This window comes from Apium graveolens, chromosome 1 (assembly GCF_009905375.1).
Source record: "Apium graveolens cultivar Ventura chromosome 1, ASM990537v1, whole genome shotgun sequence".
Taxonomy (NCBI): Eukaryota; Viridiplantae; Streptophyta; class Magnoliopsida; order Apiales; family Apiaceae; genus Apium; species Apium graveolens.
The window spans coordinates 132,143,414-132,215,502 of NC_133647.1; the positions used below are offsets into that span (position 1 = coordinate 132,143,414).

Sequence of the window (72,089 nt, forward strand, 5' to 3'; positions counted from 1 at the left end):
TGTAGAACCAAAGATAATATCATCCACATAGATCTGAACTAGGATCATATCATCACCATGCTTTTTGTAAAAGAGAGTCTTGTCAATAGTACCTCTAGTGAATCCATGCTTAATCAAAAATTCTAACAGTTTGTCATACCAAGCTCTAGGTGCTTGTTTTAGCCTTAGTAATTTGTATAAAAAATTTGGAAATTCTGGATCTTCAAAGCCAGGTGGTTGTTGCACATAAACCTCTTCTTCCAACTCACCATTAAGGAATGCACTCTTCACATCCATTTGATAGACCTTGAAATTTGAATGTGCAGCAAATGCAAGAAAAATCCTTATTGCTTCAAGTCTTGCAACTGGAATAAAAGTTTCATCATAATAAATTCCTTCTTCCTGTGAGTAGCCTTTTGCAACCAACCTTGCTTTGTTTCTGGTGACAATTCCATTTTCATCCATTTTGTTCCTGAACACCCACTTTGTTCCAATTATACTTCTGTTCTTTGGTGCAGGAACCAGTTTCCAAACTTTGTTTCTTTCAAACTAATTTAGCTCTTCTTGCATAGAAGATATCCAATCAGGATCATGAAGGGCTTCCTCAGTTTTCTTTTGCTCAATTTGTGACAGAAAATATGCATGAAGGCATTCATTTGCAGTTACAGTTCTAGTCCTCACTCCAGCAGTTAGATCACCAATAATTACTTCTCTAGTGACTTCTATCCCACTTTCTGGTGTGAGTTTGTTGACTTGAGTTTTTTGTGTTTTCTTCACCATTTTTGTGACTTGCAGAATTTTCTCCTCTTTCTCCCCTTGAGTTTGTGCTATCAAATTCAGGTGTTTGAGATGACCTTCCATTCCCATGATTCACTTGTTCAGTAGACTCTTCATCAACTCTGTGATTTGTGTTGACTTCAGCTTCATCATCAGAATCACTATCAATGTTGAGATTTTCAAAATTTAGGGCTTCTGCTTCATTTTCATCAAGGCATTCCAAGCCCGGGCACTTGTCATCATCAAAAGTAACATCTTTGCTTTCCATAATTTTCTTTTGTTTAAGCACATAGACCTTGTATGCAGTTCTTTCCAATGAATATCCCAGAAAAATTGCCTCAAAAACTTTAAAGTCAAATTTTCCCACATATTCAGAGTTGTCCTTCAACACATAACACTTGCTTCCAAACACATGAAGATGCTTTACAGTAGGCTTTCTTTTAGACAAGATTGAGTAGGGAGACTTTCCAAGATTCTTGTTAATGAGATATCTGTTTTGAGTATAGCATGCAGTGTTCACAGCTTCTTCCCAAAAACTAGTTGGCAACTTTGCATCTTGCAGCATTGTTCTAGTAGCCTCTACTAGTGTTCTGCTCTTTATCTCAACTACCCCATTTTGTTGAGGTGTTCTAGCAGCTAAGAGTTCTTGAAAAATGCCCTTGTCTTTGCAGAATTCAATTAGGGTTGCATTCCTGAATTCTGTTCCATTATCACTCCTCAATCTTTTCACACAATTCTGATCTTCAGCTTGCTTCTCAATCTTCTTAATGTGTTCAATTATGATGTGTGGAGTTTCATCTTTAGAGTGCATAAATTCTACACATGTATATCTTGAGTAGTCATCCACCATCACAAGTGCATATCTTTTTCTTGATATTGACTGTATATTAACTGATCCAAATAAATTCATGTGAATAAGTTGCAAAGGTACACTTATAGAATTCACAGTTTTACTTTTGTGACTTGATCTTTTTGTTTTTCCGTTTTGACAAGCATCACAGACTTCATCTTGAGCAAACTCCAGATTAGGCATGTCTCTTACTAACTCCTTTTTGACTAGAGTATTGATTGCTTTGAAATTCAAGTGAGATAGCTTCTTATGCCATAGCTTGCTTTGCTCTACAGATTCCTTGGTGTAAAAGCAACAAATTCCATCATCATTTACTGAGTCCAAGTCTGCAACAAATAAGCTTCTTTTCCTTGCTCCTTTCAGAGCAAATTTACCAGTTTTCTTATTGATAAAAGTGTATTCTTCTTTGTTAAATAATACCTTGAAACCTTTGTCTGCAAATTGGCTGACACTGAGAAGATTCACTTCAAGACCAGCTACCAGTGCTACATCTTCAATGACAACATTTCCACAAATCAATTTGCCATATCCCATTGTGAAACCTTTGCTGTTGTCTCCAAAAGTCGCTAATGGGTCAGCCTTCTCCTCAAACTGTGATAGCAGGGCCATATTACCTGTCATATATCTTGAGCATCCACTATCTATAATTTAATATGAATTTCTTCTTTTTGCCCTGCACACAATGAGTTTAAGTGTGTTTAGCAACCCAAGCAGTGTTGGGTACTTTCTTCTTGTTAACAGATTTGATAGAGGTAGAGTTTGATGATTTAGAAAGAATAGAGTTCATTGAGTGATGTGCATTGTCCTTTTTAACTGAGGATCCAATATTGATTTCCTTAAGATCAACTCTCAGCTTGTGGCAACTTGTCATTACTTTCATGTTGCAAGGTATGCAATCAAACTTATCACAGAATGAGTAGGGATCTTCAGTTTTTGCTTCATTGTACTTGACTGGTAATGACAACTAGTTAGATGATTAACAGAGCCACATTTTTGACATTGTTTTCTTGAAGCATCTGCAACATAAGAAAAATTGTTGCTCTTGTTTATCCCAATCTTTCCATTTCTATTCTTCTTTTTCTTTCTTGCATCTTCAGTTTTTATTTCCTTGACTGGTGTCTTAGAGTCTTGGTTCACCATGGGCTTCTTTTTAGCTTTAGAAGTTGGAGTTGTTCCTGCATTTTTCTTCTTATTATCTTCATCAACAATTTCTTGATTTATGATCAACTCTTCTTCACTAAAATCTACTTCACATACTTTGAACATAGGTGAACCAACCTTTCTCAGCATAGCTGGGTCATCTTCATTTTCTGTTGTTTTTCCTTTATCACATACAGCTTTCTTGTTGTTGTTCAAAGCATCATAATCAAGACCAATAGCTATGTTATCACATGGCTTGTTCTTCTCATGGTACCGACCAACCAACTCAGATGCATTCCTGAATAATTTTAGTTTCACCTCATTCTTCTCAATCTTTTCTCTTAACACAGCTTCAATCTCACTTGTACACTTCAGCTTGTTTTTCAAATATTCATTTTCTTGCTTGACTGATTCAAGCTCCACAAGCAGTAGATCCATCTTTTGCTTCTCACTCTCAAGCTTCTTATTAGCGTTTGTTAGCCTACTAACTACCTCAGTAGCTGCTACTAAGCTAGTGTGTATATGAAATATCTCCACACTCATGTTTTCCAAAATCTCCTTATATTGACTAGCATTTAAATCAATATCGTTAGAGTTGGTACCTTTGATTTTGAAGTGGATGCTTCTCCATGCTCAAAAGCCATAAGTGCATAGTTTTCAAACTCTTCATCCTCATCATCAACATCAGTATCATCCCAACTCTTTCCTTTCGCAATATAAGCTTTTCCAGACTGCTTCTTCAAGAGAGCTTCATACTTTGCTTCTAGTTCAAGATAGGCCTTGTCTTTCTTCACCTTTTTAGGCTTTTTGCATTCAGTAGTAAAGTGACCCAACTCATCACAATTGAAGCACCTTATCTTTGATCTGTCCACAGATCCTGTTTTATAGCCATCTTTGCTGACTGAATTATACTGAACTTTTGGTTTCTAATTATTGCTATTGGAAGATTGTCCCTTGCTTTTGAAGAACCTTGGCTTCTTGACTCTTATGTTGGATAATTTCTTAGCCAAGTAAGCCATGGATAGGTCCATTTCATCTAGCTCATCCAAGGTGTAATACTTATCTTCCTCCAGCTCCAATACAACTTGCTTCTGAGGTCTTTTGTTCTTTTGTTCCATAGCTCGAACAACTGGAACTTGCTCATCTTCACTTTCTTCTCTGTCATTCACGATCAAAGCACTTGAACCATCAACAACATGACCATGGTGTGCTTTCAATGAATTTCTTTGCAGTATTTCAAGTTCATAAGTTTTCAAGATTTCATAAAGAACTTCCAAGGTCATTCTTCTTAAATCTCTTCATTCTTTAATAGCTGATATTTTCTGTTCAAGATGGTCAAGAAGAGCTAGCAAGAACTTTAGATTAACCTCCTAAGCTTCATAGTATTTATCATATAGCTGCAAGTCATTTGTCAATTTATTAAAAATTTCAAAAACTTCAGTGATACCTTCTTTTGGTTTGGCCATAAACCCCTCATACTGAGAAACCAGAATCCTCCTTTAGTTTGACCTAATGTAATAACCCCAATTTTTGGAATTTTTGAAACCCTTATGAATAGTGTTTTGCTGATTATGCTGAATAAGAAAACTTTTCATGCCACACTATGTAGGGGCTCTTTTATTGATCTTCTGGGATATTATTAGTACTCTATATGATAAATAAGTGTATGTAAAGATCGTCAGAATCCAAATTCGAACACTTTGATTTTTTTCCCGAAATCTACCAGATACAGAAAGAATTGAGTATAAGGTAACAGAATAAAAAGGATTTAAATTCAAGGAATAAAAGAGAGGATCATGAAAGGAATATAATGTATTGAGAAAGGTTAAAGAAACCTAAGTAATAAGATCCCGGGTATGATCCCTCAAACGATAAACGAAAACGAAAGTTAAGTGAACCGTATAACAGATCAGCGGTCATTAGGCAAGCAATTAAGAGTTAATCAAGGAGGTTAGGGATGCCGATGTCATCAAACCAACAAGAAGAGGACAAGTGTGGAGGGTGACATCACATGATGACCAAAGCATGACATAAGGGAAAGAAGTGTGGTTGATTTATAACCACATAATTTTTCATGGTTAAAAATGATTAAAACAAAACAAAAGTCAACCAACCAAGGCAAATCAAAACAAATCACAAAAACACAAAAGCTCTTCCCTTTTCTTCATCAAGCTCTCGGCCAAAATAAATACAGCAACTTCAAACTGCCATATCTCCTTCAATACTCACTCAAATGTTGTGTTCTATAGCTCGTTGGAAAGGTATTGAGATGGCCTACAATTCTTGTTCACAAGTCTCGTCCAAATAAGTATGGTAAGACCCTCATTTGTACAGTTCTTTCAATCGGACTTTTAGAAACTTTAAAGCCTAACTTTGTGTTCTTGATTTCTTTGGAAAGGTCAAGCCTGTAGGAGGCTCCATAAGGCTTCCTAGTAACTTTCCACCCTCCAAGAAAGGTATAAATCTTCACACCCTTTAGTAATAAGTTTGAATGTTGAAGTTTGGAGATGGTTTGGATGGATGAGTAGTAATTTGAATGACAAGCATGATTCGAGCTTAATTGTTAAGTAGTTTAGTTGAATTTGGAGATGTTATAATATATGATTGGATTGAGATCCTTGAGCTTATTATGACTGAAATCAGTATCATTCATGTGTATCTTGAGTTGTTGTTGATTGGTAGTTGGATTGATATGATTTGGAATGGTAAAAATTTGGGAAATCGCGTAAACATAGCCGTTGTAATGTCCGATTTACTTTAGACTGTTTTTGCTCTTAACACCAGGACCCGAGAACTCCCTGTTAGGTTTTTACCATTGCCATTATTAGATAGTTCATGTTATAAGCTTCGTTTTGATATGTGGTTCGTTTGAATCCGATGTACGGTTTAGGAGAAACGGCCGTTTCAAGTAACGGCATTTCGCGATCGAACCATTTCCCCTCGCCTTACTTTGAAACCTTGGTTAAGGACCTTAAATGACTAATTGGGGTATGAAACATTTATGTAAAGTGAATTAGGCAGTTGGTAAGGTACTCGCGAAAGAATCTCCTTAAAAACCTTAATGGTTAATTTATTAAAAATAGTGGAGCCGGGGGTGCTCGAGCGACTTAAGAGAATCAGTAAGCGCAAAGCGAGCGTTAGAGTCTAATTTGGTTAAAGTATAGATTTACAAGTGACTTTGGTTTAATTCCAACTTATATGTTATTTATAGGTTACCAGACTCGCCCCAAGCCATTTATAACCCCCAGTCGCTCAGGCAAGTTTTCTACCCGTATAACTGTTGTTGTGATGTATATGTGTATATGCATGATCTTGTGATAAATGCATATTTGTTATTAGCAAATTCTTGCGATATATTGTAGCATGTGATATGGTATATATGCATGTCTGTTTCGTATTCTTGATTTATATATATGTTGGTTCAAATGCTTATTAGTTGTATAATACCTATGTTAGAGATAAGCAGTAGTGGCGTTTACCCTTAGTATAGGGGACCCAAAGGTGAACATTTTTCTAAACCGGGAGTCGATATTCTCGAGTATAATATATATATATATTTATATATATAGATATAGTTTTCAAAACTATTAATCGAATAAGTTTTATTCGATAACTTTATTAATGAATATTATCTGGAATATTCATTCGAGGACTTATGACTCCGCTCATTTTATTTAATGAATATTATTTGGAATATTCATTCGAGGACTTATGATTCCGCTCATTTTATTTAATGAATATTATTTGGAATATTCATTCGAGGACTTATGACTCCGCTTATTTTATTTAATGAATATTATTTGGATTATTCATTCGAGGACTTATGACTCCGCTTATTTTATTTAATGAATATTATTTTGAATATTCATTCCAGGACTTATGACTCCGCTTATTTACTAAATAATATTCTTTATTTTATTAAAGAATAATGTTTCGATAATCAAACTTATTTTCGATTATTCAAATAAAGATCATACTTTCGTATAAGTATATCTTTGGTTATTAATATTCATTTCAAGTATGAGTTTTAAAACTTCTACTTCAATTATTTTTATAAAGATTATTCTTTATGGGAATATTATTTAAATAATAATATTCAGATATTTTCTAATATATTGGGACTGATTTATTTTATTAAATCAGCATTACTCCAAACATTCTTAAAAATATTTTCGAGTCTTCAAAATGATTTTTAAAAGTTAGGGCGGATCCCAAAACTCATTTACAAATTTAAGATCTTCCTTTCGAAGGGGATTTAAATACTCGCTCAAAACCTGGGGGATCCGGCTCTGTGGTGTATTTTACATTCGCAACGTGGTTGCTGTTTTGAGAAACCAATTTGATTACTTGCCCAACGTTCGGGAAGTAAGTCCATCTAATTGAGTCGGCATAAGCGACAGGCCGGGGTACGGTCTATCAAAGTGTAAGGGGCTGGGTGGCAGTCCATCAACGCGTAAGAGGCCGGGTGGCGGTCCAGCACAAGGTCCTTATGTGGCCAGGGTGATGACCGGTGGGGGATTCATCCATCTGCTAGTAGAAAAGGTTACTTATTGGTATCTTTGCCTGATCAGCAAGATATCAAGTTTATGCCAAGGTTTTCTCCTTTCCAAATTCATTGGATATTGCAACTCTGTTTATAATTTTCATAACAGAGGTTTTCAAGGAGTTTATAAAATGTATATATATATAGGTGTGTATATATATATCAGGACTTAATGAAGTATCTCATAACTTCATTATTTATAATGATATTTCAAAGATTGAATCTATTCAAGTCTTATCATGTAGTCTCATCAGTGTGATGAACTTTTGAAACTAATTATAACTTGAACGGTGGTAGTTCAAGTAGTATTCGGAAAAGATATAAGTATATTGGAGTATCTTGTAACTTCATCTTTCAAACTTATATCTAGTTAATGATTATCTTATGCATGACAAAGATTTTCAGAAAAACGTTGAGACAAGGTTGGATATATGAGATCACCTTGCAACGATATTTTTATACACTTATAAACTGGAACTCTGTGTATATTATACATGTCAGAGGATTTCAAAGATTGTGAAAAGTATATATGTACATATACTGAATATTTTGCGACTTGGTCGCGTTAAGATATCAGCTTGGTTCATTTCTTCTTGACCAAGACTTTCATGAGTACTATGAGAATGCTAATATATTGTTAATCATTATACATATTATTTTGGCGGGCTTGTTGCTCACCCTTGCTTTCTTCTTTCATCACACAACAACAGATAGAAAAGATGAACAGGACCAAGCTCCCAATTCGCGAGCGGATAGGAAACGTTCCGCAGTTTCCTATAGGCGTTGATGTCGCTGTAGCTGAGGTAGGAACTACCAATAGGCTAGGATTTCAACTTTTGATGTACCAGACTTATGTATCTTTATTAAATGTAATAATGGCAAAGAAATGTAAATCTATTCAGAAACCCTTTTAAGGTGTAATCGCATAGAATTTTGGAAAAAAATGACTCGTGTTATTTTTGGATATTCATCTCTGAGACTATAACTTGTGGTGTGTGTGTTTATTGTGGGGTCACAGTATAGAGTAGTTGATTGTTTATTAAGATTGAGTGTTATTAAGGGAAATGGAACTCGTGATGACCCGGATCCCCGACCCCGGATTTGGAGGTGTTACAGAAATGGTATCAGAGCTAAGCGTTATAAACCTCAGAGATGATGTGACGTTAAGATAATAAGTTCATTAAGATAATAAGAACTCTTGCCAAGTTCATAGTCGGGCTACCTAACATAGTACTGACAGTTAAAACCCTTATGGGAACCCTTATAAATATCGTGATAGAAGCGTAGTTCGTTATCGTAGATGGTAGCGGGACTCCGAACCCTGAGGTTGAGGAGCAACAGCGCGATGATGTTTTATTACTAATTGGAGATCGGATTGTGGATCCGATAGAGCGTCCTAACGCAGGACCGGATTATGTTCATATTGAGGATGTAGTGGTTGAGGATGTTGTCCTATATGGGATTGTTGCTGAGGAGGATCTCGTGGAGGATCCTAACAAGAATGAATAAAGGACCATTGAGGAATTAATGACCATGGTTAGGGAAACTACCAGAGGTAGGATTGGCCGGTCACTACCGGAGGTTCGTTTAAGTTTGTAAAGATAGTAGCCCCTTTAACGCGGCTTACTCATAAGACTGAGAAGTTCGAATGGACAGACAAATGCGAGAACAGCCTTTAAGAACTGAAGCAAAGATTGGTGATGGCCCCTATGATGGCATTGCCGGATGGAAAAGAAGATTTTATGATCTATAGTGACGCTTCGCATAAGGAATTAAGGTGCTTCTTATACAGCACAGCAAGGTAATCGTGTACGCGTCAAGACATCTAAGGGAATATAAAATTCGATATCCCCACCCATGAGCTTGGGCTCGTGGCAATAGTTTTGCCCTACAGATTGGAGGCACTACTTGTATGGAGAGAAGTGGGAGATTTACACAAGCCATAAGTGCTCTAGTGCATTTTCACGCAGTAAAAGCTCAATATGCGCCAGAGGAGGTGATTAGAGCTAATCAAGGATTACGATTATGAGATTCTTTATCATCCAGGGAAAGCCAAAATAGTGACTAATGCCCTTAGTGTAAAGGAGAGACTCAAGATGATAATGTCTTTGGGAAAGTTGATAAGAGATTTTGAGAAAATGGAAATAGATATGAAGGTAATCGGAGCTGGTACCGAAAAGCTGTTTGAGCTTGCAATACATCCCGAATTATTGGAAAAGAACATATTATGCCAGAAAAAGTGATAAATGAAGGCAGAGAGCCAACAAATAGATAAGAGATTAATACCGAGAAAGATGATAAGGGAATAATGAGGTATTCCTATAGAATTTGGGTTCCAAATGTTCAAGAGCTTAAAGATGAAATCTTAGATGAAAGCTAGTTTGAGGAATAAGATTTAGAGCAAACCCTGAACGTGATAGTCAGGGAGGTCGCCATCAAGATAGAAGGAACCCATAACATAATGGAGTGGAAAATGAGGATTTAAAACATGTAGGATGACCCCGATTATGGGGAGAATGAGGGAACGTTCAGACTATGGAAACGGGAGTCGAGTAAGGAAAGGGGACCCGAGACGTTACTCCTATACGACAATTCATGGACCTGTCTAAACAGAACTTATACTTTTATTCCCAACCACCACCTTGAGGAAACAATGCGGTGAGAAATTCTTTCAGGTTCTTTAAGTCGCTAAGTTCTTAGAGTTCCAAGGAACAAGCTGACCCAGTCGAGGCAAGAGCTTGGCTAAAGGAAATATAGGAATCATTTTAGATTCTAAATGATGGACGAATCATAAAAGACTATTTTTGTCACTTACCCTCCTAAGAGAAGGGCCACCACTAGTGAAAGACCAAGAAAGGCACGGAGCCAGAGGTTAGAATAAACTGATTAAAGTTCAGTCAATTGTTTTCGAGAAAGTAATTCCCAAGGTTATGGAGATAGTGTAAAAGCTTTAGAGTCAGAACAAAGGCGGACGAGTATGATGAAATATGAAGCTAAGTTGTAAAAGTTGTCAAGATTCGTTCTGATGACAAGAATCCCAGAATGATGTGATGCTTGCAGTCAATGATTAGTGGGTTCATGAAATAATGATAAGAGAAAGAAAAATAAAAAGAAACTGAAGTGGAAAGGAATATAAAGGCACTAGAGTTTGAGGAATGATAAGGGAGTTGGGTATGAGGAAACCCTAAAGACTCGTAGCAATAGAAATAGAAAAGTACGTAATCGTCAGGATGAGGGTGATTCACCATGAGTTAAAGTTGATGATTGAAGGAATAAGAGATACATATATTTTATCCCCTGTAAGTTGGGAGGATTTGAGGAAACCTTGAGATAGTTCGAAGGATAAATATTGAGACGCGGATAGACTGAGGAGACAAGGAAGTAAGAAATTAGGAAAATTGGATGAAGGAAGTGACCTTCAAGAATGTGAAGTGTAAGACCGGTGGCTTGATACCCAGGAAGGGAGACGCCAGGTATGAGAGATATCCCAACATTGAGATGACTGTTGAGATAAACAACAAAAGTAAATACGGAATTATTAAGAAGAAGTTCACGTTGAACATGACCAATATCTTCCAGAACATCCTTGTTATCGTTACCAAATCAAGCAAGAAAAGTAGATAACCGTAGTTATCTTTTGGAGGCCATATTGATTGACCTCATTTTGAATACAAATGTTATTGTGAAATTAGGCATATACTATCGAGGTGGGAATGGTTGAATAAGACACCCTTATCAGGGATATATGACTTGATTTATCCATGGAAGGATGCATGTACCTTTTTAAAGGTGGCATTAAAGATAGAACATCTGTAATTTAAAATGAATCCTAGGGGAATGCATAAAGGTTGGCATTCCACCCTTAATAGGGACAACATGAGTTTTGACAGTATGAATTGGAAAGGATCAAGGTAGCAACAACCTTTAAAGATCAGTAAAGAAATTTTTCAGAAGTACATAGACAATGGTTCTAGTATTAGTAAAGGGTATTTCGATATGCCCTGTATCTAGGGAATACAGGAGGAACGATTCAAGGATAACCTTAGAGGTTTTACAAGGAGAAAGGTAATATTCAAAATTCTCAAGAATAGAAATTTTGATAAAGGAAATGTGACGTAATTATTATGATGCCAAGTGGGGCACGTGTTAAACCACGAGAAAGTATGGATCGAACCAGTAAAGGTCAAAATTGTTCAGGTAAATTAGGACCTAAGATAAAAGATGTTCTAAGTATGATTGAGAGTCAGTCGTGACAGTGATTAACCTCTAAAGACTAAGGCAATAACTTATGGAAAAATGGTAATTTTTTTTCTCTCACTAGGATTTAAGAAAAACATTTTCACAAAAATAGTGATTGAAATGAGGTAGAAAATTTAGTTGGAGGTGGTTAAAATGACATTGATTGTAAGGAAATTTTACTATCAGGAAAGGCCAAAGAGGTGGCCGACACTTTAAATGTAAGAGGATAATTATAGGCGCTCGTGCGAGAGGAATACAGTGATGATGGTTGAAGCCGGGAAGGTTGTATTACGGTTCGGAAGATTGACATTCCTTCTGATGACTGTGCAATACTCAACCGTAATAGTAGTTGGGTAAAGGTTTAATTCATGTAATCGCCATGAGCGGGCTATCTATCTTAGAAGGTACTATCTTGAGATAAGCCAGGACCATGTTTCAAGAAGGACTAAACGAACCTTTGAGTTAAGTCTTCTATTTAAGGCATATGATTAAGAAGGGTATTAACCTGCTATCGTTGCTTTGATTGAAACTCTTCTGCAATTTTATCTACTTCATGTCATGAAAGTACGTCAGAGTTTGGAGTGTTCTTCATGAATTATGATTGGTGATTATGTTAACTCCTTAGAAGTATTCTATACGACATGTATGGACTCCGTATGGTTAGATATTAAGATTTCATGGAAAGTGAATGACGACAGTAGGTCAGTGGTGGACCATAGTAATGCAGCAATGATTCTGTGAGTAATGAGCTGATTACAACCGTGAGAGTTGTATTGGAATGGATGTTGAGATTGAGTACCAGTAATCGGGTCGTGGTAGTGCATAAGTTATCATTGATAGACTAATTAAGTAGAGTATCTACCTATTGAATATTTATTCCCTCTTATGAAAAGAGAGTCGTGTTACTATATGAGGAAGGTTGCGGTGCAAGCATAGAATTCTAGTAACGATGGTGTCTAGAATGAGATCCCAGATTCGATTTTCGATATCGAGGAAGTTTCAAAGGTGATTGTGTATAAGCTCGAGGAAGAGCATGGGTCCATAGAATGATGGACGGAATAGCAAAAATATTTAGGCATGTGAAATACGATGCTATAATACTTAATGTTGATATAAATACATATATGTTTTGTTCTCCTATGACAAACCTCTATAGTTCAGAGGTAGATTCCAAGCCAGATATTTTATGGCAATAAAATTTTTTTTTTTACGAATATACAATTCTCTTCAGTTCGTTCTTTTCTCTTCTTTTCATTTCATGTAAGCTGAGAAGAACAACCCTTCCAGAAGGGGAGGTATTTCCGAATGACTATCTATCTGTGTGATAGAAGCCTAGTAGGATACCATCTATTGTTTAATTGCTTGTCAAATACTAAAGGCTGGCCACCTTCTGTACTAACTATGCGATATAACAAGTGTTCATGATCATAGTGATCTCTCAATAAATTCTTTTACTTCTATATGAAGGACCAAGCTTTCGAAGATGGAAGCAGCTATAGGAAGTAGTATCAGTACGGTGGTATTCCGATTCTAACGCGTTCGTGATACTAAGGTTGACGTGGTTATTAAAAGGTTATAGAACGCTAAAGAGCAAAAGTGTAACCAGTATAGTATTATGTACAGAAGATAGTAATGACTACAAACTGGAAAAGAATGGGTATTGAGAAGCAAAAGCCATAGTGCTAGAAGCTATGATGAGAGTCTGTGCAATAGACTTGAATGAATTTAGAATGATCACTTAACGCGGATTGAGTTTTCTTATGAAAATAGATCATATGTCATTGTCGAGATGTCGCCTTGTAAGATCCTTAAGGGAAGACAATGTCGATCTCCCTTATAATATGATGATGTTGCAGAGCGCAAGATGCTTAGACCAGCAGTGGTCCAAAGGACCAAGGATATAATAGATTTAATTAGAGGACGGATGGTAGTAGCCCAAGATGGGCACACGAAGTATGTTGATTTGATATGAAAGGACAAGGAATAGGAAGTAGGGGACCTAGTGTTGTTATAGGTATTCCCTTGGAAAGGATGGATGAGGTTCGGAAAGAAAAGAAAGCTAAGCCCACGAATTGTTGGACCCTTTGAGGTATTAAGACGTACTGGGAAGTTAGCATATGAGCTAGCCCTACCCCCGAACATGTAGCAAGTTCATAACGTGTTCCACGTATCAATATTAAGGAAGTATAATTCGGATGCCAGACAAATAAGGGCATATGAGCGCATAGACATGCAACACGACATAACCTATATGGAGCAACCAAGAAGGGTTATAGATTGAAAAAGGAACAAGTGCTTAGGAAAAGGGTTATCAAACTATTCAGAGTTTGATGGAAGAACCACAATATGGAAAAATTTACTTGAGAATTAGAAAGTGCAATGCTAAGAAAGTATCCCTATTCATTTTCTATCTGATTCCGGGACGGAATCCTTTTAAGGAGGGGAGACTGTAATAACCCCAATTTTTGGAATTTTTGAAACCCTTATGAATAGTGTTTTGCTAATTATGTTGAATAAGAAAACTTTTCATGCCACACTATGTAGGGGCTCTTTTATTGATCTTCTGGGATATTATTAGTACTCTATATGATAAATAAGTGTATGTAAAGATCGTCAGAATCCAAATTCGAACACTTTGATTTTTTTCCCGAAAATCTATCAGATACAGAAAGAATTGAGTATAAGGTAACAGAATAAAAAGAATTTAAATTCAAGGATTAAAAGAGAGGATCATGAAAGAAATATAATGTATTGAGAAAGGTTAAAGAAACCTAAGTAATAAGATCCCTGGTATGATCCCTCAAACGATAAACGAAAACGAAAGTTAAGCGAACCGTATAACATATCAGCGGTCATTAGGCAAGCAATTAAGAGTTAATCAAGGAGGTTAGGGATGCTGATGTCATCAAACCAACAAGAAGAGGACAAGTGTGGAGGGTGACATCACATGATGACCAAAGCATGATATAAGGGAAAGAAGTGTGGTTGATTTATAACCACACAATTTTTCATGGTTAAAAATGATTAAAACAAAAAAAAAGTCAACCAACCAAGGCAAATCAAAACATATCACAAAAAACACAAAAGCTCTTCCCTTTTCTTCATCAAGCTCTCGGCCAAAATAAACACAGCAACTTCAAACTGCCATATCTCCTTAAATACTCACTCAAATGTTGTGTTCTATAGCTCGTTGGAAAGGTATTAAGATGGCCTACAACTCTTCTTCACAAGTCTCGTACAAATAAGTATGGTAAGACCCTCATTTTTACAGTTCTTTAAATCGGACTTTTAGAAACTTTAAAGCCTAACTTTGTGTTCTTGATTTCTTTGGAAAGATCAAGCTTGTAGGAGGCTCCATAAGGCTTCCTAGTAAATTTCCACCCTCCAAGAAAGGTATAAATCTTCACACCCTTTAGTAATAAGTTTGAATGTTGAAGTTTGGAGATGGTTTGGATGGATGAGTAGTAATTTGAATGATAAGCATGATTCGAGCTTAATTGTTAAGTAGTTTAGTTGAATTTGGAGATGTTATAATATATGATTGGATTGAGATCCTTGATCTTATTATGACTGAAATCAGTAGCATTGATGTGTATCTTGAGTTGTTGTTGATTGGTAGTTGGATTGATATGATTTGGAATGGTAAAAATTTGGGAAATCGCGTAAACATAGCCGTCGTAATGTCCGATTTACTTTAGACTATTTTTGCTCTTAACATCAGGACCCGAGAACTCCCTGTTAGGTTTTGACCATTGCCATGATTAGATAGTTCATGTTACGAGCTTCGTTTTGATATGTGGTTCGTTTGAATCCGATGTACGGTTTAGGAGAAATGACCGTTTCAAGAAACGATGTTTCGCGACCGAACCATTACCCCTCGCCTTACTTTGAAACCTTGGTTAAGGACCTTAAATGATTAATTGGGGTATGAAACATTTATGTAAAGTGGATTAGGGAGTTGGTAAGGTAATCGAGAAAGAATCGCCTTAAAACCTTAATGGGTAATTTATTAAAAATGGTGGAGCCGAGGGTACTCGAGCGACTTAAGAGAATCAGTAAGCGCAAAGCGAGCGTTAGAGTCTAATTTGGTTAAAGTATAGATTTACAAGTGACTTTGGTTTAATTCCACCTTTTATGTTGTTTATAGGTTACACGACTCACCCCAAGCCATTTATAACCCTCAGTCGCTCAGGCAAGTTTTCTACCCGTAAAACTGTTGCTGTGATGTATATGTGTATATGCATGATCTTGTGATAAATGCATATTTGTTATTAGCAAATTCTTGCGATATATTGTAGCATGTGATATGGTATATATGCATGCCTGTTTCGTATTCTTGATTTATATATCTGTTGGTTCAAATGCTTATTAGTGCATAATACCTATGTTAGAGATAAGCAGTAGTGGCGTTTACCCTTAGTATAGGGGACCCAAAGGTGAACATTTTTCTAAACCGGGAGTCGATGTTCCCGAGTAAAATATATATATATATATATATATATATATATATCTATATATATATAGATATAGTTTTCAAAACTATTAATCGAATAAGTTTTATTCGATAACTTTATTAATGAATATTATTTGGAATATTTATTCGAGGACTTATGACTCCGCTTATTTTATTTAATGAATATTACTTGGAATATTCATTCGAGGACTTATGACTCCACTCATTTTATTTAATGAATATTATTTGGAATATTCATTCGAGGACTTATGACTCCGCTTATTTTATTTAATGAATATTATTTTGAATATTCATTCGAGGACTTATGACTCCACTTATTTTATTTAATGAATATTATTTGGAATATTCATTCGAGGACTTATGACTCCGCTTATTTTATTTAATAAATATTATTCTGAATATTCATTCGAGGACTTATGACTCCACTTATTTACTAAATAATATTCTTTATTTTATTAAAGAATAATGTTTCGATAATCAAACTTATTTTCGATTATTCAAATAAAGATCATACTTTCGTATAAGTATATCTTTGGTTATTAATATTCATTTCAAGTATGAGTTTTAAAACTTCTACTTCAATTATTTTTATAAAGATTATTCTTTATAGGAATATTATTTAAATAATAATATTCAGATATTTTCTAATATATTGGGACTGATTTATTTTATTAAATCAGCATTACTCCAAATATTTTTAAAAATATTTCCGAGTCTTCAAAATAATTTTTAAAAGTTAGGGCGGATCCCAAAACTCATTTTTAAATTTAAGATCTTCCTTTCGAAGGGGATTTAAATACTCGTTCAAAACCTGGGGGTCCGGCTCTGTGGTGTATTTTACATTCGCAAAGTGGTTGTTGTTTTGAGAAAATAATTTGATTACTTGCCCAACGTTCGGGAAGTAAGTCCATCTAATTGAGTCGGCATAAGCGACAAGCCGGGGTACGGTCTATCAAAGTGTAAGTGGCTGGGTGGCAGTCCATCAACGCGTAAGAGGCCGGGTGGCGGTCCAGCACAAGGTCCTTATATGGTCAGGGTGATGATCGGTGGGGGATTCATCCATCTACTAGTAGAAAAGGTTACTTATTGGTATCTTTGCCTGATCAGCAAGATATCAGGTTTATGCCAAGGTTTTCTCCTTTCCAAATTCATTGGATATTACAACTCTGTTTATAATTTTCATAACAGAGGTTTTCAAGGAGTGTATGAAATGTATATATATATAGGTGTGTATATATATATCAGGACTTAATGAAGTATCTCATAACTTCATTATTTATAATGATATTTCAAAGATTGAATCTATTGAAGTCTTATCTTGTAGTCTCATCAGTGTGATAAACTTTTGAAACTAATTATAACTTGAACGGTGGTAGTTCAAGTAGTATTCAGAAAAGATATAAGTATATTGGAGTATCTTGTAACTTCATCTTTTAAACTTATATCTAGTTAATGATTATCTTATGCATGACAAAGATTTTCAGAAAAACGTTGAGACAAGGTTGGATATATGAGATCACCTTGCAACGATATTTTTCTACACTTATAAACTGGAACTCTGTGTATATTATACATGTCAGAGGATTTCAAAGATTGTGAAAAGTATATATGTACATATACTGAATATTTTGCGACTTGGTCGCGTTAAGATATCAGCTTGGTTCATTTCTTCTTGACCAAGACTTTCATGAGTACTATGAGAATGCTCATATATTGTTAATCATTATACATATTATTTTGGTGGGCTTGTTGCTCACCCTTGCTTTCTTCTTTCATCACACAACAGCAGATAGAAAAGATGAACATGACCAAGCTCCCAATTCGCGAGCGGATAGGAAACGTTCGGCAGTTTCCTATAGGCGTTGATGTCGCTGTAGCTGAGGTAGGAACTACCAATAGGCTAGGATTTCAACTTTTGATGTACCAGACTTATATATCTTTATTAAATATAATAATGGCAAAGAAATGTAAATCTATTCAGAAACCCTTTTAAGGTGTAATGGCATAGAATTTTGGAATAAAATGACTCGTGTTATTTTTGGATATTCATCTCTGAGACTATAACTTGTGGTGTGTGTGTTTGTTGTGGGGTCACAGTACAGAGTAGTTGATTGTTTATTAAGATTGGGTGTTATTAAGGGAAATGGAACTCGTGACGACCCGGATCCCCGACCCCGGATTTGGGGGTGTTACACCTAACCTCCTCTATTCCTTCACATAAGATCTCTATTTTCTCCCAAATCTGTTTGGCTGTGTCACAGTTGACAATGTTGTTGCACATTACATTGTCAGATGACTCTATCAAGATCAGCTGCAAGCCACTATCCAGAGAGACCTTTTCTTTTTCTGGTTCTGTATATTTTGAAGGATCTTTAGGAGCATAATGTGCTGGAATGACCATGTCTCCATCTATAGATTCCTCAACTCTTACCATAGGGGTGAAAGGCCCATTCTTGAGGATCTGGCTGTATAACAGATTGGTCAACCTGATGAACAACAACATTTTCTTTTTCCATAGTGTGTAGTTAGATCTGTCAAAGGTAGTAATTTTGATACTGCTAAGCTTCTGTGTATTCATTCTTCCAAGATCTTTAATCTGTTTGCTTTCAGATTTTGCTCTAATACCACTTGTTGGGTAATAAATACAACACAGAAGGGGGGGTGAATGTGTTTTGGACAATTATAATGGCTTTTTGATTATCTTAAACTAGATGAACAAAGCATATAAGAAATGTAACAATATCTACAATATACTAAAACAAAGTACAACTCATATCATCCTTACTTAAGTGTTAAACTCTCATTAAATAGCTGACATCATCAAATCTTATGTGTCAAACTCACATTAATTTGATGATGTCACTCATTATCTCTCTTCCTCATTTCTCATTTCTCCACTCATTCTCTCTCTTTCTCATTTCTTCACTCATTTTCTCTTTTCCTCATTTCTCCCTCCTCATTTTTAAAGTCTCCATTAATTCTCTCTTGCACTAACTTAAATATTCATTAATTTATTATATATTATTATAAATAATAAAATTATTAAAAAAATATTATAATTTTGGTCATGCTCTATTTCAGCATTTATATTTATAATTTTATTCTATTTCTCAGCAACATAACATGATATAGATACAATATATATTGAAATTAAACTATTTTAAAATATATTTTTATAAAAGAAATATAATATAACCGGGCATTTTTCCGGGATCTAATCTAGTTATGTTAACTGAACTAAAGACAATACACACAATATTTCAAAACTCACTTAATTTTATATAAAAATCAAGCTAGTGTTTTGCTACAAATTTCTGGGTTCTTAGTATGTTAAGAACTCAGCTTCTCTCTTGAGAGTTACAAGAATTTTTAAATCTATTTTTGTTACTACTGAAATAAAGCATCTAGTGTTTACTTTATAAAATAGTAAACACTGGTTTTACACAGCATGCAATAGCATGTACTAAACCCTACTTTAAGTTAACTAAAACTTTATATTTCTGGCTTAGTGTATCTTTGTAAATCGTGCATGTCTGTGACTTCTACTTTGTCAGTTAAACTTGGCCTTTGATCTTGTACTCTTCAAGCTGCTTTTTGTAGACTTTTCAAATCAGTGATTGATTTATTTATTGATTGATAATCTTGGATATTTAACTAATCTGCATTCTGTACTTGAGTTTTACATCGAGATCTCCAGTTTGTTATATAGAGAACTCGACATCTCGATAACTGTAATGGCTTATCGATATCTCTTATTACTCTATAGTTGTTTTGACTTATCAAAGTCTTTGAGTTCTCTATAAGAGAATTAGGCTTGTCTAGGTCTCCAATCTTCATGTCTTCATTTTGACTTATCGATATCTCTGAGTTCTCTAGTGAAGTAGTGACTTGTCGATATCTCAGAGATCTCTAATTATAATTTGACTTATCGATATCTCAGAGATCTCTAGTGATATTTTGACTTGCCGATATCTCCGATCTTCATGTCTTCATTTTGGCTTGTCGATATCTCTGAGACTTCTCTATAAGCTTTTCTTGACTTCTCGATAAGTCATTTTGGAGTTCTCGAATGACTTCTCTATAAGACTTAATATGTGACTTATATATTTCTTGACTTAGAATATTTTTTCCAAAACAGATTTATTCAACTCCAAACTTCTTCACACTGTCTCTGAGGCATGATCTTCACGATCTTCTTCCAGAGTTTATTCTTAGGGTTGAGACTGTTTACGGAAAAATACTCTAGTCTAATCTATTTACACTTTTACATATTTAAGTGATATAATACAAAATACAAACTTAGATTATCATACAACTTACTTAGGGCTGTCAATTTTGACTTAGTCTTGTTAAATTACAGGCATGTCTTGCACAACACTTTCCTTACACTGGCTTCATCTTTCAACTGCTCCAAAGTAGTTACAAGATTATCATCTTTCAACCCTCCAATTGGCTGAACCCCAAGTGGTGTATTAGACACCCTAGCTGGTTGGCTTGAGGTACTGAAGATGCTACCTTGGCTACCTTCATGTACATGTAGAAGGCTGATTGAATGCATAGGTTCATAAGGCATATTGGTGGTCTCAGGCTTTTTTTGGTGGAGCCTTCTTCTTTGTAGGTGCTTTCTGATTTGCCTGAATTTTAGGCTTGCTAGACTTCTTTGGTTGTGCCTTGTGTTGATCATTGCTACTGGAAATGTCATCTTTCTACAAGGCCCAACAACAAATATTGTAATTAGAAATAAGAATATAATAGGCATAACTAAAGTAGATGCATAAAAAGTAGTTACCTTTCTTGGGCATCTTCTAATATTGTGAGTTACTTCCTTGCAATAACTATAATACATTTTTGTATTAGTCCTTCTCAGCTTGGTTGGGTTAAATGGGACATCATTCTTTATATTTCTTTTTTTTGGTCTACGTGGTTGAACCTTCATTACAAGAGGTAATGGAGGTGGTAGTCCTTTTGAATCCCAATATTGCTCACTTTTAATTGGTTCAACTGTGTGGTCATAACAACTCAAATACATATCCTTTGTATAAGTTTTATGAATGAAATCAGGCATGTTGAAATTCCTCCATTGAATGCAAGCACAAGCTTGGTAACATGGAAGACCTGTTAGATCATACTTCTTGCATACACAGGATCTTGCTTCCAGATCAACCACAATTTCATATCCACCATCAGTCATTGTAACAAGATATTTGGCACCCCCTGACCATTGTACCACACAACCTTTGGCAAAAGTCATAGCCCTGCATAATAAATATCAGATCCTGACAAGGTGTAAATACTGATAGATGAAATCCTGACAATATTAAATTCTGACAAGGTGTTAGTCAAATTTTGACAAGATTAGATACTGATAGATATCAGTTCCTGATTAAATCTTGAAAAGGTTTTAGTCAAATCCTGAAGAGATTAAATAATAATAGATATCAGTTCCTGATTATTTGAATTGAACAAAGTCATAGCTCTGCATAATAGATATCAGATCCTGGCAAGGTGTAAATATTGATAGATATCAGTTTCTCATTATCTGAATTAAACAAAGATGACCTACTTGTGATTTTTTCTCATAGCAGCTAGAAAAATGGGATTAAGAGCATAGCTCCTTGCCATCTTGTCTCTTCTTGTTTAAATTCTTTTCATCACACTTTTATGTAAACCCTGTAACATTTCAATTATAGGTAGATTTATGTACTCTCCGATACTATTGTTGAAGACTTCACAGTGATTATTCACAAACATGTCTGAAATCCATGTTTAAAATGTAGCTTGACCACTGGGTTGTTGGATTTCCATCAACATGTCATAGCATCTCTTGGACAACTAGAGAGTGCAGATAAATTAGTTAGTTCACCTACAAAGCAAGTTGTGATATAATGTCTAGACTGCCTAATTAACTATACTTTTTTTAGCTCATACATGTGCTTGTTAAACATGTAATCAGTTGTAATTGTAGCTGCTAGCCATAACACTGCTCTCAAGCCAGTGCCTTTGTGATCTTTGTACATATTTCTGTAGAGATGCATTACACAGAATCTATGTTCCGCACCCATTTTTCACTATGTTTACATCTACAACAAGCAAATTCAAGAACCAGTTCCAAGTGTCACTGTTTTCAGCTTCAACTACAGCCCGTGTAATAGGGTACATACCATCATTTACATCACAACCAACAACATTTAGTAATTATCCACCGAAAGGATCTTTTAAGTGATAACCATATCCAAGCCAATTATAGGTCTATATCTTGTTCTAAATCCTTTCTTCACTGGTCCTACGCTAATATACATCCTCTTGAATTTCCTGCCCTCAACACCAGCCTCTTGCTCATCTAGCACCAACTCCACAGTAGAATCAGACATAGCTTTTTTTAATGCATTTAACATAGTCCCATAATAAACCATATTGTGCAACTTGGTTCCCTTTAATGACCTCTAAAACCTTTTTTTTGATCTACCGATAGTGTACACACTAACATCACAGTCTAGGTCATTCACAACCTTCTTACGAAAATAAGGAATTGGCCAAGTTGGATTCATTATAATCTCATTCTCATAATGTTGAGCAATCCATGTTGCAGTAATCATTTTCTTTGTGAAAGTTGGTGGAAATTTGTGAGTTTTTATCAAGGTCTTCACTTGATATGTCTGAGTGTTTGGCTTGGGTGATACATATATTTTCCACGAGTATCCCTCACCCTTTCACCAAAACTGAATCTTCCTACCAAAGTTCCTGGACTGCACTGTAACACCCCCAGATCCGGGGTCGGGGATCCGGGTCGTCACGGTCTTTCTTTCCACAATATCACTTCACTTAATTAATAATAATAACCTTATGCTGTGACCCCACACTAACACACACCACAACCCGTTATAGTCTCAGAGATGAAATTTAAATAAGTACAAGTCTTTGAATCCACAATTTAAAAGTTATTACAACCCAAAATGATTACTTGATAAATTTACAGTTAATTGCCATTATCTGCCACAAGTTATAATTATACATAATTGATTCTCAAAAGTAGATGGTCTGATCTACAATAGATCTACCTCTGCAGCTTTAGCAGCTACAACATCAACGGGAAGACGCGGGACGCTTCCCACGCGCTTGCACTGGGTCTGCTGGAGTCTGGCCATCTCTCCTAACTGTTGTTGTGTGATGAAGAAATAAAGCAAGAGTGAGCCTTACAGCTCGCAAGATAATACATAGTGATAACAATAATATAAGTATCTAAATGGATACTTACTAGAATCTTTATCGTGTGTAAGATAATTACTTACTAGATATAAGTAAAAACAAGGAATGAAGTTACCAATACTTCACTACACTTATATCATTTATAAAGCTACTTGAACTACCACCGTTCAAAGTATTATAAGTTTTAAAAAAAAAACATCCCATAGATGAGACCACAAGTTAAGACTTGAATAGATTCAATCTTTGAAATATTATTGAATGAAAAAAAATTACGAGATACTTTATTTAGTCCCGATATATATATATCCACATATATATCTCTTTAAACATTTCCTGGAACCTCTGTTATGTAAAGTATGAACAGAGTTTGAAACATCCAATGAATTTTGGAAAGGAAAAGAATTTTGGCATAAACCAGATATCTTGCTGATCAGGCAAAGATACCAATAAGTAACCTTTTCTACTAGTAGATGGATGAATCCCCCACCGGTCATCACCCTGGCCACATAAGGACCTTGTGCTGGACTGCCACCCGGCCACTTACGCGTTGATGGACTGCCACCCAGCCACTTACACTTTCATAGACCGTACCCCGGCCTGTCGCTTATGCCGACTCAATTAGATGGGCTTACTTCCCGAACATTGGGCAAGTAATCAATTCATTTACCAAAACTGCAACCTCGTTGCGAATATAAAATACACCACAGAGCCGGATTCCCCAGGTTTTGAGCGAGTATTTAAATCCCCTTAAAAAAGGAAGATCTTAAATATAAAAATGAGTTTTGGGATCCGCTCTGACTTTAAAAATCATTTTGAAGACTCGAAAACACTTTATAGAGTGTTTGGAGTAAAGCTGATTTAATGAAGTAAATCAGTCCCCAGAATATTTAGAAACTGACTGAATATTATTATTTAAATAATATTCCCATAAAGAATAATCTTTATAAAAATAATTGAAGTAGAAGTATTAAAACTTATACTTGAAACGAGTATTAAATAACCAAAGATATACTTATATGAAAGTATTATCTTTATTTGAATAATCGAAAATAAGTTTGATTATTGACACCTTATTCTTTAATAAAATAAAGAATATACCTCAGCAAATAATCGGAGTCATAGATCCTCAAATGAATATTCAAATAATATTCATTAAATAATATAAACTGAGTCATAAGCCTTCGAATGAATATTCAAATAATATTCAATAAATAATATAAAAGAGTCATAAGCCCTCGAATGAATATTCAAATAATATTCAATAAATAATATAAAAGAGTCATAAGCCCTCGAATGAATATTCAAATAATATTCAATAAATAATATAAAAGAGTCATAAGCTCTCGAATGAATATTCAAATAATATTCAATAAATAATATAAAAGAGTCATAAGCCCTCGAATGAATATTCAAATAATATTCAATAAATAATATAAAAGAGTCATAAGCCCTCGAATGAATATTCAAATAATATTCAAATAAATAAATAAAAGGAGTCATACGCCTTCGAATAATATTCGAAATAATATTCAATAATAAAATAAAGTTAAAGTTATCGAATAAACCTTATTCGATTAATAGTTTGGAAAACTATAACCATATATATATATATAAATATATATATATATATATCCATATCCATATATACAAAATCAACTCGGGATCCTCGACTCCCGGTTTTAGAAAATATTTTCACCTTTGGGTCCCTATACTAAGGGTATATGCAAGTTACCGCTATTCTCTAGCATAGGTATTATCAACTGAACCAACAGATATATATTTCAAGAATATAAAACAGGCATGCATATATACCATATCACATGCTACAATATATCGCAAGAATTTGCTAAATAACCAATATGCATTTATCGCAAGATCATGCATATACAAATGTATACATCACAACAACAGTATAACGGATAGAATACTTGCCTGAGCGACTTGGGGTGATAAAAGGCTCGGGACGAGTCTGGTAACCTATAAACAACAAGTAGGTTGGAATTAAACCAAAATCACTTGTAAATCTATACTTTAACTAACTTAGACTCTAACGCTTGTTTTGCGCTCACTGATTCGCTTAAGTCACTCGGGTACCCTCGGCTCCACCATTTTTAATAATTTAACCTTTACGAGTTTTAAAGCGATTCCTTCGCGAGTGTCTTACCAACTGCCTAACACACTTACCATAAATGTTTCATACATTAATTAACCCCTTTTGGTCTTTAACCTATGTTTCAAAGTAAGGCGAGGGGAAAAGTTTCGTTCGCGAAATGTCGTTACTTGAAACGGTCGTTTCTCCTAAACCGTGCATCGGAATCGAACGAACTACATATCAAAACGAAGCTCGTAACATGAGCTATCTAAACATGGCAGTGGTCATAATCTAGCAGGGGGTTCTCGGGTCCTAATGTTATGCACAAAAACAGTCTACAGAAAATCGGACGTTACGACGGCTATGTTTACGCGATTTCCTAAATTTAAACCAATTCAAACAACCACAATTTTAACTCCAATTCACAACCCAATCAAACCTCCATCTAAACTACATTACAACAGCCCCCAATCAACTCAATATTACCAATTTATTCATCTAAACCAAGTCAAAAAAAGTGACCAAGAACTTCAAATCTAACAAGCATCACTCCTAACTCCAAAATCAACAAAACCACTTACTAAACAAAGCTCTATTATGAGTACACACTCATTACACTAACCCATCATCTAACATTATGAAATCCAAACCAACAAAACTTAATACTAAGGGTTTGAGAAGTTATACCTTCCTTGGAGAGTGGAGAATCAAGAGAATGGCTTGGAATCACCCTTAAAGTCCTTATCCAAGCTTAATCTAAACAAAACTTCAAGAACACAAATTTTATTTCTTGAAAAACACTATTCACCATCTTCTTCCATGATTTATAGAAAAAGATTGGCTTGGAATTAGAAGCTTAAACTTGTAGGAAGTATGTAACTATCCATGGGGAAGCTTAGATAATTACCTTGCTAAATAGTAAGTGGTGGAGCTTGGATCTTCAAATTTTAAGAAAGAAGCCGAGAGTTAGCTTGGGAAGAAAGAGATTTTTGTGTTTTGTTTGATGAAAATGAAATGATTTGCTTGGTTGGTTGATTTTTGTGTTGTTTTTGGTTAATGACTTAATTAACCTTGATTTTGTGTGGTTATAATTCAACCACACTTCCTTCCCTTCTATGTCATGCTTGTGTCATCCTTATGATGTCATCCTCCCCTCCTTGTCCTCTTCTCATTGGTTGGGTGACATCATCCTCTCTAATCCCTTTGATTAACTTCCTAATTATTTGCCTAATGACCGCTGATCTGTTATACGGTTCGCTTAACTTTCGTTTTCGTTTATCGTTTGAGGGATCATACCCGGGATCTTATTACTTAGGTTCCCTTATCCTTTCTCAATACATTATATTCCTTTTTATGATCCTCTCTTATAATCCTTTAATTTAAATCCTTTTTATCCTGTTACCTTTTTCTCAATTCTTTCCGTATCTAGTGGATTTCCGGGAAAAATCAAAGTGTTCGGATTTGGATTCTGACGATCTTTACATACACTTATATCCCATATAAAGTACTAATAAAATCTCAGAATATCCATATCAGAACCCCTACATAGTGTGTCATGAAAAATTTTCTCATTCAGCAAAAACACTATTCATAAGGGTTTCAAAAATTACCCAAAAATTGGGGTTATTACATGCACTATAGCTTTCCTATTTAATATAGCATGTTGTCTTACTGCTGCTTTAAAAATTGCAGCACTCCCAAACAACAACCCTAACTCAAACTGTGGATTCTCCATATCTATCTTATCATTAAAAATAGGGTAAGAAGGAGTATCTTCCTTATCAGTGCTATTTGTAATCATTCTTTCCTCTTCACTATTATAGTCAACATCACTTATGTCTGATTCTTCCCTACCACCAATATACTTCTCTATTAAGGTCTCATGCATAAACTGAGTGTAGTTAAATGATTGGGGAGATGTAGGGTTGTTGTCACTTTGTTCTGTTTGATTTTGTTTTAACTTTGATTTTAATTCATTAAGAACTGTTATCTCATCATATGTGTTGTCCACATTAGAACTATCCTCATGAAAACTAATATTATCATGGTCAACATCATCTACATCACTAACTACAATAACCACTTCTACTACCCTCTCCACCCTATGACCATAGTTACCAATGTTATCAACATTATCAACAGTACCCTTTAACTCTAACATTTGTTTAATCTCATCTTCTTCAAACTTCTTATTTTTAGGATCACTAAGATAATCGAGATACAGTTCCTCATTCCCCAAATATTTTTGTGATGGTTCATTAACAAATTTAACAGTGACAGCATAAACATAGACTAGTCGGGTATAATCAAGTTTTACACACATTAATTGCAACTACATCACTATCATGTTTTAAGACAAATAATTCAGAAGTTTTTGCATCTTCTAACTTAGTTCACAATAGCCTATAGGACCAAATGCCTCTTCAAACATACTAGCAACCTCTAGAATAGACATCTCATCAACATCACACTTATCAATATACATAAACCCCCCACCTACATATGCTCCATTTTCACTATTATACTCACCTCCATGATATAATTTAATTGAAAATAAGTCACCATCTGCAATAATTTTATCATTTGCATAAAAAATCGGGCATACAAAATTAGGTTACATCAAGTTATGGGTATAATAATGTCAAGCAGAGAACATATAAAGAACATGAAAAATAACCATTAAAATCTCACAAACCCTAAATAAACAAGACAAACAGATTCAATGCTACAAATTAAGACTGCAAGTACAATGGATGGATGATATACCTGTGTAAACAGGAGTTTCAGCTGGGAAATATTGCAAATTGTCACCACCGATGCGTAGAAATCAAGGCATTGAGCTTAGCTTGCTCAATTTCAAGAAGACAAGCTCAATTTCAAGACAACAAACTCAATTTTTCAAAATGAAGGCAACAAATGATCTTGTAGCCGTGTGTTTTTGTAGCTTTTACTATTACGCCCCTGTCCAAAACCAACCGAACCCACATTTTGCAGCGATTTTGTTAGTCAGGTCGCACATTAGTTTTTGGATAGTTTAGTTACACACATTGTACTTTACTCTTGTTTTTTTTAACTTAATTAATGTTCTTTTAAGTTTGAATCGAAGAAAAGCACATTGATTTCTTATTCTTGTTTATTTAATTTAATGAAATTTAATTTTTTCTAGTTAAACAAAATCTCACTATTTTAGTAAATAATGTTAGAAATTCAAATGCATAAAAAATTCATATTAATTTCCTAAATAAAAATATTGCAGTATGGTGATATCTTAAAATATTTGTGAGAGTAATGTTGTCGTTGTCTTGAAACATCTATGAGAATAATGATGTAATTCGGAATAAAAAAATAATTCTATTAATTTAAAAACATATTAGATATCCTAAAAAATATACTATGATAAATAGCTTTAAAAAACTAAATATACATAAAATTACAAAAAGAATGGTTATATACTTGGTTTCCACATGTAGTAGAGGGAATTGTTAAATAAACTCCACTTTTTACTATTTAGTTAGCTCCATTTTTAAATTTTAGACATTTTTATTATATATTTGCCCATATTATTTATGGACAATTGGAGTTTACATAAGAGAATTTGTCTTTGTCATGGTAGCTATGTCATTTACATACAATTGAAGTTTAACTAGTAATTTTAAAATTTATTTATCAGTTTCTGTAATATATATTACTATAAATAAAATTTTGAAATTGTAAATGTTCAATGAATAGACAATTATTCACAAATTATCCGCAAATTTAGTAATTTTTTACATAATTGTCAAATGCAGTAAAATTTTACTTCATGCAATAAGCAGAAATTACAAAAACAACCTTATCTCATTATCCGTGCATCTCTTCAAAATTTGTGCATTTAATACCTTCAATTACTACCACTTTAATGTATATCTTCTTAAAACAAATTAGAATGTTTAATAATCTACTTAAGTTTTTTTAATTTATTATTTGTAATGTTACGGAACAATATGGCCAACTGTTTTAATTACTTAAAATCTTAACATAATTTACTTTGTCAAATAATGAAAAGTATATTAAATTAAATAAATAGACTATATTTATAATATATATTTTGCTACTATGTTATCATATAAAATTAAATTTAAGTTGAAAAAAATAACCCGGCTTTAAATGTTAACTTTTGAGTAGTACGTAATAGTTTTTGAAAATATTTATACCGAAAATAAGAAAAAATATCACAATATTTTAATTTAAAAAAAATTATTTTTGGTAGAATGACAAATAGGATTCAATTCAAAAATTTCAAATAAATTTAAATATAGTCATTATTGTTATCTTAATTCACACTAATTACTTAGCAAGACAATAATTACTAAATTTTATTTGTAATTTTTATATTATTATTATTATTATTATTTTTATTATTATTATTTAAACTTTGTCTCATTACTATTATAACGTACTTGAAAGTTATCGTGGTATTACTTAAAAGTCAAGATTAGAGCTGGTAATTCAGGCCGAGCAAAGCGAGTTTCCAATTTGACGTAATTCGAGCGCAATTCATTTGAGTCTACTCGCTCTATTTGTTTAACTAATCGAGCCTAAAGCTATAACCGAACTTGACTCGTTTAATTTTAAGAATTGAGTCGAGTCGAGCTGAACCGGCTCGTTTAGCTAAATTTTATCATAAAAAAAAATTAATGTTTCACTTAATATATATAATTTTTGATTGATTATATTACCAAAATGTAATTATATTTTCAAGATTTTCAATTTATTCAAATGAAAATAAATTTAAATCAAACTAAAATAAACTGTTAATTAGATAAATAGATGTTGATTTTGGGACATTACCTGTAGCCAAGCGCGTCACCATGGGTGAGCAGAAAATAAGCAAAACTTAGTCCTCCCTCATTTAATAACCATTTAATAGTTAGGAGGATACATTTGTAATTACTCGTTACTACATAGAGTAAAAATTTAGTGCATTTAACACCACCCATTTTTTATATCCAAACAACAAAATATTAACTTATAAAACAAGATATTAAAAAATGAATGAACTATGGTAATATTTGGGAGTTAACTAGAGTTAAATTTCTAAATGTGCTCGAGCATTCTCTAGATGGTTGTATTTTAACCTTTTTAATAATTAAAAAAAAATATAATTAGGGCTGCCTCAACCAAGGCCTTCTCCCCTATATAAACAACACCCCTATGTCTTTATTAAGAACTATGACCCACAGCCTCTTATATATTTCTAAAATAACGAGTATCAATATTAGAGAGATGTCTTGGTAGTGTTCCCAGTTTTGCAGAGCTCGTCGATCTTAATGCTTGTTTATTTTACTCAAATATGATGTTGTTATGATCTATGGACTCTGCAAACTGGGTAACATTTCCATGTGTTGTCTCTCTCTCTTGGACATGTGTTTTTTGTGTAAAATATATATGTAATTGTTAATTGTACAATTTAACAAAGATTAAAATCAATAGATTTGACCAGTAAAAAGTATTCAAAGAACACAAACAAAATTATTAATTTGACCTGAGGTCATGAGCATTTTATGTTTGATATGAATATTTTTTGTTTCTGTTAATTTTATGCACAAGATTTGGTTTAGTTTTGATGTTCTTTACTTTTTGACTCTCGGTAGTGATTGGAAAACATGGACTACAACTCTATAAGATTAAGAAAATGTGAGAATGAATACATAGAGTAAATACATTTACAAAATATAAGAGCAACAACTCAAGATGATGGAAAGAAAAAAAATCGAAAAATCCCACATCAAATTGACAAAAACAAATAAAAAAGTAAATAATGAAAAAAATTTAAATCTCCTGTATATAGTGTTTCGATTTCTAGCCGAAGGGATTTAAAGAAAAGTCCCATTTTTCAATGTTAGTTCTCACTTATATGGCTCCCGGGAACAACTTTCTCCTCTATTTCATACAAAAAAAGTAGTAACATTTCAAATCTAAGTAGAAATTAGTAAATTTTTTTATAATAGGGAATCTGCGGATAGCGGCTGGATAAATTTTACGAATTCACATAATAGTTTAGTTTGTAAACCGCGTGAATCAAGATAAACCAAGTGATCCCCTCTTTATTCAACTAAGTTTATCCTTACGGGCGTAAAATGTGTTTTGCCATAATTTTATTTAAAAAAATTAATAAGAAAAACAAAATACAGCTAGATAAATTGAAAAAGATTTAATATTACAAATCTGTTATAAAAACTGAAATAATAAAATAACTTATAAATATCTAATCCTCCAATCGACTGTATACCGAACTCAACAACTTGTTATATGTTAGTCCGAAAAATTAATAACTAGTACACGGTCGATTTGAAATAATTAATATATGATTGTTATTGACTTGTATTTATAAAATTTATTTTTATATAATACTCAAATATTTTTATTAACCTTTATTATTATCATAATCGAGTTGACATGTTACAAACGATAAAAGAACCGTGTACTCATCTTTGAATGTTTTAAATAATGACCCAACAATACTCCAACTACCACAGCTCTTTACCACCATTGTCAAATGTTAGGTCCCCAGTAAGGCTCTCAGATTCACAAGAACACAATCAATCAATTTATGAATCAAACAAAAAATCTCATAAAAGACACTAAAATATACAGAAACCAAACCAGCATATAATAAAACATACACAACTTACATGTAAATAGTTGAATATCAACCCACACATTATATTTTTACATCATTTCTTTCACACTCAAATGCGAAAACGTAAAAAAAGAAAGAAAAGAACACCACCTGCGAATCCTCGATTCTTCATCTGTACAAAGATCATTCATTCCTGATAAATCTCGAGGGACCATAGGCTTATTATCAAGAGCATCATTATTACTTTGAGAAAATTGCAAAAGCATAATATAAATCACCAAAGAGAGGTGGAGAGTGGGACCTGATAGGATACCACGCATGCACTTGATCCATGAAGTTTCAACAATTCTAGAAAAAAAGAGTCCTCATTTTACAGCAAAGCTAACCACTATTAGCTCCATGCCTTCAAGACTTGGACTTTCTTTAATCCCCTAAAGCACACAATAATCATTTCCATCAGACAAGTACATCCTATAATTCCTTATTCCCTGCAAGTAAAGTGCGAATTACATCCCATTACGCCTCGCTTTTTATCCGCCCATTCATGCATACATGTATTATGCTCCCTCTAAAGATTGATAAAGATAGTAAAGGTCTTGGAAAAGCAAAAGTTGCTATATCATGCTCAAAACCATCGATTAACTAGTGAAAGAACTCTAAATGGGTAAATTCAAACACTTTTCCTTCTTGCAGAAGTAACTTAAGGATACGCAAGTCCTAAAGCTTTGGCTTTGAGCTTTAAGGACTTCAAATAACTTATAGCTTCATCAATAATCAATGTTGGTTCTTTACTCTTTAAACCCGGTATAATATTCTCAATGATCGTCAATGTCTCGTGAATTTTGTCTTTTCTTGATTGCTTGACGCCTAAATTTGAACTAATAACATTGCCTATAGCGCTAGAACAAGCACTACTTGATTCCATATCATGGTTACACTTGCAGTATCTATCATTTCCCCCTAAATTTGCATGTTCAACTACCAATGATTTCTGGTAATCGCCATTAAGCAATCTTTGCCTTTTGGTTGAGCCATCAGAAGTTGCAACTTCTTCAATCATGGCACCAACTTGTTCATCATTAGAAAGAATTTCTTCAACTTTACTTGGAGAACGATCTGTGCTTGTTACTTCCCCATCACAATCTTCCTCTCCATAATTGTTATCATATTCGTCATCAGAGTAAAGCAAGGCATTGATTTCTTCCGAGTCCTCATGAAACTCACTTTCTTCAACAGCTACCTGATCATCATCATCAGGTGGTCTTTGAATCTTTAGATTCGTAGAATTCGTCTGTTCATTTATGGGTATTTGTTGAACATCGTGCGTGCAACCGACATGCACTGGTCTCATAGGTATATCAACAAATTTTCCGGATGAAGGGCCAAAAGAACCGAGAAAAAAACTAACAAGATCGTCCGACTGATCAAAAATGACATAACTTCTCCGATTAGAGCTAGTCACATTATTAGCCATAGTTTTAACCCCGAATTTAGGCACAGATGCAGACTGAGAGTCTTTGATGAATGGATCAAGAGGGAAAAGCGAGCTTTCCATATGGGACGGCAAATCACCAGATAAGCCATACCTCTCACGTAAAGCAGGATGGGAAAATTCAGGAAAAGGTGCATTTGCAGAAAATGCGAAAGGGTTAAAATTAGATGCAGCAAAGCTTTGTTTGGTAGATGGTAATATACTTCCCATGTGGTCTACATTTGCTGCATCGCAATGATAAGGCTCCTTACCTAGCCAAGGATCGTTAGCCTTCACCATGAGCCAAAACAAATACCTAAACAGGACATGAAAAAATGACTTTTAATATTATCCAGCTGGATATCTATAGAATGTCTGGAGTACTATACAATAAATTAATCTAATACGTACCAGCTATGCACTGTAGTTTTATATCTGCAACTTTCAATCACTTTCAAATACAAATTAATAGAAGAATAAAATACTACTATTAGCAGCTTGATATAATAACACAATCGAGGAACCAATCTACGTAACAGGTTTAAGCAAGAGGCGGAAATACTCAGCCTGAAATAAAAAGACCACCTTGTGTCAATTAGGAATAAGCAAGGAAGCAACTCTAGTATCATAGAGTTAAATGATTCACGCATAATAACACCAAAATGAACAACAAATGTAAATAATAAATCCTTGAACTAACCTGGCAATCTTCCAAATGTTGAAAACATGCTATCACTCTAACTATAACTCTTCCAGAAATCCCATTTTCATGTTTTAAAGCCCTGAATTTTGTCTGACTTGCTGCTTGGCACACCATAACTTCTTTTGAATTTAACGAAAAAGACAATCTATAACCTATGCCGATGTAACGTTTTCACAACAGAGACAAAGCAATAGATAATGGAAAGGGAAAGAGGAACAAGCTCAAATATAACTTAAGAGTAAAATTCTGTTAAGCTACCAAAGATAGGCCTTAATGTAGAAAACAACCTTAAAATAGAAACACTGAGCTTAGAGTGGCGGAATTAAGGTTTAAGAAATTTAAAAAAACAATGTACTACTAAAAACTACAAGAAATACAACGGAGTAAAAGATAGACAGGGCAAGACAGCGTAGACAGAGAAGCAAAAAATCAATAGCCCGAAATGGAGATGAAAACTGAGGATCAATAGAAGGAGAGTAGTTTACAGAATCACCCTACAATACAAGTTCAAGGAAATAACTTTCCGATACACATCAATCGACATGTTTAACCACATTATTAATCTCTATAATCTACTGATATATCCCTATATTCACAACCACCCGTTCAAATTCTTAAATTCTCCTGCAACAGCAATAACAACAGAAAATTAAAATTCAAGAACTTAATTTCCACTTGACAAAATTGAATCTTTATACAAAAAACAATCAACGATAAAAAAAAAAGAATATGGAAAATTGCTCTTAAATTTGAATATCAAACCACAATCACAGAACATCAAGTTAAGAAAAGACCAATTAATCTAAATTAAGTTTCTGATAATCCATCATAACCAACAATAAAAAAATAAAACTTTGCAACAAGAAAATTATGTCTATAACGAAATCAAGAAAAAGGGTACCTGAAAAAACTAAAAAGAATTATAAAATATAAACTAACAACAATTCCCATGTAAAAAATAACCATAAAAATATAGATACAGAAGTGACAGTACTTACAAAAGAAAGATCTTGTTTGTTTTGTATAGCTGCAGGATCCAGAAAAAAGAGAGCTTTTTTAATGTGAAAGACTGAAACTTTATGGAATGATATAGATACAATTATACAAAGACTAGGGAGATAAAAAGTGACTGAGAGCAGGTGAACAGTCGGTTGCCCTCACGTACTACTCACTAATCCTTGTTTGATGCGCAAAAGAAATTATTTTATCTACCCTTTCCGGGAAGGGGTTAGTATCAAATTCGTAACTGAAATGAAGCCCGTATATATTACACTGTTTATTGTTTATTGATTTGAACTTAGATATAATTTTGATCACCAAAGTTAGTATATAATATTATATATATATATATATTTTTAAATACGTGTCGAGAGATTAAATATAATTTTTTATTCGGTTCTACATATTTTTTCTCAACACTGTTACAAACAAATAGAAAATTGTGAATTCTAGTATTTTATATAATATATTTAATTTTTTTTTAAAAATATGAATTATTTATTTTAAATTTAAAATAATTTAATCATATTTAAATAAAAAATATTAGTTAATTTTTTTTAAAAAAAATCTAGATATATTATCTAAAATATTATGAATCACTATTGATAGGAAATAAAATAAATCCTAATTGTGTAATTATTATCACATTAATTATGTCAGAATTGGGTTGACAGTTAGGCCCATATAAAAGGGCCCAAAACCCTAAATATTAATTAATTTTGTGTTGTGAATATGTTGAGTACTTGATGATTACCTAAACAAAACATCTAAGTAGATTTTACTTAGTGAAATAATGTAGCACTCGACGGATAAGAATTATAATCCCGACGGATAACTCATTATAGTCCCGACGGATGATTAACTTATTATCCATCGAGTGAGTAGCTTATGTAATAATAAGTTTGTAGCACAGTGTTGTATGCACCTTTGTATAGAATCTGTAGTAGCATATAAGTCATGTTGACTTTAACTAGATATGCAGAATAGGTTGATTAACTGTACATAAGCAATGTCTTGTAATTCTGTATAAGTGAAATGAAGTCAAGTGCCAAAATAGCTACCAACGGATGATTAACAAAGCTTCGACGGATGACCAAAATAGCTACCGACGGATGCTTAACAAAGCTTCGACGGATGATCAAATGACTATCGACGGATGTTTAACATAGCAGTCGACGGATGATCAATTAAGTCATCGACGGATGATCTGAAAGTCGACAGATGATCATATCAAGATTCAAACATCAGTTGAACAGTGAAAGCTGACACACAGCCGTTGAGTTGGATACAAATACACTGTGGAAGCCCATTAACTGGTTAATAGAGGACGAAAAGCAGCAAAGATCAAGACTGTTAGATTTTATATTTGTTCAGTTCTTTTGACTTTGTAATCTTGGTAATATATAAACCAAGAGAGTAGCAAATAGAAAAAAAAACCGAGACAGCTAAGACACAACAACAGAGAAATTTTTGTAAGCATTATCTTTAGCATTTCCTGTGTTCTTAGCAGTTCTATTTTGTAAGCAGCTGTGAGCATTTCTGTACACAGAGTCCTCTCGATATATTAAATATATCTCTGGTGGAATTGTTTAAATCCACCAGAAAGTTTTTAAAGACTCTTGTTTTTAATTAATTATGTTTTGATTCATTCAAGTTTACATTCCGCATTGTGCTAATCAAAACAAATATATCCATAATCGAGTTGAACATTTTTATTTCAAGAAAAAGGTTCAAGAATTCCATTCAACCCCCCTTCTGTAATTCTTGCTATATTGTTAAGGGACTAACAATTGGTATCAGAGCAAGCTCTTAATCTACAAAGAGTTTAAAGATCAAAACAATTCAGCAAGATGAACAAGAAAGATGTTGGAGTCAAGATTCCTTTTCTTGATAAAGATAATTACCATCATTGGAAGGTAAAGATGCATCTTCATATGTTTTCTCAAGATGAGGCCTATGTGGACTTCATAGAAAGAGACCCTCATGTTCCAATGAGAGCTGCAACAGGAAATGAACCATCTGTTCCAAAGCCAAGGCATGAATGGTCTGATCCTGATATTGAACAAGTCAGGAAAGATAAAAAGGCCATGAACATTCTGTTCAATGATGTTGATGCAGACATGTTTAATAACATCATCAACTGCAAGACTGCCAAGGAAGTTTGGGACACAATACAGATAATCTGTGATGGTACTGAGCAAGTAAGAGAAAATAAAATGCAGCTCCTGATTCAGCAATATGAGCATTTTCACAATGAAGAAAGTGAGTCACTCACTGACATTTTTAGTAGATTCCAAAAGCTACTAAATGCTCTTAAATTGCATGGAAGAGTCTATCAGACTAAAGACTCCAATCTGAAATTTCTCAGATCTCTTCCAAAGGAATGGAAACCAATGACAGTCTCATTGAGAAACTCACAAGATTATAAGGAGTTTACTTTGGAGAGACTGTATGGCATTCTGAAGACCTATGAGCTTGAGATAGAGCAGAAAGAAAGGAAGAAAGGGCTAGCTGCAGAAAGTGAAGATTCATTGAGTCAAGATATCATGGAGGACATTGATGAGCACCTAGCATTCCTTTCAAGAAGATTTGCCAAGCTCAAGTTCAAGAAGAACTTTGGAGCTGCCAAGCCAAATAGAAACATGGTGGATAAATCAAAATTCAAGTGTTTCAAATGTGGCTTGGCAGGGCATTTTGCAAATGAGTGTAGAAAGTCAGATTCCAGTAAGAAAAGATTTGAGTCTGTGGATTATAAGCAAAAATACTTTGATCTACTCAAACAGAAGGAAAGGGCTTTTATTACACAAGAGAATGACTGGGCAGCTGATGGTTTGGATGAAGATGAGGATGTCAGCTATGTCAATCTAGCCCTTATGGCCAAGTCTGATGAAACAGAGACAAGTTCCTCAAGCAATCAGGTAATCACTACAAACCTTGCACATTTATCTAAAGTTGAGTGTAATGATGCAATAAATGACATGTCTACAGAATTGTATCATTTGCGTGTTACACTTAAGCCCCTCACTAAAGAAAATGCTAAAATCAAAGAAAACAACTTGTTTTTGAGTGAGAGGAATAATGTGCTTTAGTCTCAGTTTGTTGAGTTTGAGAAACTAAAAATTGAGTGTAGAATTGCCAAGGAGGAATTAACTGAGTCCTTGAAAAAGGAAGAAATTTTAAAGAAGCAGCTCGATCGTGAACAGGAGGTGATTAAAGCATGGAAAACATCCAGAGATGTTCATGCTCAAATCACCAAGGTTCAAGGAATTGAGTCTTTTTGTGATGAAGCCTGGAAAAAGAATAAGGAGAAACTAGAACCTATTTTGGTAAATGGATTGCTGACAGATGTAGACTCGACGGATGATGAGGACTATCCGTCGGATAACAAAAAGTGTTATCCGTCGAATGAAAAAAATCTTCATCCGTCGGCTGTGAGCAAACCCATTAGCAAAGCCAAATTAACCAAGCTAAATGAAAAGTATGGGTCTGTTTCCAAGAACTTTTTTTCAGGAGAGTCAAGTCAAGCCAAGAAAGGGAAGAAGGCTAATGTTGGTCACATGACTGTCAAACAGTTAAGTGACAGACTTGAGAAGATAGAGGTAAAAACAGAGACTAAAAGGAAAAACAATAGGAATGGTAAAGTAGGGATTAACAAACATAACAACTACACACCTGACAAATATGCTCCTAGAAAAATCTGTGTCAAGTGTGGTAGTGTAAATCATTTGTCTGTTAATTGCAAATCTGCCATGCCTACTCCCATGTCTGTTCAACCTCAATTTTCTAACATGAATGCCATGCCTCCCATGCCTGTTAATGCTATGCCTACACAGAACATGAATGCACAGTTTGCTAATATGCCATTTGCACCTAATTCATATTATGCTGCATATAATATGCCTCAAATGCCATTTAGCATGCCTTACTGGAATAACATGTTTGCACCAAGCATGCCATTTCCTGTTAACCATAACATGCATGATAATTCTGTTGCATCTAGTGGTTTCAAAGGCCCAACCCAAATGACTAAGGAAGAATATGAAATTCCTAAGTCAAATGAGTTAAGACCTAAGAAACAGAAGAAGAAAGCTAACAAGGCAGGGCCCAAGGAAACTTGGGTACCAAAATCAACTTGATTTGATTTTGATGTGTGCAGGGAAATAGAAGGAATCTTTGGTACTTGGATAGTGGTTGTTCAAGACACATGACTGGTGATTCTACCCTGCTCACAGAGTTTGAAGAGAGAGCTGGCCCAAGTATCACTTTTGGAGATGACAGCAAAGGTTATACTGTGGGATATGGCTTGATTTCAAAGGACAATGTCATCATTGAAGAGGTTGCCTTAGTGGATGGTCTCAAACACAATCTGTTGAGTATCAGCCAGCTTTGTGATAAAGGCAACTCAGTAACCTTCAACAAAGAAACCTGTGTTGTGATTAATAATCAAAACAACAAAGTGGTTCTCACTGGTATGAGAAGAGGAAATGTGTATCTAGCTGACTTCAACTCAACTAAAGCAGAATCTGTAACTTGTCTTCTTAGTAAAGCAAGTCAAGATGAAAGTTGGCTATGGCACAAGAAGCTATCCCACTTGAACTTCAAGACCATGAATGAGCTGGTAAAGAAAGAGCTAGTTAGAGGCATTCCTATGGTGGAGTTTACAAAGGATGGACTGTGTGATGCTTGCCAAAAAGGGAAGCAGATTAAAGCATCATTCAGGAAGAAACTTGATTCAGCAATTGAAGAGCCTCTACAACTGCTTCACATGGATTTGTTTGGACCAGTCAATATATTGTCAATCTCAAAGAAAAGATTTTGCCTAGTAATTGTAGATGATTTCTCAAAGTTCTCTTGGACCTATTTCCTAAAGTCCAAGGATGAAGCTAGTGAAATCATCATCAATCACATAAGGCAAGTTAACAATCATCCTGATTTCAAAGTTAGAAGAATCAGGAGTGATAATGGAACTGAGTTCAAGAACTATGTCATGAGAGCATTTTGTGAGGAAAATGGAATCTTGCATGAGTTTTCAGCAACTGGGACTCCACAACAGAATGGAGTAGTGGAAAGAAAGAATAGATCTCTTATTGAAGCTGCAAGGACAATGCTTGAAGAATCAAAACTACCAACATACTTCTGGGCTGAATCTGTAAACACTGCATGCTACACTCAGAACATCTCTCTGATTAATCAAGCAAGATGCATGACACCTTATCAATTGTTCAAGAACAAGAAGCCAACTCTGAACTTTCTTCATGTCTTTGGCTGTAAATGCTATATTCTGAGAAATCAAACTGATCAAAATGGGAAGTTTGATGTTAAAGCAGATGAAGGAATTTTTGTTGGATATGCTGTTGGTAAAGCATATAGAGTCTACAATCTAAGAACCAACATTGTTGTTGAATCTATACATGTTGTGTTTGATGATAAAAAAATTGAAGGACTAAAAGATGGAGATTACCATGAGAGCCTCAAATTCGATAATGTTGAGATGGTTAGTGATGAAAGTGATGATGAGAGTGATCAAGAAACAGTGTCTAAGGATAATGCAGACAAATCTACTACAAATGAAGCACAAAACTCAACATCCGTCGAGTTACATAACGCTTCATCCGTCGGAAGGCAATCTGTATTATCCGTCAGAAGACAGCCTGCCTCATCCGTCGATACTCAAAATTCACCATCCGTCGGGTTATCAAAAGGAGCAGGAAGTCAAGGCAGATCACCCATAGAAAGCACCCCAATCTCAAATCAAAGATCCACAAACTCAGGGGGAGTTTCTAGCAATCAAAACTCAATCACACATCAAGACAACATTGAGGTCTCTTTATCTAGGGCTAATCTACCTCAACCAAGAAAATAGACAAAAGATCACCCCTTTGAACTGATTATTGGTGATGTTTCTTCCAGAGTTCAAACCAGGAGAGCAACTCAAGAAGAATGTCTATATAGCAGCTTCCTGTCTAAGGAAGAACCAAAGAAGGTAGAAGAAGCCTTGTTAGATCCTGATTGGATTTTAGCTATTGTAAGACATATGTCATAGGCCTATTTGTATATTCGAGGATTTAACTCAACTCAAATAAGAATGTAATAAGTAAATAGTGGATCTACCGTCAAAGAGATCTCGCAAAGTAATATCTGTCAAAGGATTCAGAAACAAGGTTCATCTACAGACTTGAGGAATTAATTCACTGGAAGAAGTTCAAGAAATTGATCATGCCTCAGTGATATAAATCAAGATTGTGGATTTAATCAAGTGACAGAAATCTCGTCAGGGTATCAATTAATTACAAGGATTTAGTCTGAAGAAAATCAAGAGTATCAAGGTCAAGGCTTGAAGAAATGTCACGGAAGTTAGTCACTCATGAACTAGACAGTACATCGAGTGTCAACATTGAAGTGGTGGAATTGATTCATAATTGACAGTGATTTTCAGAAGATTTTCAGAAGAATGGTTGCTGCTCAAGATTAGTATTAATTCTCTATTAATTAATTAAGTCATATAATTTAATTAAGAAAATAAATTATATCTGCAAAGATTAATTTATTGATTAATTGAATTAATTGATTAATTAATTCTGAATTAATATTAAGGTTTTTCAGAATTTTAATTGGATTAAAATCTGCATTAAATCAGCAAGACAATTGAAAATGAACTAGCATGACAATCAGGATTGTCATACCGATTGTCATGCCAGGCCATTTTCAATAGTCTCATCGAAAGTTACACTGGGAGGAGGATTGTCTTGCTAGTTCATTCTGATAGTCTTGCTAGTTCATTTGATTGTCATACCGAAAGTCTTGCTAGCTGTTGAGATTGTCTTGCTAGTTCAAAGGATAGTCTCACCGAAAGTCCTACCAGCTATGGGATTGTCATTCCAGTTCATTCCATTCTGTTGATTGATTAAAAAGACAGAAGCAGCCATTCAACAATTTTATACAGAACACAGAAGTCAAGAACAAAGCAGAAAAGAAAAACAAGAAGAAATATTTCATCTTTTCATCTGCATACTTCAAGATTAAATTTCTAGATTGTAAAGTTAAATCCAATCCACTAGAAATCTTTATCTTGCTCTTGTGTAACAATCTAGCGGATCAAAATCCCTAGAACTTAATCTCAAATCGCGTTTAGCATTTGATTCTAATTATTGCAAAAATAGAAAAAGTTCATGTCGAATTTATTCTAAATTTGTGATAATTAATTTGAGATTAATTCCTTGTAATCGATACAGTTGTTGTAACACCTTTCAAGTTTAATAATATTCTTATTTAACTTGAATTTTGTTTCATATTTTTTATTCCGCATTTAATTCGATTATTCGGTACTGTTTGTATTCAACCCCCCTTCTACAAACACATTGGGACCTAACAATTGGTATCAGAGCCTTCTGATTAACGAACAAATCAAGATCCTAGACTTTTGTGATTTTTCAACTCCTTGAATTTTTATTTATTCAAAAATTCATAATGACTTCACAAAAAGTTGGAACCGTTAAAATTCCACTATTTGATAAAGAAAATTATATCATGTGGAAGAAGAAGATGCTATTATTTTTACAAGTTGCAAATCCCAAATATCTGAACTTGTTAAAGAAGGGTCTAAAAACTCCGATGGTTATTGAACCAGAGGTGATAGTAGATGATGTTGTGATTACCAAAGCTAGAACATATCCAAAAGAGCCTGAAGATTTTACTCCTGCTGAGAAGGAAGAAGCCTCCTTGGATGCCAGCCTTCAATTAATATTAATTGATTCCCTTGATCCCTTGATGAACAGACATGTGATGAACTGTAAAAATTCCAAACACATGTGGGAAACTATTGAGGTGATTAATGAAGGCACAGAGGAAGTTAGGGAGAACAAGTTGGAGATCCTAACCTCTGAGTATGAATATTTTAAATCAAATCCAGGAGAAGGAATTACTGAAGTGTTTGAGAGGTACAATGCGTTGATCAACAACCTAAACATAAATGGGAAATATTATTCAATCATGGAGGTCAACAAAAAGTTCCTTTTAACACTGCCAACTCATCTTGAACATAGAATCACTGCCATTAGAGAAGCTAGAGATCTGAGTGAGATTTCTTTGGACAGGCTCTATGGAGTGTTAAAAACCTATGAGTTGGAGCAGATTCAAAAGAAGGAAGTCTACGGGAAGGATAGAATGGTCAGCACATCTACTGCACTTGTAGCTGAAGGTCAACAACAACAGCAATCTCAACAATTGGAGAGAATGGTACAGTGTTCCAAGGCTGAGGAAAATATGTTAGTAGCAGAATATGATCCTCCTACTACAAATCAATCAAGTGATGATTTTTATTCCTTGGAAGAGCTGGAGCAATTGGAAGATGAGTCAATGGCCCAAATTGTCAAAAGATTCTCCTATGTCAGATTCAAGAGGAATCCCAAGCTTAAGTACAAGTCCAACTACAACAAATTCCAGAAAGGTGGATCTTCATCCTCTAACACCAGCAGTGGTGGATACAAAACAGGGATGGTTGATCGGAGCACCATCAGATGCTATAACTGCAATGAGTTGGGTCACTTTGCCACAGAATGTAGGAAGCCAAAGCAAGTAAGAAAGAACTCTGAAAGGGCTTATCTGGCAAAGGGAAGAAGCTGGGATGATACTGACAGTGAAGATGAAGATGAAGGAAATCTTGCTCTTATGGCTATTGATGGAAAAGCTTCATCATCAAGAATAGAGTTAAAACTTTCTGATGCTGAAATGGTTTATCATCTAAGAGGTAACTTAGATTGTGCACGTCGTGATAATGAACTGTTAAGTTTACAGATCACAGACCGTGAGATAGAGGTCAATGAATTAAGACTTGTGCACATTAATCAAGACAAATTAAAAGAACAAGTATCTTTTCTAGAGAATAGAGTTGACTGTTATAGAAAACTCGAAACTATTCTCAAAGACAAGATCACCGGTCTTGAGACTAAGGTTAGAGCCTACTTCAATTCTTGTTCGAAGGCTAAAGAGTTCTACAGTAAGTAATCTGTTAATCAAACATCTGGAATAGGTTATGATTACAATGTTGCTATTGGAGAATTAGGCATAAACTCCCCTCCTCGTGTCTGTGCTAAAGGGAGGGAAGTACCACATTTGCTTAAGGGTGTTGATGAATCTCTCTATAAACCATCAATTACTGAACCATTTGATGTGACCTCTTCTGTTATTCAGGAAGAAATACGTGTTGAAGATCATGCTAATGAGAAGGTTGTTTCCAAGTCAAGTGTGTCGAAAGTTCCAGTCAAAGTTGTGAAAGCAACTGAGACTAACTCAGACACACATGAGTTGGATAACAAAAATGCCATGTCTGCCATGCATAAATTGCCTACTATTAATCACTCTCATAAAGCATGTGGTGTTTCTAATTGTATGTCTTGTGCTTTTAATATGATGTATGCTTATTTTAATGGTAAGCATATTTCTAATGATAAGACTACTCCTCGTCAGCATGTGAATAACAAGAAGCATGATAGGTCTAAGACTGCTAGTCCTTTTAAGGCTAGAAATGAGACATTTGTGCCTAAGCTTAAACAGAAATTTGTTAAGGCTGTTTACAAGGTCAAATGTTCAGTCATTGAGAAAGTTGAGGCAATTAAAATTAAAAATGTTGTTTTGCCTGACAAAGGACAGTTCTACAAGTATGCCGGGCCCAACCAAGTTTGGGTTCCAAAGAAGGTCTAATCCATATGTAGTGCAGGGCATTAAACAGGTGTAACCGGTAGTGTGGATTCTTGACAGTGGATCATCAAGACATATGACCGGAGATAGAGCCCTGCTATCAAATATGGATTGAGAAAGCTGGCCCCCTGGTTACCTTTGGAGATAACAGCAAAGGTTTATCTGAGGGATATGGCTGTTTGCAAGCTAGGAATGTTATCATTATAATTTTGTATATTGTGCTAGGTTATTATCAGGAAGCAGTATCCAACATATAGCACCAGTGACGAGACTTGGGAATATTATGACATATCAAGCACCTGCTGCACATTACACTTGGAATTGAACTCTAGTAAGATGTGTACAAGTGTACTCCTGTTTGGTGAGTCAAAAGAGGAAGTCAGTGCACCACAGTTCATGGACTTTGCAGTTGCAGATCTATTGGACTATACAATCTCTTCTTCACAATCTCACTTCAGGTTGGTATGAACTAGTATACTGCTCAAGAAATCGTCAAGGACATGGTATGGCACTCTAACTGCAGTTACAGTTTTATATGAATAAGTAGAGTCGTTATATTAATAACTATCTTATTGTAATAAACCCCAAAATTTTGAACTTTTTGTAACCCTTGTGAATAGTATTTTAGCTGAATGAGAAAACTTTTCATGCCATACTATGTAGGGGTTCTGTTATGGATATTCTGAGATTTTATTAGTACTCTACATGGTATATAAGTGTATGTAAAGATCATCAGAATCCAATTCTGAACACTTTGATTTTTCCCGAAAATCCATTAGATACGGAAAGAATTGAGTATAAGGTAACAGGATAAAAAGGATTTAAATTAAAGGATTATAAGAGAGGATCATAAAAGGAATATAATATATTGAGAAAGGTTAAGGGAACCTAAGTAATAAGATCCCGGGTATGATCCCTCAAACGATAAACGAAAACGAAAGTTAAGCGAACCGTATAACAGATCAGCGGTTATTAGGCAAATAATTAGGAAGTTAATCAAAGAGATTAGTGGGGATGATGTCATACAACCAATAGAAAGAGGACAAAGGAGGGATGATGACATCATAAAGTGATGCAAGCATGACATAAGAGGGAAGGAAATGTGGTGGAATATTAACCACACAAAAATCAAGGTTAAATTGGTAATTAACCAAAAACAAATCAAATATTCAACCAACCAAGCCAAACAATTCATTTTTCATCAAAACAAGAACACAAGGCATTTTATTTTCTTCATGCTCTCGGCTTTTTACTATTTCAAAGGGAAAGAAATTTTAAAACTCAAGATCAAGACTTCCTAAATTGGTAAGATAATTCCCTAGTATTCCTTATGCATAGTTATGGCTATATTATGAGTTTAAGCCTTCAATTCTTTCTCAATCTTCTTCAAGAAATCAATGAAGAAGACAATGAATAGTGATTTCAAGGTTTTTAACTTAAATTTTCTTGATTTTCCTTTAAGATCCAAGCATTCCTAAGACTCCTCAAGGCTTCTTAAGGCCTCCTAGCTACTCCCACCACTTCAAGGAAGATATATCATCTCCAAACCCTAGCTTTACTTTGTTAATTAGGATGATTCTAGTTGTTATGGTGATATAGTAGCTTAATGCTTGTTGGTTTAGAATTTGGGTTGGAGTGGTAGTGAAATGGATGGTGAATCTTGTTGTTTTGGTTAAAAGAACTTAAGTATAGTTAAATTCAAGCTTAAGCATAAGTATAAATGTTAATATTGAATTGATTGGGGCTGTTAGGATGTGGTATGGATGGAGTTTGGATTGGGTTGTGAATTGGGGTTGAATTGTGATGGTTTTGGAATGGTTTAAATTTGGGAAATCGCGTAAACATAGCCGTCGTAATGTCCGATTTACTTTAGACTGCTTTTGTTCATAACATTAGGACCCGAGAACCCCCTGCTAGATGTTGACCATTGCCATTTTTAGATAGCTCATGTTACGAGCTTCGTTTTGATATGTAGTTCGTTTGATTCCGATATACGGTTTAGGAGAAACGACCGTTTTAAGTAACGGCGTTTCGCGAACGAAACTTTTCCCCTCGCCTTACTTTGAAATATAGGTTAAAGACCAAAAAGGGTTAATTAATGTATGAAACAATTATGGTAAGAGTGTTAGGCAGTTGGTAAGACACTCGCGAAGGAATCATCTTAAAACTCGTAATGGTTAAATTATTAAAAATGGTGGAGCCGAGGGTACTCGAGTGACTTAAGAGAATCAGTAAGCGCAAAACAAGCGTTAGAGTCTAAGTTAGTTAAAATATAGATTTACAAGTGACTTTGGTTTAATTCCAACTTACTTGTTGTTTATAGGTTACCAGACTCGTCCCGAGCCTTTTATCACCCCCAGTCGCTCAGGCAAGTTTTCTATCCGTTATACTGTTGTTGTGATATATACACTTGTATATGCATTATCTTGTAATAGATGCATGATGGTTATATTAGCAAATTCTTGTGATATATTGTAGCATGTGATATGGTACATATGCATGCCTGTTTCGTATTCTTGCCATATATATCCGTTGATTCAGTTGATAATACCTATGCTAGAGAATAGCGGTAATTTGCATATACCCTTAGTATAGGGACCCAAAGGTGAAAACATTTTCTAAAACCGGGAGTTGAGGATCCCGAGTAGATTTGATATATATATATTTATATATATATATGGTTATAGTTTTCAAAACTATTAATCGAATAAGTTTTATTCGATAACTTTATTTTATTAATGAATATTATCTTGAATATTCATTCGAGGACTTATGACTCCTTTATATTATTTATTGAATATTACTTGAATATTCATTTGAGGATGTATGACTCCTTTATATTATTTAATGAATATTATTTCGAATATTCATTCGAGGGCTTATGACTCAGCTTATTTTTTTAATTAAATATTATTTTAATATTCATTTGAGGACCTATGACTCCGATTATTTACTGAAATATATTCTTTATTTTATTAAAGAATAAGGTGTCGATCATCAAACTTATTTTTGATTATTCAAATAAAGATAGTACTTTCGTATAAGTATATCTTTGGTTATTTAATACTCATTTCAAGTATAAGTTTTACAACATCTACTTCAATTATTTTTATAAAGATTATTCTTTATGGGAATATTATTTAAATAATAATATTCAAATATTTTTATATATATTGGGACTGATTTATTTTAAAAAATCAGCATCAATCCGAACATTCTTAAAAATGTTTTGCGAGTCTTCAAAATGATTTTTAAAAGTTAGAGCGGATCCCAAAACTCATTTTTATATTTAAGATCCTCCTTTCGAAGGGGATTTAAATACTCGCTCAAAACCTGAGGGATCCGGCTCTGTGGTGTATTTTATATTCGCAACAAGGTTGCTGTCTTGATAAAAGAATTTTGATTACTTACCCAACACTCGGGAAGTAAAATTCTTGGAACATGTTAATCCATAACAGGCATCGCCTGGGAAATATCGGTGAGTTTTTCTTTCCAACTAGGTACGACTTCTTGGTGGAGCCGTATCAACAAGTTTCTACTTGGGGAAAGTGGGGACGAGCTTTACATTTCAGAGTCATGGATTTCATCTGAACTAGGAGTGGCGTAAGTGGCCGAGTAGCGCCGGCCCAGCCGTATTATTATATTGGCCCAAATGGCCTAGAAGTTCCGCTAAGGCGGTCCATTCCTTAGGAGTTCAGTGTTCGGTTGACAAGTAAATCCGACAGGTTCTCCTCTACATGTAGAAAATGGTGGGGTTGCACTACTACGACTGATCATCGTAAGTGGTCTTCCTGGCGCGGCAAACTCCCGTAATGAGTTCATCATCCATTTGGATAATTCTGCAACACTACCCGTAGCATTTCGATCGAAAGGCTACGAATGGGTGGTTGCCGAAGCATTGACAGGGTCAAAACAGTTTTATTGCTGTATCCATTGAATGAAGTATCTCGTAACTTCATTTCTTTTCAAAACATTTCAAAGATCAAATATTTTCAAGTTCTATTTGTGGTCTCATCTATGGGATGACCTCGTGAATCTTATTATACTTTGAACAGTAGTAGTTCAAGTAGATTTCTAAAAATGGTATAAGTATAGTGAAGTAATTGGTAACTTCATCTTCTTTTAAAATTTATATCCAGTAAGTAATTACCTTACCCATGATAAAGAATTCTAGTAAGTATCCATTTAGATACTTGTATTATTGTTATTACTATATATTATCTTGCGAGCTGTAAGGCTCACTCTTGCTTTATTTCTTCATCACACAACAACAGTTAGGAAAGATGGCCAGACTCCAGCAGACCCAGCGCAAGCGCGTGGGAAGCGTCCTGCGTCTTTCCGTTGATATTGTAGCTGATATAGCTGCAGAGGTAGATCTATTGGTAGATCAGGCATTCTACTTTTAAGAATCAATTATGTATAATTATAACTTGTGGCAGATAATGGCAATTAACTGTAAATTTATCAAGTAATCATTTTGGGTTGTAATAACTTTTAATTGTGGATTCAAGGACTTGTACTTATTTCAATTTCATCTCTGAGACTATAACGGGTGGTGGTGTGTGTTAGTGTGGGGTCACAGCTTGAGGTTATTTATTTTTAATTAAGTGAAGTGATATTGTGGAAAGATAGACCGTGATGACCCGGATCCCTGACCCCGGATCTGGGGGTGTTACAGAAATGGTATCAGAGCTAAGCGTTATAAACCTCAGAGATGATGCGACGATATAATAATAAACTCACAAAGATAATAAGAACTCTTGCCAAGTTCATGGTCGGACTACTTAAAGTAGTGCTGACAGTTAAAACCCTTACGGGAACCCTTATAAGTATCATGATAGTAACTTAGCTCGTTTAATGTGTAGGCGCATGAGATAGAGGACCCTGAGATGTTCGAGCGTGAGCATGATGAGGCACTGCTAGATGTTAAGGATCAGGAGGAGCCTGAGATGGAGGAGGATGAGGAGGACCCCTCAGAGGAGTCAGAGACGGAGGTCATTGCTATTTCAGATGAGGAGGACCCCTCAGAGGAGTCAGAGATAGAGGTCATTGCTATTCCAGATGAGGAGGACCCGGATGAGGTCCCAGTAGCTGAGGAGCGTGTCGGACCTATGGTAGTGTACGCTGGTACCCCTTTACCCACACTTCCAGTGGTCAGAGCTCCTACCCCTCCACCACTATCTTAGATCCCCTATGATGACAGCTCAGAGACCCATACTTCCGAGCCTAGACAGACCGAGGAAGCACCCCCAGCGGCTCCGGATTCACCACCTCTCAACCCTGCCCACAGGCAGTCTTTGTTAGCCCATAGCTATGTTCAGGATGTACTGAGGACCCGAGTGGCTGTTGCTGAGGCCCGACTGGATGAGGCCAGGAGGGAGTTGGATGCGGAAAGGGCGGGTAGGCGTACCCGAGCTTATGAGACTAGGGCTGCTATACCCCGATCCTTGAGGAGGGAGCTTACGGGGATAGAGCTCACATCCCGAGCGAGACTCAGATCTTTCCAGGGGGACAGGCATGGTAGGATCTCCAGGCCTTAGGCCGACTATATCTTCCGTCGTGCGATGGAAAGGGTATGGGAGCTGACCCGCTCCGGTGTGTGATTCAGGATTGATGATGGAATAGTCTAGTTGTCTAGTTAGCCGAGGCCTTAGTAAGAGCCAATTTTCCGGGATAGTTGACTTGTATATAGCATCCCTTTTTCTGACTAGACAGATAGACTCTTGTGTATCACTTTTGGGACAGATGGCTGTAGCACTGTTGTACTTTTGACCAGATCAAACTATGTATTTCTTGCATTATGTATATATTTGTTTCCTTCGGTTCAGTTCCTTAGTGACGAGATCACTGTTTTTATCATTATTATTACTGCACTTCGTATTAGAACTGTCATAAAATAATAGAATTGCGATATACGTTCTCCCCATTATAAGAGCTGTGCAAGGCATAATGTTGTATATGATTGTGACCTAATGTTGAATTTCCCAATAATATTTTTTTATCAGAATCATGCCGCCAAGAAAGATTGGAACTAGGGCGAACCCTGGATCTGAGAACCAGGGAAGCCATAATCAGGACAATAGAAACCAGGAACACAGTGAAGAGGAAGATGAGGATTATGTAGAACAGGATGACTCCCTGTATGAAGAGGAAGAGGAAACATATGATGTTGAGGGATTTGAGATAGAGGCTGAAGAAGGAGAAACTGAGGTTGAGCAACCAAAACCAAACCCAGGCATGGATCCCATGGGCCAGTTCATGCAACTCCTAAGGCAGAATTTGGAACGTCAACCCAACCCACCCCCTCAAGGAAATAACAATGCTGTGGCAAACTCTTTCAGGGCTTTTAAGTCCCTTAAGCCCCCTGAGTTCCACGGATCAGCTGTAACACCCCCAAATCCAAGGTCGTGAATTCGGGTCGTTATGATCACTTATTAATTAAATAATTCTCTTTTCACAATATTACTCGACCTTTTATTCAAACTCACATACACACAGGTTATATGCTTGGAAACATTATCAAATAAATCATTTCCACTTATCTACCTGACGGGGCTAGCGCACAAAAAGCCTACGGAACTCACGAGCGTTCCTTACCCGCCTAAGGACAGCAGTCCTGGTCTGATCCATGCTGGTAGTCTGTTGTGATATGATATATAAAAGCAAGGGTGAGTATTAAAGCTCAGCAAGGTATATATCCCCATATTTAAGTATGTAAGGATAAATAAAACCAATAATTATACTTTGTATCTCCAAAGCGTTCTGAAAGTTTATATGCTTATCAAATTTATAATATTCTCAAAATCAACTACAATAGTATATCCAATGAATACTTGTATTCGTCTCTTTCTCAAAATCATTTTATACTCGTACTCATTTTATTTCAAAATCTCAAAATGTTACTCGAACCAAGATTCTCATATGGGTGTGATATATATTCGTCAACATCCCAATTTAAAACTCAGCCTTATCGGCAGATTTCACAAATGGATTTGATATATAATCATCAACATCCTTATTTAAACTCAGCCTTATCGGCAGATTTCTCAAATGGATTTGATATATATTCATCAATATCCTTGTTTAAAACTCAGCCTTATCGGCTCTCTGTTGTATATTTCACAACAGTTTTTCCAAAATGGAAGAAAGGGACTATACTGGAATAAAACACGTATCGGTGATCAGTCGAATACGAAATTTTCTCTACTAGTAGAAGGAATGCAAACCTAGCCACCTTTGGGCTCATCAAGACACTACACGGTGGTTTCCCATTGCCGTGCAAGTCCGAAAGTCAATGGTCACATAGACCATATAACCGTACAATGCGCCACTCCACGCTTGCATAATGCGCCACTCCGTGCTTGGTCACTGCCCGATACCACTCCGTGCCGGGCATGCCACATTCCAGTCCCAAAACAATTATATCTTTTGCTCAAAATCCTTTTTCGAAGGAATAGGTCGTTAAAAGTTGACCTCTAAATAAGATGATTTATTCATCACTTTTAACTCAATTGATCTTTGGGAGTTGTCGGAGTTTTGAATTTAAAATCATTTTCAAATCCCTATTTGTAGTAGGGTGACACATATATTACTCACTTGTTCTTTATTGAACGAGGAAGCAAAACTCTTATGCTTCTAGACTAAGTTCCCTAAGGTTTTTATACGTTTCAAATGATTAATCTCTTTCAAGATTTTTGAATAATTTAGAAAGTACCTTTGGGAACTATGTCTATTTTTAAATAAGTTTTTAGAAGTCCGAAGATATTAAATATCTAAGGTCTCATAATAATTTAAGAGGGATTCAATGAATTGATAAAATCTTATAAATAAAACATCTCTGTATAAGGTTCAATGAATTGATAAAAACCTTCTATATAAAATATCTCTGAATATGGTTCAATGAATTGATAAAATCTTAAGTACAAAGTATTTCGAATTAAGGTTCAATGAATTAATAAACCTTAAATACAAAATATTTCTGAAATACAAAATATTTCTGAATGAGGTCCAACGAATGGAGACACCTTAATCAAATAATCAAAACAGGGTTTGGTATCCTATAATTGCTCTTTGAATAGTTAAATCTTTATTAAATAACGTGAAATGATTTATAAACTATTCAGTATATTTTTAAATACTTTCTGGATATTTAATAATCCCTTAAGTATCGCTTTATAAAATAATCAATCAAGTAAGGGTGTCCCTTAAATGAATAAACCAATATTTCTCGAAGTTTAAGTCAAAATCTCAATCGTTCGCTTGATATCTATATTACGCGAAAGGTACTTTATTTATGGAAATAGAAATCTTTCGCGTCCGGCTCTCTCCGGAATTAAATCGCTATTAAAATATCTCCAACTCCCATTATCATATATTATATTTGAAATATATTTCAATTTCTCATACTCGTGTAAAACGAAATTTGTTTTCGTAACAATCGCATAATTCGTATGCATTGATATCATAGACAAGCATATATATTTGAAATGTAAATCATGGCATCAATATCACAACAGTATATATATAGCATGGATAGTATGAGATAGGGTTTCAAAAACTTGCCTCGAGTAATCGAAGTGGTATGGTCTCTGGTGTTTGGTTGGCGATCTATAAACAAGAACCAACGGTCTAAGTTAGTACGCGATTAACGTCTCGCTTTTATTAAGCAACTTTCGCAACTACTCAAGTATAACGAATCTTCGATCGTCACATTCTCAACACTTATATTCTCACTTTATAATATGGTCGAGTTTTGAAATCGATCGTTCGCTTTAGAAAGTCCATTTCGAGTTTTAAGCTCGAACGTGAGAAAACGCGCGTCAAAACTAGGTTTTTATGCGTTTCTCGCTTGCGCTCACTTTACCAAAATATTTTTATAAAATAGAAAAATTAATATTTTCTCAAAATTCTTTTTGTACAGTCTTCTCTACTGTCATATCCATTTTTTATAAGTTTTCCAGAATCTCATAATTATTTTAAGTCCTTCAAAATCACTATGCAAGTGGACTTAAGTGCAGTTGGCTAATCGCAGAAATGTTTTACACTAAAATGACCATAACTCCTAAACCGTAAATCTCCTCATGATGATCTACACATGTATAGAAACTGAAAAACAATATCTATCTATTCATGGCCAGTGGTTTTCAAATTTTAACCATTTTCATGGCCGAATGTCCTGCAGAAAACAGATCAAGTGCAAGAATGCCCAAACTCAATTTCTACTACTTGATCTTAACACAATCACTACCTATAACCATCATAAACACAAGTACTTCTCAATATCCACCCACATGAACCTTATATGCTCTATCTAGTACCACATACATGGATTACAACTCAACATCTCAAGCCTTTAGCAAGAACATAATCAATACAAACTCAAACAAACACAATCCTTTGGATCTTAACACTACAAGAAACATAACTCTTAAATCCAACCATAAAACCTTAAAGGGTTGAAAGTTATACCTTCTTGGACACTAGGAAGGTTAGTTCTAGGATGATTGAGGCTTGGTTTTCTTAGAAAACACTTAGAAGGGCCAGATCCTTAAGAAACAAAACCAAGAAACAAGTTAAAATTTCGGAGTAACCTTTCTGCACCTCATTCAAACATTTTTATAAAATTGAAAAAAATTAATTTGAGGCTGAAATTTGTTACGAAGCTTACCCATGATATATAGAAGCTATGGTAAAAATTTCATGATATTTGAATAAGTATATTTTGAGTTATGAATTTTTCTTTCTCCCTTGCTCAGAAAATCCGAACTGCTGGAATGAAAAATGGGAGAGCTTTAAGTGAGGGAAAAGGGGTTGTTTTCTTTTGTGGCTAAAGTGTGGGAGTGTATAATGAATATATGGGATGTATGCAGCAGATTTGACAATAATTTGGCAAAGGTATGGGTTGGTTTGATTGTGTGGTGAAGTGAGAAAAGGGAGAAGTATGGCTTGTGTACTTGTTTGTCTCCCATCACTATTCAACACTATTCCACTAACTATTCTAGTTAGCTTCTAATCATCTAGTTACACTCCTAACTACTAGTTAGGACTTGGTTATGCATGGCCAACTTGCATGGGATTTAATTTCTCATTCGTTTATTTATCGTAAACGCAATCGTCGTTCCATTCCGATAGTTTCCACGTATAACGACTTGTTTCGTAGAGATTTCTTTTATTGCTTATAATCCTATAACCAATTCAATTCCTTCTCTTGATCATAGAAACACCTTGATATATTATTTATTTCACGTAGTATTCCCGGTTCTACGCCATTCTTTACGGATACGAAAATACGTAGTATAATTGTGAATCTTCGAATTTCGTCGGCTTTTACATTCACTTATTTTCCTCGATAAACAAGAATATGATCTCGGATTCTCAAAATTCCACTATTCATTTTATGATGATCCCCATACGTATTAATTAATTAGCTCAAGTTACTATTCACAGAAGTTTTAAAATATTACAAAAATCAGGGTTCTTACAGTCTCCCCCCCCTTAAAAGGATTCCGTCCCGGAATCAATTCACAAATAGATGGGGGTACCTTTCTCGCAGGTGGCTCTCTAATTCCCAAGTCGACTCCTCGACCTTGGGATGTCTCAATAAGACTCTGAATAGCTTGACACTCTTGTTCCTGAGTACTTGCTCTTTTCAACCAATGATTTCAACTGGTTGCTCAATGTCGGACAGATCTAGTACTTACTCATGTTTCACTATATTCTTGGTATCCGCATTATACTTTCTCAACATTGGCACATGAAAAACACTATGAACCTGTTGAAGGTTTGGAGGTAAAGCCAATTCGTATGCCACGGTTCTATTTGTCACAAAATCTCAAAGGACCCATATATCGGGAACTCAACTTCCCTTTCTTTCCAAATCTCATCAGTCCTTCCCATGGTGACACTTTCAAAAATACCTGGTCACCCACTTCATACTCTCTGTCTTTTCGTGCTAAGTCGGCATATTTACGCTGTCGGTCATCCTCTGATCAACTCAACTATGTCCCTCGTTCTTTACACCAAGTCGGGACCTAGTAACTTTCTTTCACCAACGTCATCCCAGTACAAGGGTGAATGGAACCTCCGACCATACAGCGCCTCATGTGGGGGCATTTCTATACTCGCATGATAACTATGATTGTAGGCAAACTCTATCAAAGATAGGTGTTCATCTCAATAACCTTAAAAATCAATTACAAAATTTCTCAACATGTACTCCAATGTCTGAATGATTCACTCACTTTGTCCATCGGTTTGGGGATGGTATGCAGTACTCACATTCAGTTTGGTTCATAAGCATTCCTGAAAGCTCCTCAAAAAAATCTGGAGTTGAATCGGGGATCTCTGTCAGATACGATAGCTACAGAGACTCCATGTCTTATCACAATTTCCTTGATGTATAGCTCTACTAATCTATCCACCATGTAGGTTTTCTTGATTGGAAGAAAGTATGCTGACTTGGTCAGTCGATATATAATTACTCATATTGCATCACGGTTAGCCTTAGCTCGGGGAAATCCTACCACAGAATCCATGGCTATTTGTTCCCACTTTCATATCGGAATTCCTAAGGGTTGTAGGAGTCCCCTCGGTCGCTGATGTTCCACCTTCACTCTTTAACAGGTCAAACACTTACTGACCCAATTGGCCACGTCTCTTTTCATGTTGGGTCATCAATAATATTCCTTTGGATCTCGGTACATCTTGGTACCTCCAGGATGAATTGAATATCTAGAATTATGTCCTTCGCGTAAAATTTCATCTTTTAATTCTCGAACATTCGGAATCCAAATCCGGTTCGCATACCTCATAATTCCCTTCTCATCTTTCTCACATTTGACTTCTTCTCAGTCAAAGATTCTCACTCTTCATTCATCTTCTCTTCCTGATAATGTCCCATCTTTTCTAACAATTCCAGTTCTAATTTGATCTCAATTAGTCCATCAGTCCCTTTACCAGTGACTTCACCTCTATCTCCATCTCCTCGAGTTCTCTCACTAGTTCCTCCGGCGTTGTCAACATCTTGAGTATCTCTTTACTACTAAGGGCATCGGCCACCACATTGGCCTTCCCTGGGTGATATAAAATCTCACCGACATAGTCTTTCATTAACTCTAACCATCTCCTCTGTCTCCTGTTGAGTTCTTTCTGAGTAAATATATACTTAAGGCTCTTATGGTCGTGTAGATCTCACAATTTTCTCTGTATGGATATTGTCTCCAATTTTTCAAAGCAAAATTATTGCTGCTAATTCTAATTCATGAGTAGGGTATCTTACTTTATATTCCTTCAGCTGCCATAAGGCATAAGCAACCACTTTCCCATGCTGCATGAGCATGCATCCTAATCCTTTATGTGACGTATCACTATAGATCACAAATCACCCTTTCCATCGGGCAATGCCAGCACGAGGGATATTACCAAACTTCTTTTCAATTCCTGAAAACTTTCCTCATATTTTTCATTCCACACAACCTTTTTCGTTTTGCAAGTAGGCCTAATCAAAGGTCCTGATATCTTAACGAAATCCCGTACGAACCTCTCATAAAACCAGTTAATTCCCAAAAAGTTCCTACTTCCGTAGGTGTGGTTATTTTTTCTCATTGAAATACTGCCTCAACATTGGTAGGGTCAACTAACACTCCTTCACTGCTCATCAATTGTCCTAAGATCTGAACTTCATTTTGCCAGAATTCGCACCTTGAGAATTTGGCAAACAACTTTTCTCTTCTCAATGCTTCTACCACTATCCTCAGATATTCCGCATGTTCTTCTTCCGTTTTAGAATAGACTAAAATATTATTAATAAAAAATAATGACGCACACGTCCCAATACTTTTTAAACACTCGATTCACAAAGTCCATGAAAGCTACTGGGGCATTCTTTGGCCCGAACGACGTCACCAAGAACTCATAATGTCCATACCTCGTGCGAAATACGGTATTTGTCCCCTGTTTTAATCTTCAGTTGGTGATATCCCATTCTTAGATCGATTTTCAAAAAATGTACCACTCCTTCAAGTTGGTCAAACGAATCGTCAATTCTAGAAAGAGGGTATCTGTTCTTAATAGTCAGCTTATTCAGTTCCCTATACTCTGTGCACAATCGCATACTACCATCCTTATTTTTGACAAACAACATTGGTGTGCCTCATGGTGACACATTAGGTCTCATCATTCCTTTATTCAACAGTTCTTGCAACTGTGAAGTCAATTCTTTCATTTCAACCGGGGCTAGCCTATATGGGTTTTTTTGAAACTGATGTCGTTCCTGATGCTAATTCGATAGCGAACTCTATCTCTCGGTCAGGTGATAATCCTGAAAGGTCTTTGGAAAACACATCCTCAAACTGGTTAACAACTGGTATATCACGTACATCGGGGCTTCTCTCTTGGTACCCGCCACGTATGCTAAATACGTTTTGCTATCTTTCCTTAATAATTGCTTTGCTTGAGCAATATTAAAAAATTTCTGGGTCTGACGCTGACCCTTAATCACAATTTTCTTGCCGTTAGACATTCAGATTTTAACTTTCTTTCCTTTATAATCAATCTGAGCACCATTGCTCGACAACCAATCCATTTTTAAGACCACACCAAATTCTCTCAGCCTGAAAGGAATTAAGTCCAACTTAAAGCCCTTCCCTCCTAGTTCCCACTTGCAGATTAGATGAATCTCATTAATTGGAACAACCTCTCGATTCACTATTTTTATTCGCAATAATTCTCGCCTTGGAATCACATTAAGTTTTAACTTGGCCAAAAATCTCGCGATATAAAATACTTAGTTGCTTCAGAATTAAACAGAATATTTGCAGTTACCAAATTGAGTAAAAGGTTACCTGCTATCACGCCCTAGCTGGGTTGGGGCAGTTGCTAGAATAATGTCCTAGTTGGTTGCAATTAAAGCACCTCAGTAGCTCTTTTCCCAATTATATACCCCGGGATGTTTCTTCCCACATGACTTATGATCCTGTAGGGGTGACCGAAACTGGTTATGAAACATAGTCTTATATTGACCACCTCCCTGGGCGATACTCTTGCTTACCGGTTCGCTAAAGCTATTTCCGCCAGCTACGGTAGTGGCGAACCTGGTACCCACTACGGGTTGGGACACCACTCCCCTCTCAGTCCTAATCGGAAACTTCTGTTTATCGCTCTGCCGCCTTAGCTTCCGAACTCCTCTTCTTGCTCTCTTCCTCTTTTTGACTTTGCTCACTCTCTGCCTCTACAATCGAGGCCTTTTTGCACATAGTCTGTTATCTAAAGTAATGACACTCGGTCCTGAATCCATTGTTTTAGCCCTTGCTGAAATCTCCTCGCCTTTTTCTCTTTCGTGTTCACAAACTCCGGCACGAATCTCGACAGTTCAATAAATTTGGCTTTGTATACAGCCACTGACATCTTATCTTACTTAATCTCTAGAAACTTCAACTCCATCTGAGCCTCCATAAACCTGGAAAATACTTTTCCCCATGTGATAATCACATCAGTCTCCAGGGTTCCTTTAGGTTTCCACTAATAATTTGCTTCTCCTTTTAACATATAATTGGTGAACACAGTCTTTTGCGTCTCTTCTATGGGCACTATCTCAAAGCTTTTTTCCATTTCTTTCATCCAAGCTCTGGCCTTAATAGGTTAGCAGTCCCTTGAAATTTCTGGGGGTTTTAACCACTTAAAGGCCTTAAAGACATTAGTAACTGGAACATGAACCACCTGGGTTGAGGGTGACAATTTAAATTCTCTCGAAGAAGATTCATAATTTGGTCCATGGGGTTTCCTCTCTGGCCTTCCCCCTCGTTAGTATCCATAGTTTCTTCTTCATTATAATACTCTAAGCCGAATTCATTATATTCGACTTCCTCGTGTTCTTGGTTATTTTGGTTTACCAATTCAGCAGGGTTTGCTCTAGTTTCCAAATATGTCGGGGTGGCATCTTGATGCTAATATAAAAGATCACCAATATAACATTATTCACGTCTCTACTCATTATGTTAAAGTCACTTAATAACTCGCTTTGTCACAAATACATTCTTCATTCCTCTTTAGTTACTCGCAACGTTGTGCCCACGCACCTGATTTGATGCGTTAACAAAAGACGACATCCTGTCGAGAATATACACGTAGCTCCTAGTGACATCCCACTCTTGGAATTCTGCGCCAGACTTATTGGTCTTCTCCTCTAGTAGTTCGGAGCTTGCTGCGTTGATTGCAGGAGCATGAAACTTTTCAAAAATTATTCTGTCGATTCTCGCTTTCCGTGCCGAACCATAATGGCTTAACGGATGAAATGATTTCGTATTATCACATAGCATTCTCATCTTGGGACACGCTAAAATCTTCCTTATAGGACATAGATTCCTCAATGGTATAGCGAATACCCTTCTTGGTAGAATCGATGTTCGTCATGTATTGAACCCTTATTATCGGAACAATACTTTCAACCAATTCAGGTAACGTAATAACCTTAATAGTAAAAGAATTAAGCATCTTGATTCTTGCCTAATATGTCTCCTCAAGGACACTCTATAAAGAGCTATGAGTGGCAAGACTCGGGTTTTCCAATCAACCCATGGTATTGGGGTATCGTCTTCATCCCGCTTTCTCCGGAGACTTAGCTCCACTTCGATATCAACATTATAAAAGAATCATGTACAATTTTCTCCTTTCCTCATTTTGTCGATCTTAAACGATTCCATCAATTTCCGTATAACACTTCACATAAACACTTCAACATAACTCCTGGTAGTCCATCAACAAACTCTATCGGCTTAACCAATAGACTCTCTTTCATATATAACTCTTAGAAATCTTTTCTCTGAGTGCTACAACTCATTCTCTTCCCTTAATGTTGGCTTTTCAATCGACTGTTAATAACTCAACCAATGCCTCAACTCTTAAGGCTAAGGTCCCCTTGGGTACTACCGTCGCGACTACTCCATAGTAATCCGACTACGAACTCGATGAGAGTTCTTGTTAACTTTTAGATCCTCAATCTACCCATTTTACTTTTACTGTTTCCAAGACTTATAACCTTTGGCTCTGATACCATTTCTGTAACACCCCCAAATCCAAGGTCGTGAATTCGGGTCGTTATGATCACTTATTAATTAAATAATTCTCTTTTCACAATATTACTCGACCTTTTATTCAAACTCACATACACACAGGTTATATGCTTGGAAACATTATCAAATAAATCATTTCCACTTATCTACCTGACGGGGCTAGCGCACAAAAAGCCTACGGAACTCACGAGCGTTCCTTACCCGCCTAAGGACAGCAGTCCTGGTCTGATCCATGCTGGTAGTCTGTTGTGATATGATATATAAAAGCAAGGGTGAGCATTAAAGCTCAGCAAGGTATATATCCCCATATTTAAGTATGTAAGGATAAATAAAACCAATAATTATACTTTGTATCTCCAAAGCGTTCTGAAAGTTTATATGCTTATCAAATTTATAATATTCTCAAAATCAACTACAATAGTATATCCAATGAATACTTGTATTCGTCTCTTTCTCAAAATCATTTTATACTCGTACTCATTTTATTTCAAAATCTCAAGATGTTACTCGAACCAAGATTCTCATATGGGTGTGATATATATTCGTCAACATCCCAATTTAAAACTCAGCCTTATCGGCAGATTTCACAAATGGATTTGATATATAATCATCAACATCCTTATTTAAACTCAGCCTTATCGGCAGATTTCTCAAATGGATTTGATATATATTCATTAATATCCTTGTTTAAAACTCAGCCTTATCGGCTCTCTGTTGTATATTTCACAACAGTTTTTCCAAAATGGAAGAAAGGGACTATACTGGAATAAAACACGTATCGGTGATCAGCCGAATATGAAATTTTCTCTACTAGTAGAAGGAATACAAACCTAGCCGCCTTTGGGCTCATCAAGACACTACACGGTGGTTTCCCATTGCCGTGCAAGTCCGAAAGTCAATGGTCACATAGACCATATAACCGTACAATGCGCCACTCCACGCTTGCATAATGCGCCACTCCGTGCTTGGTCACTGCCCGATACCACTCCGTGCCGGGCATGCCACATTCCAGTCCCAAAACAATTATATCTTTTGCTCAAAATCCTTTTTCGAAGGAATAGGTCGTTAAAAGTTGACCTCTAAATAAGATGATTTATTCATCACTTTTAACTCAATTGATCTTTGGGAGTTGTCGGAGTTTTGAATTTAAAATCATTTTCAAATCCCTATTTGTAGTAGGGTGACACATATATTACTCACTTGTTCTTTATTGAACGAGGAAGCAAAACTCTTATGCTTCTAGACTAAGTTCCCTAAGGTTTTTATACGTTTCAAATGATTAATCTCTTTCAAGATTTTTGAATAATTTAGAAAGTACCTTTGGGAACTATGTCTATTTTTAAATAAGTTTTTAGAAGTCCGAAGATATTAAATATCTAAGGTCTCATAATAATTTAAGAGGGATTCAATGAATTGATAAAATCTTATAAATAAAACATCTCTGTATAAGGTTCAATGAATTGATAAAAACCTTCTATATAAATTATCTCTGAATATGGTTCAATGAATTGATAAAATCTTAAGTACAAAGTATTTCGAATTAAGGTTCAATGAATTAATAAACCTTAAATACAAAATATTTCTGAAATACAAAATATTTCTGAATGAGGTCCAACGAATGGAGACACCTTAATCAAATAATCAAAACAGGGTTTGGTATCCTATAATTGCTCTTTGAATAGTTAAATCTTTATTAAATAACGTGAAATGATTTATAAACTATTCAGTATATTTTTAAATACTTTCTGGATATTTAATAATCCCTTAAGTATCGCTTTATAAAATAATCAATCAAGTAAGGGTGTCCCTTAAATGAATAAACCAATATTTCTCGAAGTTTAAGTCAAAATCTCAATCGTTCGCTTGATATCTATATTACGCGAAAGGTACTTTATTTATGGAAATAAAAATCTTTCGCGTCCGGCTCTCTCCGGAATTAAATCGCTATTAAAATATCTCCAACTCCCATTATCATATATTATATTTGAAATACATTTCAATTTCTCATACTCGTGTAAAACGAAATTTATTTTCGTAACAATCGCATAATTCGTATGCATTGATATCATAGACAAGCATATATATTTGAAATGTAAATCATGGCATCAATATCACAACAGTATATATATAGCATGGATAGTATGAGATAGGGTTTCAAAAACTTGCCTCGAGTAATCGAAGTGGTATGGTCTCTGGTGTTTGGTTGGCGATCTATAAACAAGAACCAACGGTCTAAGTTAGTACGCGATTAACGTCTCGCTTTTATTAAGCAACTTTCGCAACTACTCAAGTATAACGAATCTTCGATCGTCACATTCTCAACACTTATATTCTCACTTTATAACATGGTCGAGTTTTGAAATCGATCGTTCACTTTAGAAAGTCCATTTCGAGTTTTAAGCTCGAACGTGAGAAAACGCGCGTCAAAACTAGGTTTTTATGCGTTTCTCGCTTGCGCTCACTTTACCAAAACATTTTTATAAAATAGAAAAATTAATATTTTCTCAAAATTCTTTTTGTACAGTCTTCTCTACTGTCATATCCATTATTTATAAGTTTTCCAGAATCTCATAATTATTTTAAGTCCTTCAAAATCACTATGCAAGTGGACTTAAGTGCAGTTGGCTAATCGCAGAAATGTTTTACACTAAAACGACCATAACTCCTAAACCGTAAATCTCCTCATGATGATCTACACATGTATAGAAACTGAAAAACAATATCTATCTATTCATGGCCAGTGGTTTTCAAATTTTAACCATTTTCATGGCCGAATGTCCTGCAGAAAACAGATCAAGTGCAAGAATGCCCAAACTCAATTTCTACTACTTGATCTTAACACAATCACTACCTATAACCATCATAAACACAAGTACTTCTCAAGATCCACCCACATGAACCTTATATGCTCTATCTAGTACCACATACATGGATTACAACTCAATATCTCAAGCCTTTAGCAAGAACATAATCAATACAAACTCAAACAAACACAATCCTTTGGATCTTAACACTACAACAAACATAACTCTTAAATCCAACCATAAAACCTTAAAGGGTTGAAAGTTATACCTTCTTGGTCACTAGGAAGGTTATTTCTAGGATGATTGAGGCTTGGTTTTCTTAGAAAACACTTAGAAGGGCCAGATCCTTAAGAAACAAAACCAAGAAACAAGTTAAAATTTCGGAGTAACCTTTCTGCACCTCATTCAAACATTTTTATAAAATTAAAAAAAATTAATTTGAGGCTGAAATTTGTTACGAAGCTTACCCATGATATAGAGAAGCTATGGTAAAAATTTCATGATATTTGAATAAGTATATTTTGAGTTATGAATTTTTCTTTCTCCCTTGCTCAGAAAATCCGAACTGCTGGAATGAAAAATGGGAGAGCTTTAAGTGAGGGAAAAGGGGTTGTTTTCTTTTGTGGCTAAAGTGTGGGAGTGTATAATGAATATATGGGATGTATGCAGCAGATTTGACAATAATTTGGCAAAGGTATGGGTTGGTTTGATTGTGTGGTGAAGTGAGAAAAGGGAGAAGTATGGCTTGTGTACTTGTTTGTCTCCCATCACTATTCAACACTATTCCACTAACTATTCTAGTTAGCTTCTAATCATCTAGTTACACTCCTAACTACTAGTTAGGACTTGGTTATGCATGGCCAACTTGCATGGGATTTAATTTCTCATTCGTTTATTTATCGTAAACGCAATCGTCGTTCCATTCCGATAGTTTCCACGTATAACGACTTGTTTCGTAGAGATTTCTTTTATTGCTTATAATCCTATAACCAATTCAATTCCTTCTCTTGATCATAGAAACACCTTGATATATTATTTATTTCACGTAGTATTCCCGGTTCTACGCCATTCTTTACGGATACGAAAACACGTAGTATAATTGTGAATCTTCGAATTTCGTCGGCTTTTACATTCACTTATTTTCCTCGATAAACAAGAATATGATCTCGGATTCTCAAAATTCCACTATTCATTTTATGATGATCCCCATACATATTAATTAATTAGCTCAAGTTACTATTCACAGAAGTTTTAAAATATTACAAAAATCAGGGTTCTTACATCAGCCGACCCAGTTGAGGCAAGGACATGGTTAAAGGAAATGGAGAAATCCTTTGAGATTCTGAGTATCGATGAGGCACATAAGACTGTATTTGCTATCTACCTTCTGAAAGGAGAAGCCAACTACTGGTGGGAGGCCAAGAAAAACATGGAGACAGATGCTATCATAACCTGGGAGAGGTTCAGTCAGTTATTTCTGGGAAAGTATTTTCCGAGGTTTATGGAAAACCAGATGAAGCTCAAGTTCTTGGAGCTAAAGCAGAATAATTTATCTGTAGCAGAGTACGAAGCGAAATTTACTGAGTTATCAAGGTTTGTGCCGGAATTTATGAGCACCAAGGAAAAGAAAGCTAGGAGGTTTCAGCAGGGACTGGAACCGTGGATTCAGAATAGGGTGGCAATCCTTGAGCTTACGGACTACGCCACTCTGGTGCAAAAGGCAACGATTGTAGAAGCCGGAAGTGAACAGATGCAGAAGGAATGGGAGAATAAGGGAATAAAGAGGAAAAGTATGAGCATGGGTGGAGGTTCCGCAGGAAGGAGCTTCCCAACTAGATTTAATCGAGGAACAGTGTCCCTACCGGGAAGGAATACTGGGTTTAAGCGGCCAATGAGCATGAATGTGAGCCAGAGCGGCCAGAAGTCAAGAATGTCCTATTCCAACCAGTCTCGACCCCCATTGCCAACCTGTAACACTTGTGGAAGAATGCATTCTGGGGAATGTAAGGGAAAGCCAGTAACCTGCTTTAAGTGTGGGCAAGTGGGCCACTATTCTCACAAATGCCCTTCGTCAGCCCCTGCCGTCACTCCAACCACCAATTGTCATCAGTGTGGACGCCCGGGTCATTGGAAGAGGGAATGCCCAATGAACAAACCAGTAGCTTCAGGAGCCAGCAGGGCTGCCTCCAATAAGCCACCTACTGCAAGGACTTTTAACATGACAGTCCAAGATGCTATGAAAGATTCAGATGTGATAGCAGGTACCCTTTCTCTAAATTCAGTCAGTGCAAATGTTTTATTTGATTCGGGAGCAACTAAATCTTTTATATTAAAGGACCTTGCGCGTAAGTTAAGACTTAAGGCTGAACCCTTGATAGAACCCTTACAAGTAGAAATAGCCAATCATGAGATTATTCCTGTTAACCAGATTCACCCCGCCTGTGAGATAGGCATAGGGGAGCAATCTTTTAGTGTTGACCTGATTCCTTTTAAATTAGGGGAGTTTGATGTAATTTTGGGAATGGACTGGCTATCTAGCAATGATGCTCAGATAGACTGTAAAGGGAAGAAAGTTAAGTTAAATATCCCAGGGAAGAAAGAAGTTATATTTAGAGGAAAAAGGCAGACGCATAAATTTTTGACTATGGCCCAGGCCAGAAGGATGCTACGAAAAGGAAACGAGGCTTACCTAGCCTATGTGGTAGACACGCAAAAGGAGGTGCCCAACTTACAAGATATTCCAGTAGTCAATGAATTTGAAGATGTATTCCCACAAGACCTTCCGGGATTACCACCCGATAGAGTGATTGAATTTGCTATTGAGTTGGTCCCAGGGACGGCGCCAGTTTCAAAAGCACCTTACCGGTTAGCCCCGTTAGAAATGAAGGAATTAGCTATCCAATTGCAGGAACTCTTGGATAAGGGTATGATAAGACCCAGTGTGTCTCCGTGGGGAGCATCAGTTTTATTTGTTAAGAAGAAAGATGGGAGCAGGAGGCTGTGCATCGACTATCGAGAGTTGAACAAGCTAATCATAAAGAACAGGTACCCATTACCTAGAATAGATGATCTGTTCGACCAGCTAAAGGATGCTGTTTATTTTTCCAAGATCGACCTGAGGACTGGATATCACCAACTAAAGATTAAACCCGAAGACATTTCCAAGACAGCGTTCCGTACCAGGTATGGGCATTATGAGTTCTTGGTAATATCCTTTGGATTAACCAATGCCCCAGCGACTTTCATGGATTTAATGAATAGAGTATTTAAGAAATACTTGGACAAGTGTGTGATAGTTTTTATCGATGATATTTTGATTTACTCAAGGACTGAGGCAGATCATGCAGAGCATTTGAGGATGGCTCTAGGAATACTCAGAGAGGAACAGTTATTTGCTAAATTCTCGAAGTGTGAATTTTGGCGGAATGAAGTACAGTTTTTAGGACATGTGATCAATAAAGAAGGAGTATTGGTCGACCCCTCCAAGATAGAGGCGGTCTCAAATTGGGAAAGGCCAACCACACCCACAGAGGTAAGGAGTTTCATAGGATTGGCCGGCTACTATCGTAGATTTTTACAGGACTTTGCGAAGATCGCAGCCCCTTTGACATGACTTACTCGTAAGACAGAGAAGTTTGAATGGACGGAGAAATGCGAGAACAGTTTTCAGGAATTAAAGAAAAGGTTGGTAACGGCCCCGTTGTTGGCATTGCCGGACGGAAAAGGAGATTTTGTGATATATAGTGACACGTCGCACAAAGGATTAGGGTGTGTGCTTATGCAGCACGGTAAGGTGATTGTGTATTCGTCGAGACAACTGAAGGAATACGAGATTAGATATCCTACTCATGACCTTGAGCTCGCGGCAATAGTATTTGCCTTAAAAATTTGGAGGCACTACTTGTATGGAGAGAAGTGCGAGATTTTCACAGACCATAAGAGCCTCAAGTACATATTTAAGCAGAAAGAGCTCAACATGCGCCAGAGGAGATGGTTAGAACTAATCAAGGACTATGATTATGAGATTCTCTATCATCTGGGGAAAGCCAATGTGGTGGATGATGCCCTTAGTAGAAAGGAAAGACTCAGAATGATAACGACTTCGGAAGAATTGATAAGGGATTTTGAGAGAATGGAAATAGAAGTAAAGGTAACCGGAACCGGAACTGAAAAGCTATTTGAGATAACAATGCAGCCAGAGTTATTAGAAAAGATTAAATTGTGCCAAGAAAGAATAATGATTGAGGGCAGAGGGTCAATGACTGGAGAAGAGATCCATACGGAGAAGGATGATAAAGGGATAATGAGGTACTCTTACCGGATTTGGGTTCCAAACGTTCAAGAGCTTAAAGATGAGATTTTGGATGAAAGCCATAGTTCAAGGTATTCCATTCACCCGGGGAGTACCAAGATGTATAGGGATTTGAAGGAATATTACTGGTGGCCCAACATGAAGAGGGAAGTAGCAGAATGGGTAAGCAAATGTTTGACTTGCCAAAGAGTAAAGGCAGAGCACCAGAGACCCAGTGGACTTTTACGACCCCTGGAGATTTCCGAATGGAAATGGGAACAGATAGCGATGGATTTTGTTGTAGGTTTGCCAAGGACGAAGGCCAATCATGACGCCATATGGGTAATTATAGACCGACTGACAAAGTCAGCTCATTTCATTCCTATCAATGAGAGATACACAGTCGATAGACTGTGGACATTTACCTTAAGGAAATAGTGACGCGACATGGAGTCCCAGCGTCCATTGTCTCAGACCGAGACCCCAGATTCAACTCCAGATTTTGGAGGAGCTTTCAAGAATGTACGGGGACCAAGTTAAATATGAGTACTTGCGTACCATCCCCAGACGGATGGGCAGAGTGAAAGGACCATCCAGACACTAGAGGATATGTTGAGAGTCTGTGCAATAGACTTTAAAGGAAGTTGGGATGATCACTTGCCGTTGATCGAGTTTTCTTATAACAATAGCTTTTATGCTAGCATCGGAATGCCGCCTTATGAGGCCCTGTACGGAAGAAGGTGTCGATCTCCCTTATACTGGGATGAAGTGGGGGAGTGGAAGATGCTCGGACCCGAAGTGGTCCAAAGGACCAAAGATATAGTGGATCTTATTAGCAGCCCAAGACAGACAGAAGAAATATGCAGACCTAGCCCGAAAGGACAAGGAATATGAAGTAGGGGACTTAGTACTGCTGAAAGTATCCCCTTGGAAGGGATTAATGAGGTTCAGAAATAAAGGAAAACTAAGCCCAAGATACATTGGACCTTTTGAGATATTAAGACGGATTGGAAAGTTAGCTTACGAGCTAGCCTTACCCCCTAACTTGCAACAAGTTCATAATGTGTTCCATGTGTCAATGCTAAGGAAGTATCATCGGGATGCCAGACACATAGTGGAGTACGAGCAGGTGGATATGCAACCAGATCAAACTTACGTGGAGAAGCCAGTAAGGATTATAGATAAGAAGGAGCAGGTGCTTCGGAACAAAGTGATCAAGCTAGTCAGAGTACTATGGCAGAATCATAATGTGGAAGAATCAACTTGGGAACTAGATAGCGCAATGCTAGAAAAGTACCCCCATTTGTTTTCTATTTGATTCCGGGACGGAATCCTTTTAAGGAGGGGAGACTGTAATAACCCCCAAAATTTTAAACTTTTTGTAACCCTTGTGAATAGTGTTTTAGCTGAATGAGAAAACTTTTCATGCCACACTATATAGGGGTTCTGTTATGGATATTCTGAGATTTTATTAGTACTCTACATGGTATATAAGTGTATGTAAAGATCATCAGAATCCAATTCTGAACACTTTGATTTTTCCCGGAAATCCATTAGATACGGAAAGAATTGAGTATAAGGTAACAGGATAAAAAGGATTTAAATTAAAGGATTATAAGAGAGGATCATAAAAGGAATATAATATATTGAGAAAGGTTAAGGGAACCTAAGTAATAAGATCCCGGGTATGATCCCTCAAACGATAAACGAAAACGAAAGTTAAGCGAACCGTATAACAGATCAGCGGTCATTAGGCAAACAATTAGGAAGTTAATCAAAGAGATTAGTGGGGATGATGTCATCCAACCAATAGAAAGAGGACAAAGGAGGGATGATGACATTATAAAGTGATGCAAGCATGACATAAGAGGGAAGGAAATGTGGTGGAATATTAACCACACAAAAATCAAGGTTAAATTGGTAATTAACCAAAAACAAATCAAATATTCTACCAACCAAGCCAAAAAATTCATTTTTCATCAAAACAAGAACACAAGGCATTTTATTTTCATCATGCTCTCGGCTTTTTACTATTTCAAAGGGAAAGAAATTTCAAAACTCAAGATCAAGACTTCCTAAATTGGTAAGATAATTCCCTAGTATTCCTTATGCATAGTTATGGCTATATTATGAGTTTAAGCCTTCAATTCTTTCTCAATCTTCTTCAAGAAATCAATGAAGAAGACAATGAATAGTGATTTCAAGGTTTTTAACTTAAATTTTCTTGATTTTCCTTTAAGATCCAAGCATTCCTAAGACTCCTCAAGGCTTCTTAAGGCCTCCTAGCTACTCCCACCACTTCAAGGAAGGTATATCATCTCCAAACCCTAGATTTACTTTGTTAATTAGGATGATTCTAGTTGTTATGGTGATATAGTAGCTTAATGCTTGTTGGTTTAGAATTTGGGTTGGAGTGGTAGTGAAATGGATGGTGAATCTTGTTGTTTTGGTTAAAAGAACTTAAGTATAGTTAAATTCAAGCTTAAGCATAAGTATAAATGTAAATATGTTGAATTGATTGGGGCTGTTAGGATGTGGTATGGATGGAGTTTGGATTGGGTTGTGAATTGGGGTTGAATTGTGATGGTTTTGGAATGGTTTAAATTTGGGAAATCGCGTAAACATAGCCGTCGTAATGTCCGATTTACTTTAGACTGCTTTTGTTCATAACATTAGGACCCGAGAACCCCCTGCTAGATGTTGACCATTGCCATGTTTAGATAGCTCATGTTACGAGCTTCGTTTTGATATGTAGTTCGTTTGATTCCGATATACGGTTTAGGAGAAACGACCGTTTTAAGTAACGGCGTTTCGCGAACCAAACTTTTCCCCTCGCCTTACTTTGAAACATAGGTTAAAGACCAAAAAGGGTTAATTAATGTATGAAACAATTATGGTAAGAGTGTTAGGCAGTTGGTAAGACACTCGCGAAGGAATCTCCTTAAAACTCGTAATGGTTAAATTATTAAAAATGGTGGAGCCGAGGGTACTCGAGTGACTTAAGAGAATCAGTAAGCGCAAAACAAGCGTTAGAGTCTAAGTTAGTTAAAATATAGATTTACAAGTGACTTTGGTTTAATTCCAACTTACTTGTTGTTTATAGGTTACCAGACTCATCCCGAGCCTTTTATCACCCCCAGTCGCTCAGGCAAGTTTTCTATCCGTTATACTGTTGTTGTGATGTATACACTTGTATATGCATTATCTTGTAATAGATGCATGATGGTTATATTAGCAAATTCTTGCGATATATTGTAGCATGTGATATGGTACATATGCATGCCTGTTTTGTATTCTTGCCATATATATCCGTTGATTCAGTTGATAATACCTATGCTAGAGAATAGCGGTAATTTGCATATACCCTTAGTATAGGGACCCAAAGGTGAAAACATTTTCTAAAACCGGGAGTTGAGGATTCCGAGTAGATTTGATATATATATATATTTATATATATATATGGTTATAGTTTTCAAAACCATTAATCGAATAAGGTTTATTCGATAACTTTATTTTATTAATGAATATTATCTTGAATATTCATTCGAGGACTTATGACTTCTTTATATTATTTATTGAATATTACTTGAATATTCATTTGAGGATGTATGACTCCTTTATATTATTTAATGAATATTATTTCGAATATTCATTCGAGGGCTTATGACTCAGCTTATTTTATTAATTGAATATTATTTGAATATTCATTTGAGGACCTATGACTCCGATTATTTACTGAAATATATTCTTTATTTTATTAAAGAATAAGGTGTCGATCATCAAACTTATTTTTGATTATTCAAATAAAGATAGTACTTTCGTATATGTATATCTTTGGTTATTTAATACTCATTTCAAGTATAAGTTTTACAACATCTACTTCAATTATTTTTATAAAGATTATTCTTTATGGGAATATTATTTAAATAATAATATTCATATATTTTTATATATATTGGGACTGATTTATTTTATTAAATCAGCATCACTCCGAACATTCTTAAAAATGTTTTGCGAGTCTTCAAAATGATTTTTAAAAGTTAGAGCGGATCCCAAAACTCATTTTTATATTTAAGATCCTCCTTTCGAAGGGGATTTAAATACTCGCTCAAAACCTGAGGGATCCGGCTCTGTGG

At 35.6% G+C, this 72,089-nt stretch overlaps 1 protein-coding gene across 1 annotated transcript; it reads right to left on the reverse strand.

The window, feature by feature from the left end:
• Positions 1-31,931: 31,931 nt before the first annotated feature.
• Positions 31,932-35,336, reverse strand: LOC141706611 (transcription factor bHLH143-like). The gene is made up of 5 exons (XM_074509387.1): positions 35,095-35,336; positions 34,094-34,720; positions 33,926-33,960; positions 33,805-33,828; positions 31,932-33,709 (listed from the first exon to the last, which is right to left on the reverse strand). The coding sequence occupies exons 2-5, from the start codon at positions 34,208-34,210 to the stop codon at positions 32,623-32,625; spliced, it is 1,263 nt and encodes a 420-aa protein (XP_074365488.1). The 5' UTR covers positions 34,211-34,720; positions 35,095-35,336; the 3' UTR covers positions 31,932-32,622.
• Between the last annotated feature and the right edge of the window lie 36,753 nt (positions 35,337-72,089).

Bases quoted from the DNA above. Each gene is read 5' to 3' on its own strand.
- LOC141706611 (XM_074509387.1), bottom strand. From the start codon at position 34,210: ATGGTGTGCCAAGCAGCAAGTCAGACAAAATTCAGGGCTTTAAAACAT. The intron at 33,829-33,925 runs GTAGATTGGTTC...TGAAAGTTGCAG, and splicing joins CTCTTGCTTAAACCTGTTAC to ATATAAAACTACAGTGCATA. The intron at 33,710-33,804 runs GTACGTATTAGA...TGTCCTGTTTAG, and splicing joins AAAACTACAGTGCATAGCTG to GTATTTGTTTTGGCTCATGG.